The sequence below is a fragment of the Bufo bufo genome, chromosome 3 (assembly GCF_905171765.1).
Source record: "Bufo bufo chromosome 3, aBufBuf1.1, whole genome shotgun sequence".
Taxonomy (NCBI): domain Eukaryota; kingdom Metazoa; phylum Chordata; class Amphibia; order Anura; family Bufonidae; genus Bufo; species Bufo bufo.
Window position 1 is genome coordinate 334,043,476 of NC_053391.1, and position 72,089 is coordinate 334,115,564.

Below are 72,089 nucleotides of genomic sequence, written 5' to 3' on the forward strand. Positions count from 1 at the left end.
CTGGCTTCATGTCAGCACAGAATCAGTCTCTTCATGCCATAGCAGAGAATCTGGCTTCATGTCAGCACAGAATCTGTCTTCATATCATAGCAGAGAATTAGGCTTCACGTCACCCACCACTGGAACAGGCCACTGTCACACATTTAGGCCCCGGCACCCAGACAGAGGAGAGCGGTCCCGTAACAGAGAATCTGGCCTTATGTCAGCGCAGAATCTGTCTTCATGTCATAGCAGAGAATCAAGCTTCACGTCACCCACCACTGGAACAGGCCACTGTCACACATTTAGGCCCAGGCACCCAGGCAGAGGAGAGAGGTCGGGTAACAGAGAATCTGGCCTTATGTCAGCACAGAATCTGTCTTCATGTCATAGCAGAGAATCAGGCTTCACGTCACCCACCACTGGAACAGGCCACTGTCACACATTTAGGCCCAGGCACCCAGGCAGAGGTCCCGTAACAGAGAATCTGGCCTGATGTCAGCACAGAATCTGTCTTCATGTCATAGCAGAGAATCAGGCTTCACGTCACCCACCACTGGAACAGGCCACTGTCACACATTTAGGCAAAGACAGCCAGGCAGAGGAGAGAGGTCGCGTAACAGAGAATCTGGCCTTATGTCAGCACAGAATCTGTCTTCATGTCATAGCAGAGAATCAGGCTTCACGTCACCCACCACTGGAACAGGCCACTGTCACACATTTAGGCCCAGGCACCCAGGCAGAGGAGAGAGGTCCCGTAACAGAGAATCTGGCCTGATGTCAGCACAAAATCTGTCTTCATGTCATAGCAGAGAATCAGGCTTCACGTCACCCACCACTGGAACAGGCCACTGTCACACATTTAGGCCCCGGCACCCAGGCAGAGGAGAGAGGTCGCGTAACAGAGAATCTGGCCTTATGTCAGCGCAGAATCTGTCTTCATGTCATAGCAGAGAATCAGGCTTCACGTCACCCACCACTGGAACAGGCCACTGTCACACATTTAGGCCCAGGCACCCAGGTAGAGGAGAGAGGTCGCGTAACAGAGAATCGGGCCTTATGTCAGCACAGAATCTGTCTTCATGTCATAGCAGAGAATCAGGCTTCACGTTACCCACCACTGGAACAGGCCACTGTCACACATTTAGGCCCCGGCACCCAGACAGAGGAGAGCGGTCCCGTAACAGAGAATCTGGCCTTATGTCAGCGCAGAATCTGTCTTCATGTCATAGCAGAGAATCAGGCTTCACGTCACCCACCACTGGAACAGGCCACTGTCACATATTTAGGCCCAGGCACCCAGGCAGAGGAGAGAGGTCGCGTAACAGAGAATCTGGCTTCATGTCAGCACAGAATAAGTCTTCATGTCATAGCAGAGAATTAGGCTTCACGTCACCCACCACTGGAACAGGCCACTGTCACACATTTAGGCCCCGGCACCCAGACAGAGGAGAGGTTCATTCAACTTTGGGTTGCCCCGCAATATAATGGTAAAATGAAATTAAAAATAGTATTGAATGAGGAAGTGCCCTGGAGTAGAATAATATATTGTTAAGGGGAGGTAGTTAATATCTAATCTGCACAAGGGATGGACAGGTCCTGTGGGGAGCCATGCCTGGTTCATTTTTATGAACGTCAGCTTGTCCACATTGGCTGTAGACAGGCGGCTGCATTTGTCTGTAATGACGCCCCCTGCCGTGCTGAATACACGTTCAGACAAAACGCTGGCCGCCGGGCAGGCCAGCACCTCCAAGGCATAAAAGGCTAGCTCTGGCCACGTGGACAATTTGGAGACCCAGAAGTTGAATGGGGCCGAACCATCAGTCAGTACGTGGAGGGGTGTGCACAGGTACTGTTCCACCATGTTAGTGAAATGTTGCCTCCTGCTAACACGTTCCGTATCAGGTGGTGGTGCAGTTAGCTGTGGCGTGGTGACAAAACTTTTCCACATCTCTGCCATGCTAACCCTGCCCTCAGAGGAGCTGGCCGTGACACAGCTGCGTTGGCGACCTCTTGCTCCTCCTCTGCCTTCGCCTTGGGCTTCCACTGGTTCCCCTGTGACATTTGGGAATGCTCTCAGTAGCGCGTCTACCAACGTGCGCTTGTACTCGCGCATCTTCCTATAACGCTCCAGTGTAGGAAGTAAGGTGGGCACATTGTCTTTGTACCGGGGATCCAGCAGGGTGGCAACCCAGTAGTCTGCACACATTAAAACGTGGGCAACTCTGCTGTCGTTGCGCAGGCACTGCAGCATGTAGTCGCTCATGTGTGCCAGGCTGCCCAGAGGTAAGGACAAGCTGTCCTCTTTGGGAGGCGTATCGTCATCGTCCTGTGTTTCCCCCCAGCCACGCAGCAGTGATGGGCCCGAGCTGCTTTGGGTGCCACCCCGCTGTGAACATGCTTCATCCTCATCCTCCTCCTCCTCATCCTCGTCATCCTCGTCCTCCAGTAGTGGGCCCTGTCTGGCCACATTTGTACCTGGCCTCTGGTGTTGCAAAAAACCTCCCTCTGAGTCACTTCGAAGAGACTGGCCTGAAAGTGCTAAAAATGACCCCTTTTCCTCCTCTTCCTCCTGGGCCACCTCCTTTTCCATCATCGCCCTAAGTGTTTTCTTAAGGAGACATAGAAGTGGTATTGTAACGCTGATAACGGCGTCATCGCCACTGGTTATGTTGGTGGAGTACTCAAAACAACGCAACAGGGCACACAGGATGGAGGCCCAGTCATTGGTGGTGAAGTGTGTCTGATCCACAGTGCGACTGACCCGTGCGTGCTGCAGCTGAAACTCCACTATGGCCTGCTGCTGCTCGCACAGTCTGTCCAGCATATGCAAGGTGGAGTTCCACCTGGTGGGTACGTCGCATATGAGGCGGTGAGCGGGAAGCCCGAAGTTACGCTGTAGCGCAGACAGGCGAGCAGCGGCAGGGTGTGAACGCCGGAAGCGAGAACAGACGGCCCGCACTTTATGCAGCAGCTCTGACATGTCGGGGTAGTTGCGAATGAACTTCTGCACCACCAAATTCAGCACATGCGCCAGGCAAGGGATGTGCGTCAAACCGGCTAGTCCCAGAGCTGCAACGAGATTTCGCCCATTATCGCACACCACCAGGCCGGGCTTGAGGCTCACCGGCAGCAACCACTCGTCGGTCTGTTGTTCTATACCCCGCCACAACTCCAGTTTCAGAATGGCCTGCTGACGTTTACCCCGGGCTGTGCTGAAGTTGGTGGTGAAGGTGTGTGGCTGACTGTATGAGCAGGTGGAAGAAGAGGAGGAGGAAGCTGAGTAGGAGGAGGAGGAGACAGGAGGCAAAGAATGTTGCCCTGCGATCCTTGGCGGCGGAAGGACGTGCGCCAAACAGCTCTCCGCCTGGGGCCCAGCCGCCACTACATTTACCCAGTGTGCAGTTAGGGAGATATAGCGTGCCTGGCCGTGCTTACTGGTGCCTACGTTCCTCCAGAGGCAGAGGAAGAGGCCGAGGCGGCGGCAGCAGCAGCAGAAGTGGCCGAGGCGGCGGCAGCAGCAGAAGAGGCCGAGGCGGCAGCAGCAGAAGAGGCAGCAGGGGGAGCCTGAGTGACTTCCTTGTTTTTAAGGTGTTTACTCCACTGCAGTTCATGCTTTGCATGCAGGTGCCTGGTCATGCAGGTTGTGCTAAGGTTCAGAACGTTAATGCCTCGCTTCAGGCTCTGATGGCACAGCGTGCAAACCACTCTGGTCTTGTCGTCAGCACATTGTTTAAAGAAGTGCCATGCCAGGGAACTCCTTGAAGCTGCCTTTGGGGTGCTCGGTCCCAGATGGCGGCGGTCAGTAGCAGGCGGAGTCTCTTGGCGGCGGGTGTTCTGATTTTGCCCACTGCTCCCTCTTTTGCTACGCTGTTGGCTCAGTCTCACCACTGCCTCTTCCTCCGAACTCTGAAAGTCAGTGGTGTAGTACAGTCGATATGAACCACATGAAGTTTCACCAAATATCCAGTCTGCAGGTTTGCAATAGGGTCATACCAATATACAGGAGCTGCAGCAATGATCACTTGTTAAATATAGTTCCATATATTCATAAGCTGTTAGCAGAGAGTCAGGACATGCTAAATAAACCTCTTCAAATGTGCTATTAGATAACTGAGGAAAGTTTTAACAGACAGAGTCTTTACAGTGGACTCTTCCAGAAAGGCCCCTGTGTATTCTGCTACTTGGTTTGGTCTCCTCAGTGCAGACATTTACTGTGAAGGAGGTAGGATCTCTGTCTAAGTTCTTTAAAGCTAAAGTTCATTTATCTATTATAAAAAGTTATAATATATACCCATAATAGTTCTGTAGAATGTAAAGAGATGACTGTATGTTTTTTTAGCAGCCTTTAAACCCTGCAGCACATGCTAGGCTGAGTAGATGATGTACAGTTAGAGAGCCATGTGTTCTTCCTAAAATGGCTGCAAGACATGCTGTATTCCAGGTCACCCTGCTGCAATATCTTTGTAAATGATTTTCTCTTGTTCATTTTTCTGTATGCTTTGTTATATCCTGTAACATGTATGTGGGAATGTAATATAATGACTGCCTGTTATGATATAGGTGGGCTGGTGACCTGGCTGTATACCACATAGTGGCAGTGTTTCCCTGTTGTATTACAGGCTCCAGCCAAGTGCACTCCACCTCAATAAAGCTTTAAACCACAGAAGACCTGAGTGTCGTCCCTTAGAGTCCACTTAGAGTTTATGCCTGGAGGAGCTGGTGACCGAGTGAGTGTGAAAGCTGGAGGTGTCGCAGATGGTGCAAGGAAAAGAGGGTTACATTTGGTGCCGTGACTCGGATGTCATCATTCTGCTCAAAGTGACCAGTGAAGATACCGAAAGTCACCAGTGTGCGAGTTCTGAGGTGATTGTGCCACGGCGGAGCTGCTAGGCGGCAGATTGACCTTATTAGCGGTTTATATCCTCTCAGGAATAGAAGATGAGTGGACGAGCCAGAGCCCGCGGAAGAGCACGTGCCAGGGGGCAGCCCAGCCAAGGACTGCCTGGACAGGAGCAAGAGGCTCAAGAACCTAGACGCATTGAAAGACCCCAGCAGCCACCAGCCGAGCCTTTGCTTGTGGGAAGAGGGCGCCAGAGAGGCCCGCCAGTAGTGGAGAGACCTCCGACTGATGTTCTGCAGCTTTCAGCTGGATTTCAGGACATATACCTCGGAGAACGGGGTGGCCGCAGGCGTGACTTCCATGACCTTGGAGTGAAAACCCGGCAGACCATTGAATAGAAATGTGAGACCTGTTTTTTTTTTGCACTGTGTGACAGGTTAAGGTTTAATCACAGAATCAGACTTCTATCTGCACGGTAGCGTGTGTCTTAGATTTTTCTGAATGACACTATCAGTACCTTCAATGTAAGATATCCTTTTTGGGATAGATTTCAAGTAGGCCTCAAATACCAGAAACTAGTTATTTTGAGAATGGCAAATTTGGGAATAGTTTTTCAACCCAGAAAAAAAAAAAGTGCTTTTACGGTCGCTACAAATAACTTGACCAGCTAAAACAGTACAGATTTGCTTGAATAGAAATGTGTGACCTGTTTTTTTTTTGCACTGTGTGACAGGTTAAGGTTTAATCACAGAATCAGACTTCTATCTGCACGGTAGCGTGTGTCTTAGGTTTTTCTGAATGACACTATCAGTACCTTCAATGTAAGATATCCTTTTTGGGATAGATTTCAAGTAGGCCTCAAATACCAGAAACTAGTTATTTTCAGAATGGCATATTTGGGAATAGTTTTTCAACCCAGAAAAAAAAAAGTGCTTTTACGGTCGCTACAAATAACTTGACCAGCTAAAACAGTACAGATTTGCTTGAATAGAAATGTGAGACCTGGTTTTTTTTTGCACTGTGTGACAGGTTAAGGTTTAATCACAGAATCAGACTTCTATCTGCACGGTAGCGTGTGTCTTAGGTTTTTCTGAATGACACTATCAGTACCTTCAATGTAAGATATCCTTTTTGGGATAGATTTCAAGTAGGCCTCAAATACCAGAAACTAGTTATTTTGAGAATGGCAAATTTGGGAATGGTTTTTAAACCCAGAAAAAAAAAATGTGCTTTTACGGTCACTACAAATAACTTGACCAACTAAAACAGTACAGATTTGCTTGAATAGAAATTTGAGACCTGTTTTTTTTTGCACTGTGTGACAGGTAAAGGTTTAATCACAGAATCAGACTTCTATCTGCACGGTAGCGAGTGTCTTAGGTTTTTCTGAATGACACTATCAGCACCTTTAATGTAAGATATGCTTTTTGGGATAGATTTCAAGTAGGCCTCAAATACCAGAAACTAGTTATTTTGAGAATGGCAAATTTGGGAATAGTTTTTCAACCCAGAAAAAAAAAAGTGCTTTTACGGTCGCTACAAATAACTTGACCAGCTAAAACAGTACAGATTTGCTTGAATAGAAATGTGTGACCTGTTTTTTTTTTGCACTGTGTGACAGGTTAAGGTTTAATCACAGAATCAGACTTCTATCTGCACGGTAGCGTGTGTCTTAGGTTTTTCTGAATGACACTATCAGTACCTTCAATGTAAGATATCCTTTTTGGGATAGATTTCAAGTAGGCCTCAAATACCAGAAACTAGTTATTTTCAGAATGGCATATTTGGGAATAGTTTTTCAACCCAGAAAAAAAAAAGTGCTTTTACGGTCGCTACAAATAACTTGACCAGCTAAAACAGTACAGATTTGCTTGAATAGAAATGTGAGACCTGGTTTTTTTTTTGCACTGTGTGACAGGTTAAGGTTTAATCACAGAATCAGACTTCTATCTGCACGGTAGCGTGTGTCTTAGGTTTTTCTGAATGACACTATCAGTACCTTCAATGTAAGATATCCTTTTTGGGATAGATTTCAAGTAGGCCTCAAATACCAGAAACTAGTTATTTTGAGAATGGCAAATTTGGGAATGGTTTTTAAACCCAGAAAAAAAAAATGTGCTTTTACGGTCACTACAAATAACTTGACCAACTAAAACAGTACAGATTTGCTTGAATAGAAATTTGAGACCTGTTTTTTTTTGCACTGTGTGACAGGTAAAGGTTTAATCACAGAATCAGACTTCTATCTGCACGGTAGCGAGTGTCTTAGGTTTTTCTGAATGACACTATCAGCACCTTTAATGTAAGATATGCTTTTTGGGATAGATTTCAAGTAGGCCTCAAATACCAGAAACTAGTTATTTTGAGAATGGCAAATTTGGGAATAGTTTTTCAACCCAGAAAAAAAAAAGTGCTTTTACGGTCACTACAAATAACTTGACCAGCTAAAACAGTACAGATTTGGTTGAATAGAAATGTGAGACCTGTTTTTTTTTGCACTGTGTGACAGGTATAGGTTTAATCACAGAATCAGACTTCTATCTGCACGGTAGCGTGTGTCTTAGGTTTTTCTGAATGACACTATCAGCACCTTTAATGTAAGATATGCTTTTTGGGATAGATTTCAAGTAGGCCTCAAATACCAGAAACTAGTTATTTTGAGAATGGCAAATTTGGGAATAGTTTTTCAACCCAGAAAAAAAAATGTGCTTTTATGGTCACTACAAATAACTTGACCAGCTAAAACAGTACAGAGTTGCTTAAATAGAAATGTGAGACCTGTTTTTTTTTTGCACTGTGTGACAGGTATAGGTTTAATCACAGAATCAGACTTCTATCTGCACGGTAGCGTGTGTTTTAGGTTTTTCTGAATGACACTATCAGCACCTTCAATGTAAGATATCCTTTTTGGGATAGATTTCAAGTAGGCCTCATATACCAGAAACTAGTTATTTTGAGAATGGCAAATTTGGGAATAGTTTTTCAACCCAGAACAAAAAGTGTGCTTTCACGGTCACTACAAATAACTTGACCAGCTAAAACAGTACAGATTTGGTTGAATAGAAATGTCAGGTCTATTTTTTAGGCGCTGGGTGACAGGCTCAACTTGCCCCTGATGTAGTATATGGCCAAAAAATAACCACACTGTTGATGGTTAAATGCACTTGGGTGACACAGGCTCAGCCTGCACCAGATGTAGTATATGGCCAAAAAATAATCAGACTGTTGATGGCTAAATGCACTTCGGTGACACAGGCTCAGCCTGCAGCTGATGTAGTATATGGCCAAAAAATAACCAGACTGTTGATGGTTAAATGCACTTGGGTGACACAGGCTCAGCCTGCAGCTGATGTAGGATATAGCACAAAATAACCACACTATTGATGGTTAAATACACTTGGTGATAGCTTGTGCTGGCGCACCACAAGTCACAAAATGGCCGTCGATCACCCCAGAAAAAAAGTGATCTAAAAACGCTCGGGGCAGCCTCAAAAAAGTGAGCAAGTCAATATTAGCACTTCAATGATCCACAGCTGCAGATCGATCACAGAATGAAGTCTTTTGGAGGAGTTAATCTGCCTAATCCCGCCCTAACGTCGCAGCTGCAACCTCTCCCTATGCTTCAATCAGCAGAGTGACGTGCAGCGCAACGTGACCCAAGCTTATATAGAGGCTGGGTCACATGCTGCACTGGCCAATCACAGCCATGCCAATAGTAGGCAAGGCTGTGATGGCCTCTTGGGGCAAGTAGTATGACGCTTGTTGATTGGCTGCTTTGCAGCCTTTCAAAAAGCGCCAAGAAAGCGCCGAACACCGAACCCGAACACGGACTTTTACGAAAATGTTCGGGTTCGGGTCCGTGTCACGGACACCCCAAAATTCGGTACAAACCCGAACTATACAGTTCGGGTTCGCTCATCCCTACTCACCACCCATCAGTTCGTGTCCCACGTACGCTCCCTAGTGGCCAACTTGGGTGGCGACCCCACCTCGATCTGGGGACATTCATTCCGCATAGGTGCAGTATCCGCGGCCTCCAAAAACCAGGTGCCAGCGCATATCATTCAGAAATTAGGACGTTGGCGCTCCACGTGTTTTAACCGTTACATACCTCGCCCCGAAACTGAAATGTCAATGGCTTTCCAGAGTCTGGTTTTGTAATTACGTTGTAATAAATTACTCCTGCCAATCAGTATGCCTTTTTGCCCTCTTTTAGGCGTCCCTCCACGACGCGGTTGCGGCACAACTCTAACCGCTTAAGAGTAGGATATCTCAGGTAGGACTCGGTACGTTCTTGGTTGCCAAGACCACAAGCGTAAGGCCGATTCATTGGCCTGTATTTGTGGGAGGGGCATATCTGCCTACTTCAGTGGCCGGCACCCTCCCACAAATCGTACGACGTGCAGAGTTTCCCCCTCCCGCCCACCCCTTTCACCTGTTACTCTCAAAGGAGATGCCCTCTTTTAGGCGTCCCTCCACGACGCGGTTGCGGCACAACTCTAACCGCTTAAGAGTAGGATATCTTAGGTAGGATTCGGTACGTTCTTGGTTGCCACGACCACAAGTGATACATTTTTTTTATGGCAGTGTCTCTTTAAGGGCTCATGCACACATCTCAAATAGGTTGCAAAAGATACGGACGGCATATACAGTGGCGGAAATAATTATTTGACCCCTCACTGATTTTGTAAGTTTGTCCAATGACAAAGAAATGAAAAGTCTCAGAACAGTATCATTTCAATGGTAGGTTTATTGTAACAGTGGCAGATAGCACATCAAAAGGAAAATCGAAAAAATAACTTTAAATAAAAGATAGCAACTGATTTGCATTTCATTGAGTGAAATAAGTATTTGAACCCCTACCAACCATTAAGAGTTCTGGCTCCCACAGAGAGGTTAGACACTTCTACTCAATTAGTCACCCTCATTAAGGACACCTGTCTTAACTAGTCACCTGTATAAAAGACACCTGTCCACAGAATCAATCAATCAAGCAGACTCCAAACTCTCCAACATGGGAAAGACCAAAGAGCTGTCCAAGGATGTCAGAGACAAAATTGTAGACCTGCACAAGGCTGGAATGGGCTACAAAACCATTAGCAAGAAGCTGGGAGAGAAGGTGACAACTGTTGGTGCGATTGTTCGAAAATGGAAGGAGCACAAAATGACCATCAATCGACCTCGCTCTGGGGCTTCACGCAAGATCTCACCTCGTGGGGTGTCAATGGTTCTGAGAAAGGTGAAAAAGCATCCTAGAACTACACGGGAGGAGTTAGTTAATGACCTCAAATTAGCAGGGACCACAGTCACCAAGAAAACCATTGGAAACACATTACACCGCAATGGATTAAAATCCTGCAGGGCTCGCAAGGTCCCCCTGCTCAGGAAGGCACATGTGCAGGCCCGTCTGAAGTTTGCCAATGAACACCTGAATGATTCAGAGAGTGACTGGGAGAAGGTGCTGTGGTCTGATGAGACCAAAATAGAGCTCTTTGGCATTAACTCAACTCGCTGTGTTTGGAGGAAGAAAAATGCTGCCTATGACCCCCAAAACACCGTCCCCACCGTCAAGCATGGGGGTGGAAACATTTTGCTTTGGGGGTGTTTTTCTGCTAAGGGCACAGGACAACTTATTCGCATAAACGGGAAAATGGACGGAGCCATGTATCGTGAAATCCTGAGCGACAACCTCCTTCCCTCTGCCAGGAAACTGAAAATGGGTCGTGGATGGGTGTTCCAGCACGACAATGACCCAAAACATACAGCATAGGCAACAAAGGAGTGGCTCAAGAAGAAGCACATTAAGGTCATGGAGTGGCCTAGTCAGTCTCCGGACCTTAATCCAATCGAAAACCTATGGAGGGAGCTCAAGCTCAGAGTTGCACAGAGACAGCCTCGAAACCTTAGGGATTTAGAGATGATCTGCAAAGAGGAGTGGACCAACATTCCTCCTAAAATGTGCGCAAACTTGGTCATCAATTACAAGAAACGTTTGACCTCTGTGCTTGCAAACAAGGGTTTTTCCACCAAGTATTAAGTCTTTTTTTGTTAGAGGGTTCAAATACTTATTTCACTCAATGAAATGCAAATCAGTTGCTATCTTTTATTTAAAGTTATTTTTTCGATTTTCCTTTTGATGTGCTATCTGCCACTGTTACAATAAACCTACCATTGAAATGATACTGTTCTGAGACTTTTCATTTCTTTGTCATTGGACAAACTTACAAAATCAGTGAGGGGTCAAATAATTATTTCCGCCACTGTAGGTGGGCTCTCTGCATCTGTAAGTCTGTTCCACTTTCCACAAAAAATAATAGAACATGTCCTATTCTTGTCCATTTTGTGGAGAAGGATAGGACATTTCTGCTGGAGTAAAAAAAAATGGGGGCATGCACTTGGCTGGTATCTATGATATGCAGACCGGAAAACTGTGCAGACAGGAAAACTCATGCCGTGTGCATGAGCACTAATCTATACAGTAATATATATATATACAAAGAGAGAAAGATAATAAGATAGATAACAAGTTGTATTGATCACCTATATCACTATTATTGATGAGCAAAGTTATAAAAAATTCTATTTGGCTGCTTCACCAAATTTGACAAAGAAATTTGATTAGTTACGAATACTTTACCACAAATTGCATTCCATTGTATTTAGCGGGCGCAATGACTTTGATCACTATCACAATCATTCATATAATGAAGTCAGTAAATGTACTCGACCCATCTTTACATACTTCCCATGGATTTGTTTATGTTACTCTGTGTGTATATTATCACTGGTTTCACGCATACGCAGACTTTTCTATGCAGCGGTGACATAATATTTGCATTATCTGCATCTAATGATGACATCATTATATTGCAATAGCTAGAAAATATTTACTTGCCAGTGCATTAATAAGGAGTCATTACATCGCAGTGGTATGGCTGCATTTCGACATCCATATTATGGTTGCAATTCCCAAATCTTCATGGTTCTACTGAGCTGAATAAAGATCATCACAGAACTCCCTAAGTAACAGGGAAAGAGCAGCAGAAGAGTCAGATAAGAAACAAGAAGAGGTTGAATGACTTCTATTTTAGAAACAGCATGTTTTAATATCACTGCTTCATGGCAGCAACTTTGTTGATTGTACATATACGTGTTTCAGGCGCCTTTCAGTTGGCCTGGAACAATTAATGCAATAAGAAAGGATTTCTCCGGCACTTTGAGCTTCATTGCACAAAGATTAGATTAGATTCTGCAGCAGGGGTCTTATGAAGAGCTCATAACCAGCGTGCAGACCTGCCCGTGTCACACATTGATATTCTGCTTTGCAAGCTGTAGGCTCCCTCATGCTCCTCTCAAACCGTTCAATACTTCACAGCTGTGATACAGCCCTGTAGCATGGGGGGGGGGGGATGAGGATGAGAAGGGGGAGGATGTAAACGCTTATGGTGTTTGGGGTTATTGAAATTCCTCAGAAAATATAGGAGTCTGGAGTAACAGTTTTTTAGCCATTTATATGGCACCCTTTTATTGCACAGTGTCTAGAGACATGACTGAGGAAATGATAGCCTGCCTGAGAGGTGCCAAGTTTCATCAGTATGCGATAGACGGCATGTGATCAGCCAGAGCCATTTGCTACTGTGTAATGATAAACTCTCAGTGGAAATTACTCTAAGGGCAGCTCACTGGCTTGCAGTATATGTCGTTCAAGCTGTTTTATCCTATTGTCACATGTGTGTGGTTTTAATGTCACAGTTATTACCCACTGCAGAAAACAAAGAAATGACTGCACAGACTTCACACAGGCTACAGGGATACTGGACGATTTGTGAAAATAATAGTATATTTTAAGGGTGATAGGCCCTAGTAGACCAACAGCCCTTAGATTCTTCATCTTAAAGTTGTTTCACATACAGTATATGCACAGGGTACAGATGGGGAAATTATTAGATACAAGTGTCATTTGAAATTTATTGTTGTTGTCCTTTTAAATGTTAAACTAGAATAAGAAAATTTGTATCAACTGAAGAATGATCACAACACTCACATGGTGGCCTTCTTTTTATCTGCAGATCCATTGATTCCTAGTGTTACAGACAGTGGGTGTGGACCGCCTGTGCTAACTAACCAGTTTGGCTGTGGGTTAAACCTAAGGGCATTGTCCTAGTGGTTCCCTGGTATTCACCGTCTAACCCTTATACAGGGATCTGGACTTTGTCGTAAGGAACCAAGCAGGTTGCTACCTCCTGGGAGTAGTCCTGGTGTAGTTGGCTGCTGAACCACAGGGGTCAGAGACACCATTGCAAAGCACCAAGGATACAGGCAAAAGCATACTCTAAGCACAGTCCAATACTCAGGTCAGGCTGAGTACTTGCGAATTCCTGCGTATTTCAAATAGTAGTTCCCAGGTCAGGGCAGGCTGAGTACAAGCGTAATCCAGGTCACAGGTCCAAGGTCAGGGCAGGCAGCAAGGAGCGGAATCGAAAGGCAAACAAGGTTCGGTACATGGATATCCAGAAGAGATCACCTTCACTGGTGACTAGCAAGAAATAACCTCAAAGCTCAGGCAAGGGGGTGGAACCACATCCAAGCTAAATAGGCAGCCTGATCAACAACTTAACCAGCATCTGGACAGGGGCAATGGGAAAGCATTAACCCTCTCAGTGCTGATGGAAAGTTCACAGAGCTCTAATCCCAATTCACACAGGGAGAGCAGAGCAACGTCCGTGCCTACCCGGGAGAGCAAGGCTGCAGCGGGCATGGAACTCCAGCCGGGCTCCTCTTCTGTCACTGAAGATGAAGCAAAGGATTGCTTTTAATAAAGATTGCATTTTAAAATTAAAATAAAAAAATTTAAATAAAAAACATTGTGCTCTAAATATCATTTTTTATGAAGATGGCACTGGTCAGATCTTTAAAGATGATGCCAGGAGCTAATATCTGCAATCAGCTATAATGGTGATTGCAGACATTTTCAATTGTGACCACAGAATTTGAGGTAACTTTGCCCAGAAGCACTGTGATCCTGGGTCCCAAGTGGCTTCACTGCACAGTGATGGAGGAAGCCATTTATTCACTGTAATAGTCTAGGTCAGGGGTGCACAACCTGCGGCCCGGGGGCCACATGCGGCCCTTGATACTACACTGCTCAAAAAAATAAAGGGAACACAAAAATAACACATCCTAGATCTGAGTTAATTAAATATTCTTCTGAAATACTTTGTTCTTTACATAGTTGAATGTGCTGACAACAAAATCACACAAAAATAAAAAAATGGAAATCAAATTTTTTAACCCATGGAGGTCTGGATTTGGAGTCACACTCAAAATTAAAGTGGAAAAACACACTACAGGCTGATCCAACTTTGATGTAATGTCCTTAAAACAAGTCAAAATGAGGCTCAGTAGTGTGTGTGGCCTCCACGTGCCTGTATGACCTCCCTACAACGCCTGTGCATGCTCCTGATGAGGTGGCGGACGGTCTCCTGAGGGATCTCCTCCCAGACCTGGACTAAAGCATCTGCCAACTCCTGGACAGTCTGTGGTGCAACGTGACGTTGGTGGATAGAGAGAGACATGATGTCCCAGATGTGCTCAATTGGATTCAGGTCTGGGGAACGGGCAGGCCAGTCCATAGCATCAATGCCTTCGTCTTGCAGGAACTGCTGACACACTCCAGCCACATGAGGTCTAGCATTGTCTTGCATTAGGAGGAACCCAGGGCCAACCGCACCAGCATATGGTCTCACAAGGGGTCTGAGGATCTCATCTCGGTACCTAATGGCAGTCCGGCTACCTCTGGCGAGCACATGGAGGGCTGTGCGGCCCTCCAAAGAAATGCCACCCCACACCATTACTGACCCAATGCCAAACCGGTCATGCTGGAGGATGTTGCAGGCAGCAGAACGTTCTCCACTGCGTCTCCAGACTCTGTCACATCTGTCACGTGCTCAGTGTGAACCTGCTTTCATCTGTAAAGAGCAAAGGGCGCCAGTGGCGAATTTGCCAATCTTGGTGTTCTCTGGCAAATGCCAAACGTCCTGCACGGTGCTGGGCTGTAAGCACAACCCCCACCTGTGGATGTCGGGCCCTCATATCACCCTCATGGAGTCTGTTTCTGACCATTTGAGCAGACATATGCACATTTGTGGCCTGCTGGAGGTTATTTTGCAGGGCTATGGCAGTGCTCCTCCTGTTCCTCCTTGCACAAAGGCGGAGGTAGCGGTCCTGCTGCTGGGTTTTTGCCCTCCTACGGCCTCCTCCACGTCTCCTGATGTACTGGCCTGTCTCCTGGTAGCGCCTCCATGCTCTGGACACTACGCTGACAGACACAGCAAACCTTCTTGCCACAGCTCGCATTGATGTGCCATCCTGGATAAGCTGCACTACCTGAGCCACTTGTGTGGGTTGTAGACTCCGTCTCATGCTACCACTAGAGTGAAAGCACCGCCAGCATTCAAAAGTGACCAAAACATCAGCCAGGAAGCATAGGAACTGAGAAGTGGTCTGTGGTCACCACCTGCAGAACCACTCCTTTATTGGGGGTGTCTTGCTAATTGCCTATAATTTCCACCTGTTGTCTATTCCATTTGCACAACAGCATGTGAAATTGATTGTCACTCAGTGTTGCTTCCTAAGTGGACAGTTTGATTTCACAGAAGTGTGATTGACTTGGAGTTACATTGTGTTGTTTAAGTGTTCCCTTTATTTTTTTGAGCAGTGTATTATGTGCGGCCCCTAACCATCTTGTAAGAGACATGTATGCCTATGTCTTGTGGCTGCTCACATGTATTTTTCAGGTATTTCTCCCATTAGATGGGAGTCCTGGAAGTGTAACTAGACATTAATGGTATATAATGTGTGTTCAATATGCCATAAGTACAATATTTCAGTTGTTAATGCACCTTTAAATTTTAATTTCGGTCCTCGTCATTGGTTCAGTCTGGCAATGTGGCCCCCAACCAGGAAACGTTGTGCACCCCTGGTCTAGGTCTCTCTGAAGGAGCCCAAGCTATTATAGCTGTCATTCCTTTGGAGGCCTGCAGGTGGCCATAGTGAATCTCCTATACACTGCAATAGTAATTCATCGCAGTGTAAGGGAGAAGTGATCACATATTCAAATTCCCAAAGGAACCTTAAATGGGTCATCCAATACTATAAATTGCCCCCCCCCCCCCCCCCCCATATTTCAGGCCCCTCTTACCTGGCTCCCCGCTCCCTGCGCCACTCCTGGTTCCCACACTGCAGCTACTGCTTCTCCCTGTGCGCTGATGAAAACATCCAGTGTTGGGGGGAAGCAGCCAATGGCAGTTAGGGATGAGCCTCCCTAGCGTCATTCATGGTGCTAGGTGGGCTTGTCCCCATCTGCCATTGGCTGCTCCCTCTCAACGCTGGATGTTTTCATCCATGCATGGGGAGAAGCAGCAGCGGCAGTGCAGGGACCAGGAGCTACGAGAGCTAGGAGCCAGGTAAGTATATTCAATTCTGGCGGCCCGGCAGATGGGGGGGGGGCAGTTTATAGTATTGGATAACCCTTTAAAAAAAAAATTTAAACGAAAGCAAAATAAGCAAAAAAAAGTTTAAAAAAATATAATAAAGATAAATAAAAAATATAAATTATAGTTAAAATACCCATACTATTAAAATATCAATGTAAAGTAACAAGTTGATCGGGTCCCGCGCTATGTAACAGACAAAACTCTCTGATGCTGCAAGGTGAGACCTAATGATACAATGTAATGTATTACGATCTACATATGCGGCGTCCTCACCTGAAATGGTATGATGTGAGTTGCCTCCAATGTGTGTTTCCTATCCAAAGTCCTTTTTTCCTCTTTTCTCTTCTGCTTTTCTTTTCTGATAATGGTTAATTTATTCTGTCCTTTCGCCTTCCATCTTCTACGTGCACTGCTGGCGTGAGCGCAAGGAAGCTGAAGAAAGCAAGTCGAAAACGGATCCTGTGTGATGTCAAACCTGTAGGTACAGGTGCCTTCAGGAGAAAAAAAACATCCAACGTGTTTCGAAACACTCGTGTTTCTTCATCAGGGATAGGTGCATATGTTAATTCTCCTCCTTATATGGATATTCCGTTCCCATGGTTACTTAAACCCGGACTAGAGGATAACCATTAACCCTTTGATTGTCATCTTAGTTGTTATTTTAACAGTCTCTAGTAGAGATAGAGTCTATGAGGGTGTCACTATAGATATTTGAATAATAGTTTCTATGTAGATTATTTTTAGTTTATCTGGTAGTTATTTTTGAGTGGATCTTTGTGCATGAATGTCTAATAGAAGGCAAATAATTCAATTTCTTTATTAAGACCCCTTGGTGCCAAGCTGTTATGTTTATATATCCATTGACTTTCGCAACGGGACATTTTTTTTTATATAATCCCCCCCTCTCATATCTTTTTTTACTATTTCAATACCTCCAAATAGTGAGCCCTCAAAGCGGCCCCCATGATATTCCCCATAATGGCGAGATAGGGGATGACGGTCATGTTTTTTCTGTATATTTTTAATATGCTCTCCTATCCTTATTTTAAGCACCCTTTTAGTGCGGCCTATATATATTTTATTGCATGGACATTTTATTAAATAAATCACTCCTTTTGTGGTGCATGTTATTTTATCCTTAATACTATGTGATTCATATTCATCCCTAATTTCTCCAATCCCCTTGTGTTTTTCACTGTCCAGCAGTTGTTGCACATTTTACATGGGAAAAGTCCTGCTGTATCCCTATTTTCATCCTTAGGCCTCATGCACACGACCGTGGTGTGTTTTGCGGTCCGCAAATCGCGTATCCGCAAAACACGGATGGCGTCCGTGCATGTTCCGCTATTTGAGGAACGGCACGGACAGCCTTTAGTTTAAATGCCTATTCTTGTCCGCAAAGTGCGGACAAGAATAGGACATGTTATGTTTTTTTAGCGGGGCCACCGAACGGGGCAACGGATGCGGACAGCACACGGAGTGCTGTCCGCATCTTTTGTGGCCCCATTGAAGTGAATGGGTCCACATCCAAGCCGCCAAAACGGCGGCTCGGATGCGGACCAAAACAACGGCCGTACAACAGAACAGTAGAGCACTATAATGAGGAGTCAGAACTAATGCATAAAAGTTGGAAAAAAAGGGATATGCAATAAATAATCTAGAGCAGATTAAAGAAAACATAAAGAAAATGGATTGTGATTTCTTATTACAAAATAAACCACAGGATATGAAAATAGAGGCTTTGAGTAACAAAAAAGATGAAGGATCCCTACAACTTCCCATAATCACACAATACAGTGAAAAAGAAGAAGCATTCAAGTGGATTATCAAAAGGCATTGGGATGTTCTTAAACAAGATAACTTGATAGGAGACAATATTCCATCATACCCCACCTTTATTTTTAAAAAAGCATGTAACTTAGCCAACTTAGTAGCACCCTCTATTGGCAGGAATAAAGCGAGAATAAATAATAAGAATAAGAATGAAAATAGGGATACAGCAGGACTTTTCCCATGTAAAATGTGCAACAATTGCTGGACAGTGAAAAACACAAAGAGGATTGGAGAAATTAGGGATGAATATGAATCACATAGTATTAAGAATAAAATAACATGCACCACAAAAGGAGTAATTTATTTCATAAAGTGTCCATGCAATAAAATATATATAGGCCGCACTAAAAGGGCACTTAAAATAAGGATAGGAGAGCATATTAAAAATATACAGAAAAAATATGACGGTCATCCCCTATCTCGCTATTATGGGAATATCATGGGGGCAGCTTTGAGGGCTCACTATTTGGAGGTATTGAAATAGTAAAAAAAGATATGAGAGGGGGGATTATATTTAAAAAAAATGTCCTGTTGCGAAAGTCAATGGATATATAAACTTAACAGCTTGGCACCAAGGGGTCTTAATAAAGAAATTGAATTATTTGCCTTCTATTAGACATTTATGCACAAACGATCCACTCAAAAATAACCACCAGATAAGCTAAAAATAATCTACATAGAAACTATTATTCAAATATCTATAGTGACACCCTCATAGACTCTATCTCTACTAGAGATTGTTATAATAACAACTAAGATGACAATCAAAGGGTTAATGGTTAGCTTCTAGTCCGGGTATAAGTAACCATGGGAACGGAATATCCATATAAGGAGGATAATTAACATACGCACCCAGTGGCGAGGTTGGTTTCGCCACAGCACCTATCCTTGACGAAGAAGCACAAGTGTTTTGAAACACGGATGTTTTTTTTTTTCTCCTGAAGGCACCCGTACCTACAGATGTGACGTCACACAGGATCCGTTCTCGGACTGGCTTTCTTCGGCTTCCTTGCACTCACGCCAGCTACTGGCCGGAGCGGCGCACACAGAAGAGGGGAGGCGAAAGGACAGAATAAATTAACCACTATAAGAAAAGAAAAGCAGAAGAGAAAGGAGGAAAAAAGGACTTTGGATAGGAAACACACATTGTAGGCAACTCACATCATACCATTTCAGGTGAGGACGCCGCATATGTAGATCGTAATACATTACATTGTATCATTAGGTCTTACCTTGCAGCATCAGAGAGTATTGTCTGTTACATAGTGCGGGACCCAATCAACTTGTTACTTTCTATTTGTAGTCCAAGCAGGGTTTTCATTTGGAACCAAGCAGCGGCCCCTGGGATTGTTCCCAAGGTAGAATCAGACACCTAGGTTGTCAAGATTAGCGGCAGCGCAGAAGTACCTCTTTATTAAAATATAAATGTATTTATCCCCTACATATAAATAAAATCAAAATTACCTCCAAAAAAAATGAAATAAAAGGGGATCAAAATGTCATATGAACTCCAAAATGGTATCATTAAAAACTACAGATCGCTCTGCAAAATATGAGCTCTCGCTCACCTCTGTAGATGTAAATATAAAAAATTATAGGGGTCAGAATATGGTAAAGCAAAGAAAAAAAATATTTTCCCAAAGTTTTTTTTCAGTATTAAAATGCTAAGAAAATCTCACTCGGAGATTGAAGGAAACAGGTCACTTTTACTGTATAGCAAAAGCCGTAAAAACGAAACCATTAAAACTACAGAGCGGAATGTGGAATTGAATTTTTTTCCTAATTCCAGCCCATTTGAAATTTGTTTCCACCTTTCCACTACATTGTATGTAATTAGAAAGTGCAACTTGTCCCTGCAGAGAATAAGTCCTCATACAGTTAAGTGAATCGGAGTGAAACACAGAAACACAAAAATGGAAGATCTTCTGGGGCTGAATTGGTATAAAAAAAATACAGCACACTTTTTTTTTTACTTAAAAGAGGCTCTCCAGAAGAAATGCATAAAATGCTTTTTAGTATACTTCAAAAGAGTTGTCCAAGTTATTTTTTTGTTCTTCGTACAGTATGTTTCTAACTAAACAAATGTAATGGATTTTCAATTTAGCTACATCATCTGCAGTGGCCTTGTTCTTCTAGTTAGCTGAGCGTCACATGACCTGTGCTGTCAGCTTTTTTCTCTGCTTTGATGACGTTCCGTGCAGAAGCCTGAGGGAGCAGGTCTATGTCTGTGCATGAGACGTCACTGTGAAGGCTGCCCCCTGCACTGCAGGCACCAAGGAGATAAATGTTATGCACAAGATCTTCCATCCCTCCCCACCCTTGCAAACACAGAAATGACAAAGACCAGAGGAGTTCTCTACTCTGTACTCTTCTACTGGATGTGAAGAAGTGACTGCAGAGCATTGCACAAGAACAGTTAGGGGTAAGACTCTGTGTGTATCAGCAGTCTGATTGTACTGTACAGCCGGGACCTTTAGTCCCACAAATTCAACATGAGTATCCCAGAAATCCAACTACATACAGTGCAGCAATTATGCAAAGCAGTGGAGGGGAAAGGCAGTCTTTGTTGACACCCACAAATATTCATGAGAAAGACCTTAGAGATTGTTGTTACATGCCCCCACAGCTCTGCAACTGCATGTCAACAAAGGGCCAGAACAGAAGTAGGTACATGAGTATTTTTATTTTTTTTTGCCTAAAATTTGGTTAGCCTGTGTATATATTGCTGACCATGAGATTGAAGTGTTTTCTTTTTTTCTTTTTACATAACTCAGACAACCACTTTAAGGTAATATGGAGACCTTGTTCGGCTTAAATTAATCTTGACATCCAGATTCAAACCCAGAAGGTAGGATGCACCTGCATTTACCAAGGGTGTAGTTGCTTCTGATGAATAGGGAGTGTATACCAATACCTCCAATTCGATGACTCAAGCATCTGTCAAAGCGCAGCCACATCCTTGGAATAAAGATACAGTAATGGAGTAATGGCTACACGGATTTAAATGATTAGCACAGAAACAGGAAGTATATTGCATTGAAGCAACTTTCTCTGTTCATTTTATTTTTTTTGTTCTAAGACTAGGTCTGTTGAAAAGGACCAAGGAACACTGTGCTGTTACATATGAAGAGGTATGAAAATAATATGTAAACCACATAAAAAGGTGATAATTTTCATGAAAATCACTTTACTAGCCTAATATGTATAACACATTTACTGTAGCATGTGAATGAGGGTTTATACAACTCCATTGAACTGTATTTTGTTTATGAACCCTCAGTATACAGCTTGTTCTTTCACAGAATGGTTAAAGAAGAATAAAGTTAAACTTTTGGAATGGCCATGTCAAAAACCTTACCTTTATCCAATTGGAATGTTGTGGATGCAATTTATGAGAGGGAACTCAATAACATAACATAGTTGAAGCTGTCTTGCATGGAGGAATGGGCTAAAATTCATCCATTCTGATGTGCAGGACATATAAAAAATTACCGGAAATGTTAAGTTGCAGTTATTGCTTCACAAAGGGGGTCACACCAGATACTAAAAGCAAAGGTTTACACATTTTTGCCACTAACAGACATGTGATATTGAATAATTGACCTCAATAGATAAATGACCAAGTCTAATATTTTTGGACTCATTTGTATGATTTGGTTATCTTTATCTACTTTTAGAACTTCTGTGAAAATCTGATGTAGTTGATGATGTTGTAGGTCAAATTTATGTAGAAATATAGAAAAAGGCTCATAAACTTTTAAGTCTCGTTATATGTAAATATTACCCAAAGCTGATTCTTCAGACTTTTTGTTACATGTAATTCATATGACATATGACCTACAACAGCACTTAAAGGGTTATCAAATGATTAATGTTAAAGATTAAAATCAGACATAAAGTTCTGACAATCTCTCTCTAACAAAGCTTGAACCAGCCATGTACCTCACAAGTAGTGTTGAGCAAATTGAAGCTAACAAAGTTGAATTTCTGGAAAAATTTGATCCGCTATGAATCCAAATTTCCTGACGATTCGCGGTATTGAATCATTTTTTTTCTAAAATGGCTGCTGAACATGTTACAAAGTAAAAGTAAGAAGCCTGGAAGGAGTGATCACCTATAATGCCATTTTAAGAAATATTACTTTTGAACAGTTCAGGGACAGCACAGAGATAGTGTAATTATATAATAGGGAGGCATTATTCACACTATAGGAAGAATGCAGAGGCTGAGTGAACAGTGTAAAGCCTGGATAATAAAGACGCTATTCTATTACACCTTGCTGCACTAATTGGGGTTAAAAATTGTTCTAATACTGCTGATTTTAGTTTGTTTATGTTCTTGCATACATAAGTAAATCGTTAATCCTTGATTCTGTAATTGAAGTGAAATTGTGGTCTGATACTACAGAATTTGGGGGTTTCTTAATCTTTTATATATAAGTAAATCCATTAAACTTTTATTCTGTAATTCAGGTGAAATAGCAGCCTGATACTACTGATTTTAGGGTGTTCGCATTCTTTCATATATAAGTAAATCCGTTAATCCTTCATAATGTAATTGGGGTAAAAATGTGGCCTGTTATTACCGATTTTGGCGGGTTCAAATTCTTTTATAGATAAATAAATCTGTTAATCCTTAATTCTGTAATTGGGATGAAATAACAGCATGATACTACAGATTTTTGGGGGTTCTTGTTCTTTTATGCATAGTTAAGTCCATTATACCGGACGCTAACATTGACTTGTAAGGGTGAGGCCATACCGTTTTTTGGTCAGTATTAGTGTTGAGCGCGAATATTCGAATTTCAAATTTTTTTCTCGAATATCGCAATTTCGAGATTTCGCGAATATTTAGAATATAGTTCCATATATTCGCGAAATCGAATATTCGTTTTTTTTTTTTTTTCATCTGAAAATATATGATTCCTCCCTGCTTCTTGCTTGTGGGTCAATGAGCCATTGGCCCACAAGCAACTGAATTGAAGCTGGAAGGAATCACGTTTTCAGATGGACCGAGAATATTCGAAATAAAGAATATATTGCTGTATATTCAATTTTAGAATATCCGTCCTATTCTAATCGAAAACAATAATCTCGGCTATAATATTCGAGTTCACGAATATTACAACAGAAAAATTGTAATGGTTAATATGTGTGCCCGAGCGCATGACAAAATCGTTATTTAATCAACTTCAGCATACAACAAACACCCCGACAAGCGTCCCCGTCACCATGGGAACGCCTGTGGGTTAGAAAATACCATCGGTTTTGAGTTTTCCATGAGATCGTAAAACCTCAGATCCGATGGTATATTCTAACCCACAGGCGTTCCCATGGTGACGGGGACGCTTGTCGGGGAGCAGTATGCCAAAGTGGAATATTATTGCTCTAACTTCGTATTTTACGAAATTTCTTAATATTGCTCTAACTTCGTCTTTTAGAATATTCGTAATATTGCTCTAACTCCGTTTTTACGAATATTCTAAAAGACGAAGTTAGAGCAATATGAAGAAATTTCGTAAAATACACATATTAGCCTAGCCATAGTCATAGGAAGTTCCTATGACTATGGCTAGGCTAATATGTGTATTTTACGAAATTTCTTCATATTGCTCTAACTTCGTCTTTTAGAATATTCGTAATATTGCTCTAACTCCGTCTTTTAGAATATTACGAATATTCTAAAAGACGAAGTTAGAGCAATATTAAGAAATTTCGTAAAATACACATATTAGCCTAGCCATAGTCATAGGAACGTTGCCTTATACAGGAAAAAAAATATTTTAAAAAATCGTACGATTAATTTAATCGCATATTATTCGCGAAAAATTAAATAATTACGAATATTCGATTTCGACGAAAATAATACGAATATTCATTCGAATATTTGCGAAATATCGCGAAATCGAATATGGCACCTCTCGCTCATCACTAGTCAGTATTTGACCAGTAACTGACCAAATAGGTGAAGTGTTAATTGAGTCTAAAGGCTCCTGCATACGACCGTATGTATTTTGTGGTCCACAAAACTCTGATCTGGAAAAAAGAATAAAGAACTGATGAAATCCGTGTGACGTCCGTCTTACATCCGTTTTTTTGCGTGGATCCATTGCAACAATGCCTGTCCTTGTACGCAAAATGGACAAGAATAGGACATGTTCTATCTTTTTTGCAAAATGGCTATGTGGACATACGGATATGGAATGGCTCATGCACATGAACACATTTTTTTTCATGTCCATTCCAATTCTTCTGCGGCCAGTATGTTTAAACACTCACCTCGATGGGTCCACAAAAAAACTGTAATGACTCTGTGCACATTCCATTTTCATATGTCTACATGGCCGTTCCGCAAAAAAGATTCAATTTTCTGCATAAGGATATGCATTGTTACAATGGATCTGCGAAAAATATGGATGCAAAATAGATGTCACACAGACGTCATCCGTATTTTTTGTGGATCCGTGTTGTTCGGACCATGTGCATGAGCCCTAAGAGTGACGCCTGTCACCTGCCTGTCCTACTGATGCACAGTAACTGTTTCACTACCATAGAGGACTAGCTATGCATGTTTATGCAATACACAGTGATGTACACTGAGATACACGCTCCCTGCAGCCAGGTAATAGATAATTTTTAATGTGCTTCGTGACAAATTAATTCAGATCAATTATTTTTTTTTAAATTGACGAGTCGTCTGAATCTCATTTTTGAAAACTTTGCCCATCTCTACTACTGAGAATATAGAGATCCTCCTGTTTTATTTCTTCAATTGTTTTCTTGTTATTCCTGCTGGCTTCATAGGGGTCATGTCCTTCTCCAGCCCCTTCACTGTGACTGCCACAGGATCTAATAATAGATAGTGGCAGTTGATGGATAGAACTGAGCATGTATGTCCACCTCAGAGAGGTGGATGGAGAAATAATGTGAAGCCAAATATCAGCAAAGGGAGGTATACAGATACATTTGATTGAATAACTCAGTGAGAAATACATAAATATTATTTATTTGCAATTACAAACGTGTTCAGATCCAGGTGCTGGTTTGAAAAAGGTGTCATACTTTTTTTTTGTGGTGCAACCACTTTAATTATTAAGGCACATATATACTTCCAAGTGTATTGTTTTCCTTTAAAATTAATCTATACATCTATAGTGGTGTAAACCAGAGGTATTGCTGGGCTTCCTATTAGTTTTCGTTTTCTGCCTATTTCTGTATTACATATTTTGGTCAAGGCAGAGGAGCTTATTGGAAACTCATCAGTCCAACTTGCACCCTTGTTTTCAAATAAAGAATGTACATTTATTCAGCTGCACAGGATAATTATGTAAGTAACTTCTCAATCACGACATGCCTTTCATTGTGAATATTCTTTATCTTCTGCTAACTGACATAGTACCATATATTTGTGATAATGGCATGTCTTAAAAATAAATGACTGTATAACTGAATAGCCCACACAGAAAAAAAGAACAGGTTTAAGACTGTTAGTAAAAAATTCATGAAATCTTGTCACAATAGAGATAAAAGGTTCTCATAAGTGATACAATACTTTCCCTTTGGCAGCAGTGGATGAAAGATCTACAGGAGTTCTAAATAAGAAATACCAAAAATCCACAGAGACTGAATTATTTGTAATTATTAATATAGTAGGGATGGAGTTGACTTGTGTTTTCTACTTATTCACCTCAAGTATGTTCAAAGAATTCCAATACGCCAGAAAGATTGATTTTTGCTACATTTAATAAATGTGTTTCTGGTGTAGCACTTAAATGGATTTTTCCAAATCTATATTTAATAAAAAGAAAAAAAAAGTTTAAATGTTATCTGTGTTGTACAAGAGTTAGCCAGAGCTATTTAAGCTGGCTAGATGTGATTAAAATGAGTTTTTCCATTATTATTATTATTTTTTTATTATTATTATTATTATTATTATTATTATTATTATTATTATTATCACTAGTAGTAGCATAGTACATATCAATTTTTCCTCCAACCTCATATTAAATACAATTTTTAACTTTTGCGGATCTGCAAAGTTTATTGTAAAAATAAAACATTTTTAGAAATGAGTCAATACCTTATATACATAACAGAGCCTAATACACAGTGAGAAGGAATCTAGCAGGGGAAAATGTTCCCTGCCATTCAATACCTTGACTACTTAAAGATGTTAAGAATATAAAACTTTGACATAAGGGGGAGTGAATCAATTCTGAACCAACCTGACTTGTACCAAATCTCCCAAAAACTTTTGATTCTAACAAATCCAAATTTTTGTGATTTATTTCAGGAAAATTGCAGAGAGAGAGAGAGAATTTTCATATATGAAATATATGGTATGAGACAGTGTTCCTTTCCTTTTGGAAAGGAGACTAGCTTGGTTGTCTTTACTCCAGAGCAGCATTATGTGGAGATGGATGCATAGTCATAGATACAAATCCTATTATGAAAAGGCACTGATTGAACAGTTTGAGGCTACCATCAAAAACTTAGTGGTTAAAAAAAATAGGAAAAATTTGATCTGTGAAGCAGGAGGAGTTATGTATAATTGTACATACTACTGATGAGAAAATCAATTCTATCCATATGGGAATCATTAGAGAAAAGCGAATCGAAGCTGAGAAAGTGGAATTTAATCCAAATTTCAGGCAAAAGTTGATTCGCAACGAATGCGAATTTCCTCGCGCTTCGTGGTAACGAATCGCAATTTAGCATAAAATGGCAGGTACAATGGTGGATACACGTGGGAGGACATGGAGCAAGGAACTCTGGGAAGGCGTTCTGACCCACAATGCCATGCTTGCAGCATATCAGCAGCCAGTCCTCTGGAATCAAAGCCCTATAAATACTGTGACCATCTTAGAGTCAGACATTTTCCAGTGTTCAGAGTGTAGGGACAGATGTGAGAAGGCGCTAGGACAGCATTAGGAAAAACCTCTTTTAAAAAATCAAACTGAAAAAAGGATTTATAAGTGCAGGGAAAGGATAGGAAGGTATCATGTCACAGCATCTTAGTGCAGGGAGAGATGTCAGATGGCGCTAAGGAAAGTGCCAAAAAAGCGATTTACAAGTGCAGAGAAAGGACAGGGAGGAATCATTTCATGGCATCTTAGTGCAGGGGGAGACATCTGAAGTTGCTTGGGACAATGCTAGAAAAACCTCATTGTGAAAAAAAAATGATTTACAAGTGCAGGGAAACATTATTTAGGAATCCAAATAGCCATTATACAGCTCTGGCATTCTAGCAATTTGTTCTTGTTATTGGGGTTCAGCTGCTATGTTGAAAAACCTTTAGTGGCTTATATCTATGAAAAAATAAAAATATATACGCATTTCACTTCTGCAGTTATTTGTGTTGAAAGCGTTCAGTATTCCTATTTCAGTGGAAAAAGGGAAAAAATTATATACGCACTTCACTGATGCATTTATTTGTGAAAGAGTTTAGTGTCCTATTTCCGAAAAAAAGGAAAAATATATTATCATTTGACTTCTGAAGTTATATGTGGTGAAAGGGTTCAGTGTCCTATTTCAATACAAAAAGGAAAAAAAAAATATACACCCTTTACTGTTGTATTTATTTGTAAAAGAGTTTAATCTAGAGCCTATTTTAGTACAAAAAAGTAAAAATATATACGAATTTCACTTCTGTAGTTATATGTAGTAAATGTGACCTGTATCCTATTTCAGTACAAAAAGGAAAAAATATACACACTTCACTGTTGCATTTATTTGTGAAAGAGTTTAGTGGCCTATTTCAGTATAAAAAAAAATGAAAAATATATACGCATTTCACTTCTGTAGTTATATGTGGTGAAAGCGTTCAGTGTCCTATTTCAGTACAAAAAGGAAAACAAAATATACACACTTCACTGTTGCATTTATTTGTGAAAGAGTTTAGTGGACTATTTTAGTACCAAAAAGGAAAAATATATACGCATTTAACTTATGTAGTTATATGTGGTGAAAGCGTTCATTGTCCTATTTCAGTACAAAAAGGAAAAAAATATACACACTACAAAAATTTTAAAAATATATATGCACTTCGCTGTTGCATTTATTTGTGAAAGTGTGCAGTGACCAATTTCCGTGCAAAAAAGGAAAAATATATATATGCATTTCCCTTCTGTAGTTATATGTGTAGTTATATTTCAGTTCAAAAAGGAAAAAAAATATACGCACTTCACTGTTGCATTTATTTGTGAAAGAGTTTAGTGGCCTATTTCAGTAAAAAAAGGAAAAATATATACTTATTTCACTTCTCCAGTTATGATATTTTTCACCCCCATAAGATGCACTTTTCCCCAAAAAAAGCGGTGGGAAAATGGCAGTGCGTCTTATGGGGGCGAATGCTGGCATTTTTATATCGCTAACACTGCCGGCTAACATTGCCGGCTGCGATGCTGCACAGCGCGGTGATGCATCAGGGGGAGGAAGGAGGGGCTGGAGGCCTGCATCTGCTAGAATCGCGGTGGGCATGGTGCAGTCACTGTACTCTGTACTATCAAGCTCTCGTAGCAGGCAGAGCGGCGGCAGCTATAACGTCACTCACTTCACGTGCCTGCTCCGCCTGCATCATTAATGAAGCGAGTGAAGCAGGTGCGTGACGTGAGTGATCGACGATACGCTGCCAGCCGCTCTGCATGCTACAGTACGGGAGCTTGATAGTAAGTAGTAGTACACGGGAAAATGCGCTACTTTAACTAAAGTTTAGAAGAGTTTACATATGAATATTGCTATGAGAGGAGGAGCCAGATGTATTGGGGGACACTGTTATAGGGGGATCTGTGGATGACCCATATATAACCTAAGATGCTATATATGTGTCATCCACAGATCCCCCTCCCATAACAGTGCCATCCACAGATCCGCCCCATAATAGTGCCATCCACAGATCCCCCTCCCCATAACAATGCCATCCAAAGATCCCCCATAACAGTGTCATCCACAGATCCCCCATAATAGTTTCATCCACAGATCCCCCATAACAGTGTGTCATCCACAGATCCCCCATAACAGTGTCATCCACAGGTTCCCCATAACAGTGTCATCCACAGATCCCCCATAACTGTCATCCACAGATTCCGCATAATAATGTCATCCACAGACCACCATTAATTCAAAACCCACCAAAAGCACACCTTTTGGTTCAAAATATTTTGGTCCTCAACCTGCCTCTGTCCTTTTCTGTTCCCTCAGCCAGAGAAGTTATGTATGCTATAGGCTCATCTCCACTATACAAGGAGGACAAGCTACTAGAGGATAGAGATGTCCCGAACTATTCGCCGGCGAACCTAGCTTGTTCGCGTTCGCCACGGCGGGCGAACATATGCGATGTTCGGTCCGCCCCTATACATCATCATTGAGCAAACTTTGACCCTGTACCTCACAGTCAGCAGACACATTCCAGCCAATCAGCATACCCTCCCTCCCAGACCCTCCCACCTTCTATCAAAAAACAAGGACAGCATCCATCTTAAATTCATTCTGAAGCTGCAGTGTCACAAATTTGACTAAGTTGGAATCGCAATGCGATTAATACAGGTTATATTGATCACATTGAGGAATTCAACTTAGAGCTGGGTTCCTGATGGTTGTATTGCTAGAATATAACGAAGATTGAGAATATTGCTCTATATTCGTTATATTCGTCAATTCTAGCAATACAACCATTAGGAACTCAGATCTAAGTTGTAATCGCAATGCGATTAATACAAGTTATATTAATCGCATTGCGAATTCAACTTAGAGCTGGGTTCCTAATGGTTGTATTTCTAGAATATAGCGAAGATTGAGAATATAGTGCTATATTCGTTATATTCGTCAATTTTAGCAATACAACCATTAGGAACTAAGCTCTAAGTTGAATTTGCAATGCAATTAATACAGGTTATATTATTCGCATTGCGAATTCAACTTAGAGCTGGGTTCCTAATGGTTGTATTGCTAGAATATAACGAAGATTGAGAATATAGTGCTATATTAATTATATTCGTAAATTCTAGCAATACAACCATTAGGAACTCAGATCTAAGTTGTAATCGCAATGCGATTAACCACCTCAGCTCCCCTAGCTTAAACCCTCTTAATGACCAGACCACTTTTTACAATTCTGCACTAGACTACTTTCACGGTTTATTGCTCGGTCATACAACTTACCACCCAAATGAATTTCATCTCCTTTTCTTCTCACTAATAGAGCTTTTATTTGGTGGTATTTCATTGCTGCTGACATTTTTACTTTTTTTGTTATTAATCGAAATTGACCGAAATATTTGCAAAAAATTTTAATTTTTCACTTTCAGTTGTAAAATCTTTCAAATAAAACTACATTTCTATATAAATTTTTCTCTAAATTTATTGTTCTACATGTCTTTGATAAGAAAAATGCAATAAGTGTATATTTATTGGTTTGCGCAAAAGTTATAGCGTTTACAAACTATGGTACAAAAATGTGAATTTCCGCATTTTGAAGCAGCTCTGACTTTCTGAGCACCTGTCATGTTTCCTGAGGTTCTAGAATGCCCAGACAGTAGAAACATCCCACAAATGACCCCATTTCGGAAAGTAGACACCCTAAGGTATTCGCTGATAGGCATAGTGAGTTCATGGAAGTTATTTTTTTTTGTCACAAGTTAGCGGAAAATGATTTATTTATTTATTTTTTCTTACAAAGTCTCATATTCCACTAACTTGTGACAAAAAATAAAAACTTCCATGAACTCACTATGCCCATCACGAAATACCTTGGGGTGTCTTCTTTCCAAAATGGGGTCACTTGTGGGGTATTTATACTGCCCTGGCATTTTAGGGGACCTAAAGTGTGAGAAGTAGTTTGAAATCCAAATGCGTAAAAAATGCCCTGTGAAATCCTAATGGTGCCCTAAAGCGTGAGAAGAAGTCTGGAATCCAAATGTCTAAAAATGCCCTCCTAAAAGGTACTCATTGGAATTTGGGCCCCTTTGCGCACCTAGGCTGCAAAAAAGTGTCACATGTGGTATCGCCGTACTCAGAAGAAGTAGGGCAATGTGTTTTGGGGTATATTTTTACATATACCCATGCTGGGTGAGAGAAATATCTCTGTAAAAGTCAACTTTTCCCATTTTTTTATACAAAGTTGTCATTTTAGAGAGATATTTCTCTCACCCAGCATGGGTATATGTAAAAAGACATCCCAAAATACATTGCCCAACTTCTCCTGAGGACGGTGATACCACATGTGTGACACTTTTTTGCAGCCTAGGTGCGCAAAGGGGCCCAAATTCCAATGAGTACCTTTTAGGAGGGCATTTTTAGACATTTGGATTCCAGACTTCTTCTCACGCTTTAGGGCACCTAAAATGCCAGGGCAGTATAAATACCCTACATGTGACCCCATTTTGAAAAGAAGACACCTCAAGGTATTCCGTGAGGGGCATGGCGAGTTCATAGAAGATTATTTTTTTGGCACAAGTTAGCGGAAATAGATTTTTTTTTTTTCTCACAAAGTCTCCTTTTCCGCTTACTTGGGACAAAAAGTTCAATCTTTTATGGACTCAATATGGCCCTCAGCAAATACCTTGGGGTGTTTTCTTTCCAAAATGGGGTCATTTGTGGGGTGTTTGTACTGCCCTGGCATTTGAGGGTCTCCGCAATCATTACATGTATGGCCAGCATTAGGATTTTCTTCTATTCTCCTTATATTGAGCATACGGGTAATGAGATTTTTTTTTTTTTGTTCAGCCTCTGGGCTGAAAGAAAAAAATGAACGGCACAGATTTCTTCATTCGCATCGATCAATGTGGATGAAAAAATCTCTGCCAAAAAATGTGCAAAAAAAAAAAAAGGAGCGGAAAGACGTCTGCCAGGACATAGGAGCTCCGCCCAACATCCAAACCCACTCAGCCCGTATGCCCTGGCAAACCCAATTTCTCCATTCACATCAATCGATGTGGATGAATAAATCATTGGCGGAATTATTATTTTTTTAATAAAATTTTTTGCTAAAGCATATGAACACCGCCCCTCAGCTCATAAGCCTCGGCAAACGTATCTTTTTTACTGCAGAGGAGAAATCTTGCCTTGCAGCTCCGCATACACCGACTTTTGTGTAATCTGACAGCAGCACAATGCTTCTGTCAGAATGCACATCAGTGCTGCAGCTGGTCTATCGGTTGGTCCACCTAGAAGGTAAAAAAACAAGACAAAAAAAAAAAAAACAGGCCGCAACGCAATAAATGTATTAACATTAACTTTATATAACATTTGAACAGAACATTAACTTTTATAAACTTTATTAAACTTTTGGAACAGAACATTAACTTTTTTGCTTACCTTTTTTTATTTTATTTTTTTACCTTTTATAGGACAAACCTCTCCTTCCCCATGGGACAATGTGCAAAGCGCAAATCGCCCAGAGATGTGGCGAAGTACATTATGCACTTTGTCCCAGGTGAAAGGAGAGGTTTGCAGCAGCTCTGTGTGAAAGGGCCCTAAGACCCCTGTGTGCCTGTCCTGTGTCACGCAATCCCTATACTAATAGTGTACCTGTGTGTGGTACTTCCGGAAACACTCCCCTAAGCATAGGGCAGGGTGGTCAGGGCAGTTAGGACAGAAATTCTACTATGAACCCCTCTATATATTTATTTGCACTTCTCCATATTTCTGCAGTTTCCCTTTGTGATTTTTAAAGACCTTCGGCCCACAGAAGGGATCCATGTGTTCCAATATATTTATCTATTTATATTTTTATATTGCGACTTTTATGTTATATATTTTTTAATACACAGGCAATAAAATGTTTTTTCATGTCAAAAATCAAGTAGGGCATAGTTTTATATTATGTTGGTTACATTTTTAACAAAAACGCATCTAAATCGGAAAAACCGCAACTATACCGCACTAAAACCGCAATGGAATAAATTATGTTGAAATGATCCAGAATCCGGAAATTCCAGATTACTGAACGCAGTATAAAAGGAGGAGTGGGATGTAGAGCGCTTCAACCACTGAGGAAGGGGTGCAGACGCCCCGAAACACGTCTGGTGTCAGGAAGAAGCGCTCATTCAACATCTACTATTAAATTGCATGGCCATGCGATAGAAGACTCTTCAGGTACGACTACCGCTTTAATATATCGCCCTGGTATACAAGTACGGACTTCATTGTACAAAGCACCAATCCTGCATATCCAGCCCCGCGACAACGTGACGTCATCCGCCTGAGACGTGCAAGGCGGGACGCCGAAAGCGACAAACATTGTACGCACCTCGTGGAAGCGCTGGGAGGTCTGACAGCAGGACGCGGTGCCAGGATTCAGGTAGGAACCTGGACTGTTAAATCTGAATACCAGTGAATTCTCCGTTCAGGGCGGCTAGACTAATGATAAGAAGAGGATTATATCTGGAGTGATTTATTATACTATGATGCCGAAACTGGTCACCATTTAAGCCAGTACTTGGAGTGATTTATGACATATATCACTGAGACATTTTAAAACAAGTTGCGGTGTGTTGCATAACGAACACTATTAGTGCCTACATTGCTTGTGACCGTCCTTTTCTAAGAATTAGATAACATTATGGACTGCAGATTGTGACACTACTATCATTGCATGCGGTTTTTTCAAGTGTCTTATTCCTGTTTAGGTTGTATTAATACGGTCTATACCTCAGTTTATTGGTACCATTTTATATTGTATGTGATTTGTGATTGTCATATTTTATATTGTATGTGGTTGTTATATTTTAATACCTATTGGACTTGACAGGTCCTATCTGAATAAATATCAATATTGCACCCTATGGTCCAGGTGTTGTGAGTGCTCACTCCCTTGCTTCTCATTATTAATTTTTATTGGGTCGGGCACCCGATTTTGAGTTAGCAGCACCCGTCATAGCCACTAGGTGTAGAGCCAACCACTTATTCATTTACTACTTTTGTTATAGCCCGAAATTGTGGTTGGGCTCCCTATAGTGTACTATGGACATCTGGCACCATATGGACAGCAAGAGGCTGAAGGCCGAAAATTATAGATTCAATGATTTTAATTATAATGAGATTCCAGAAAATAATACCATGACGGAAAGCTTCAGAAATTTGGAAAATCTGTCACAGAAACAACTGAGGCAACATTGGGAGATTCGTTCCCTACAATATTATGTAGAAAAAACTACGATCCCAAAGGGATTACTAATTAATAAGAGTCCAGCGCAGGACCTCATTAATGACGAATTCATCAGGGAATGGAACAACTTATTGACCACGCAGTCGATTGCCCTGATGAATTTGATTATTAAGAGAAGATTGGAAATCCTAGGAGATCTAAATACAAAGATTGGGAAATTAAGGGAACATATAGAGAAATTCCCGAAAAATACAGAATTTAATATGTGGCAGGATAGACTATGTAAAAGTTTAGACAAACTGGAGGTGGAAATAGTTAATAAAAAAAGTAAAAAACATACAGAAAGATATAAAAGCAATTATCAAGAAAGCTCGGTAGAGACTCAGGAAGAGGGAAAGGATCCTCATCAAGAATTGTTAGATATAGAATTAAGGAGTGAAGAAAGGACAAGCACCTATAATGTACCAGTTAATAATAGGTACGAGGAATTGGCGGAACAACATTTTTTAGACCTTACCCCGGCACATCACAGGACACGCACGAGACACAGAAATCAGACACCGCCACGGCACAGGTCACCATACAATTTGAGGCACAAAAACACCAATCACCAGTATCCCACGAGAAAGAATTTTCAACCAAATTATCACACACGGAATCAGCACACGTATTACCACAACAACGACACAAATCACCAACAACACTATCAGTCAACAAAAGAAAGACAAGAAGGAGCAAGAGAAAGGGAGCCACGATACCGGAGACACTCACAGTCCCAGAGATGGGATCAATAATTAATTTAAGTTAAAAAATTCTCACCACTCCACAAGTTAATTTATTGAATAAAGGGTTAAAATTTGCCCCATCCAATACCGCAGATAAATTTTCGATTTATATAGGTGTCCAAAAATTTATTAGGGATCTCTGTCTTAGGAAATACTATATAAAAACCCCTATAACTAGAGAATTTCCTAATGGGAAACCAATAGAGTCATTTAAATATACTTCTCTAAAAAAGAAATCCAAAATGTTTCCACGGAATGAAATCAGTAGGGAAATTGCAACATTCCAGAAATGTGTGGAAGATGACCTGAGAAAAATTGCAGTTAGACCATCCAGCAATAATAATCGAACTAAACGAGAGATTCAGGCCATCAAATCACTTCAAAAAGATAATAACATAACTATACGCCCGGCCGATAAGGGCGGGGCGACAGTGATTTTAGACACTGAACAATACAACAAGGAATGTTTAAGGTTACTTGCTGATGAAAAAACATATATAAGACTCAAAGGTGACCCAATACAGAAGTTCAATCAAGGTCTAGAAGCTCTATGTAAGAAAGGGTCAGAACAGGGAATCCTCTTGAAACAGGAGTCCGAGTTCATCTTGGGCACAGATGGAAGATTACCCACCTTCTACTGTTTACCCAAGGTGCACAAGAGTTTGGTGGACCCCCCGGGACGCCCTATAGCAGGGATGGCCAACCTGAGGCTCTCCAGCTGTTGCAAAACTACAACTCCCAGCATGCCCAGACTGCCTATAGCTATCAGCCTACAGCAGGGCATGGTGGGAGTTGTAGTTTTACAACAGCTGGAGAGCCTCAGGTTGGCCATGCCTGCCCTATAGTGTCCGGGATTTGGTCAATCACCTCTAATCTGTCAAGATATGTAGATATCCAACTCCAACCTCTAGTGAAAAATACTAAGTCGTATTTGAGGGATACCACACAGATTATCCAAATTTTGGAAGGATTAGTTGTTGAACCTGGTTGGATCTTGGGGACGTTGGATATCCAGTCCCTATATACAGTTATAGACCACCAACAGGGATTAGAGGCGGTTAAACAACAGCTAATAAAAAGTGGAACATTTGAAGATCCCCAGATCCAACTAATTTTGGAAGGGATCCGGTACATTCTGGAGCACAATTATTTTTATTTTGAAGGGGAATACTTTTTGCAGAAATGTGGCACCGCCATGGGGACCAGATTTGCCCCAAGTTATGCCAACCTTTTTTTGGCAGAGTGGGAATCGACCGCCATTGGACCCAGACTTGGGGCCGATCTGGTCCTATGGCGGCGCTACATTGACGATGTAATATTCATTTGGAGAGAAGGACAGTCAAAACTATTAGAATTTTTGGTGGAGATTAATAGAAATAATGTTAATTTGGTTTTTACATCAAATATTAAGGAAGAAACCAAATTTTTGGACCTACTGATAAGGATAGAGGATAATCGCTATTCCTGCAGCACTTACCAGAAACCAACTGCTAGAAATGGCTTTATCCTCTTTAATAGTTGTCACCTGCCCAGGTGGTTACTGAATGTCCCTTTGGGACAATTTCGTAGGATTAGGAGAAATTGTACGGATCAGGATAAATTTGAAGAAGAGGCCATTAAGATGAAAACCCAATTTTTAGATAAGAAGTATCCAGTTGCTATTTTGGATGAATCTCTAAATAAGGTGAGGAAGCTTGAAAGAGAATCCTTTTTTGCAGATAAAAAAGTAATTGAGACACCTGAAGAATCCAAAATGGACATCAAAATGATTTTGCCTTTTAATGGGAACTACAAAAAGATTAAAAATATTATAACCAAACACTGGTACCATATATTAAGTGATAAGGTTATTGGCTCACAATTGCCGAATATACCTAAAATAGTATATACGAAGGCCCCAAGTTTGAAACTTAAATTAGCCCCATCTACTAAAGAGATAAGACCCACAACAACACATTTAGGTTCCTATTTGAATGGTAAAGGGTTTTTTAAATGTGGGCGATGTATGGGGTGTAAAATGAGCATGCAAGAAAGAAAAATAACTACAATACACTTAGCTCACAACTCGTTCACTTGGGAGATTGATGACTGCCTTACATGTAATTCGGCTGGAGTCATCTATTTGATACAGTGTCCATGCAAACGCCAATATATAGGCTGGACAAAAAGGCTATTAAAAACCAGAATCAGTGAACATGTTTCAAATATTAAGAAAGGATATGCTAAACATTCACTGTCCAAACATTATGACGATGTCCATGGTAGAGATCCGTCTAAGTTGTTTTTTGTTGCCCTGGAAAAGATTAACAAACATTGGAGAGGGGGTGATTTTATTAAAAGGATGTCCAGAGCCGAATCCAAGCATATCTATGAATTTGGCTGCTTATTACCGGCAGGCCTGAATTCGGATTTGGAGATCTTCGGTTTCCTGTAGGGTGTTGGTCCCGTCTCTGATGGAGGGTCCCATAGTTGGCCGTTTATCGGCCCTGGGACCCCCCCTCGGAGTAGGGACCACCACCCCTAAAACTTCTATTCTACTATGAACCCCTCTATATATTTATTTACACTTCTCCATATTTCTGCAGTTTCCCTTTGTGATTTTTAAAGACCTTCGGCCCACAGAAGGGACCCATGTGTTCCAATATATTTATCTATTTATATTTTTATATTGCGACTTTTATGTTATATATTTTTTAATACACAGGCAATAAAATGTTTTTTCATGTCAAAAATCAAGTAGGGCATAGTTTTATATTATGTTGGTTACATTTTTAACAAAAACGCATCTAAATCGGAAAAACCGCAACTATACCGCACTAAAACCGCAATGGAATAAATTATGTTGAAATGATGCAGAATCCGGAAATTCCAGATTACTGAATGCAGTATAAAAGGAGGAGTGGGATGTAGAGCGCTTCAACCACTGAGGAAGGGGTGCAGACGCCCCGAAACGCGTCTGGTGTCAGGAAGAAGCGCTCATTCAACATCTACTATTAAATTGCATGGCCATGCGATAGAAGACTCTTCAGGTACGACTACCGCTTTAATATATCGCCCTGGTATACAAGTACGGACTTCATTGTACAAAGCACCAATCCTGCATATCCAGCCCCGCGACAACGTGACGTCATCCGCCTGAGACGTGCAAGGCGGGACACCGAAAGCGACAAACATTGTACGCACCTCGTGGAAGCGCTGGGAGGTCTGACAGCAGGACGCGGTGCCAGGATTCAGGTAGGAACCTCGACTGTTAAATCAGAATACCAGTGAATTCTCCGTTCAGGGCGGCTAGACTAATGATAAGAAGAGGATTATATCTGGAGTGATTCATTATACTATGATGCCGAAACTGGTCACCATTTAAGCCAGTACTTGGAGTGATTTATGACATATATCACTGAGACATTTTAAAACAAGTTGCGGTGTGTGGCATAACGAACACTATTAGTGCCTACATTGCTTGTGACCGTCCTTTTCTAAGAATTAGATAACATTATGGACTGCAGATTGTGACACTACTATCATTGCATGCGGTTTTTTCAAGTGTCTTATTCCTGTTTAGGTTGTATTAATACGGTCTATACCTCAGTTTATTGGTACCATTTTATATTGTATGTGATTTGTGATTGTCATATTTTATATTGTATTTGGTTGTTATATTTTAATACCTATTGGACTTGACAGGTCCTATCTGAATAAATATCAATATTGCACCCTATGGTCCAGGTGTTGTGAGTGCTCACTCCCTTGCTTCTCATTATTAATTTTTATTGGGTCGGGCACCCGATTTTGAGTTAGCAGCAGCCGTCCTAGCCACTAGGTGTAGAGCCAACCACTCATTCATTTACTACAGAAATAGGGGGTGTCACGCCTTATTCCACTCCTGCTACAGACACAAATTTTTTTTCGGGGTGGCGCTTGGTTTGAGGTACCAGCAACGACATTGGGGAAATGTTGCTCGTGTAGACGGCTCACTACACTGGTGGTTGGGGCCACGGAACCTCCTGGATACAGGAGGTTCTCGATGATCTCCTCCTGAAATTTGAGGAAGGATCTTGTTCTCCCAGCCTTACTGTAGAGAACAAAACTATTGTACAGTCGTGGCCAAAAGTTTTGAGAATGACACAAATATTAGTTTTCACAAAGTTTGCTGCTAAACTGCTTTTAGATCTTTGTTTCAGTTGTTTCTGTGATGTAGTGAAATATAATTACACGCACTTCATACGTTTCAAAGGCTTTTATCGACAATTACATGACATTTATGCAAAGAGTCAGTATTTGCAGTGTTGGCCCTTCTTTTTCAGGACCTCTGCAATTCGACTGGGCATGCTCTCAATCAACTTCTGGGCCAATTCCTGACTGATAGCAACCCATTCTTTCATAATCACTTCTTGGAGTTTGTCAGAATTAATGGGTTTTTGTTTGTCCACCCGCCTCTTGAGGATTGACCACAAGTTCTCAATCCGATTAAGATCTGGGGAGTTTCCAGGCCATGGACCCAAAATGTCAACATTTTAGTCCTTGAGCCATTTAGTTATCACTTTTGCCTTATGGCACGGTGCTCCATCATGCTGAAAAATGCATTGTTCTTCACCAAACTGTTGTTGGATTGTTGGAAGAAGTTGCTGTTGGAGGGTGTTTTGGTACCATTCTTTATTCATGGCTGTGTTTTTGGGCAAAATTGTGAGTGAGCCCACTCCCTTGGATGAGAAGCAACCCCACACATGAATGGTCTCAGGATGCTTTACTGTTGGCATGACACAGGACTGATGGTAGCGCTCACCTTTTCTTCTCCAGACAAGCCTTTTTCCAGATGCCCCAAACAATCGGAAAGAGGCTTCATCGGAGAATATGACTTTGCCCCAGTCCTCAGCAGTCCATTCACCATACTTTCTGCAGAAGATCAATCTGTCCCTGATGTTTTTTTTTGGAGAGAAGTGGCTTCTTTGCTGCCCTTCTTGACACCAGGCCATCTTCCAAAAGTTTTCGCCTCACTGTGCGTGCAGATGCGCTCACACCTGCCTTCTGCCATTCCTGAGCAAGCGCTGCACTGGTGGGACTCAGATCCCGCAGCTGAATCCTCTTTAGGAGACGATCCTGGCGCTTGCTAGACTTTCTTGGACGCCATGAAGCCTTCTTAACAAGAATTGAACCTCTTTCCTTGAAGTTCTTGATGATCCTATAAATTGTTGATTGAGGTGCAATCTTAGTAGCCACAATATCCTTGCCTGTAAAGCCATTTTTATGCAATGCAATGATGGCTGCAGGCGTTTCTTTGCAGGTCACCATGGTTAACAATGGAAGAACAATGATTTCAAGCATCACCCTCCTTTTAACATGTCAAGTCTGCCATTTTAACCCAATCAGCCTGACATAATGATCTCCAGCCTTGTGCTCGTCAGCATTCTCACCTAAATTAACAAGACAATTACTGAAATGATCTGAGCAGGTGCTTTAATGACAGCAATGAAATGCAGTGGAAAGTTTTTTTTTGGGATTAAGTTAATTTTCATGGCAAATAAGGACTATGCAATTCATCTGATCACTCTTCATAACATTCTGGAGTATATGCAAATTGCTGTTATAAAAACGTAAGCAGCAACTTTTCCAATTTCCAATATTTATGTAATTCTCAAAACTTTTGGCCACGACTGTACATAGCCAATTGAATTAGGTATACAGACACCTTCTTATACCAGCGTCTGGTCCTGCGGGAAATTAAATAAGGAGCCAACATCTGGTTATGGAAGTCCACCCCTCCCATGAGTGAATTATAGTTGTGGACACAGAGGGGCTTTTCAATGACTCCAGTTGCTCGTTCAATTTCGATTGTCGTGTCTGCGTGAATGTAGGAGAGCATGTAAACGTCACGCTTGTCTCTCCATTTCACCGCAAGCAGTTCTTCATTACACAAGGCAGCCCTCTCCCCCCTTGCAAGACGGGTGGTAACGAGCCGTTGGGGGAAGCCCCGGCGACTAGGTCGCGCGGTGCCACAGCAGCCAATCTGTTCTAAAAACAAATGCCTGAAGAGGGGCACACTTGTGTAGAAATTGTTCACATAAAGATGGTACCCCTTGCCAAATAAGGGTGACACCAAGTCCCAGACTGTCTTCCCACTGGTCCCCAGGTAGTCAGGGCAACCGATCGGCTCCAGGGTCTGATCTTTACCCTCAGAGACTCGAAATTTGTGCGTATAGCCTGTGGCCCTTCCACAGAGCTTATACAATTTGACCCCATACCGGGTGCGCTTGCTTGGGATGTATTGTTTGAAGCCAAGGCGCCCATTAAAATGAATCAGGGACTCGAAATCTCGCGTCTTGCGAGAGGACGCATCGGCGCGTCGAGGAGGAATAACCCTGCCGCCGCCAGGACGCAATCCTGCGTTCGGCGGTCCTGAGGTGGTTAATACAGGTCATATTAATCGCATTGCGAATTCAACTTAGAGCTGGGTTCCTAATGGTTGTATTGCTAGAATATAACGAAGATTGAGAATATAGTGCTATATTCGTTATATTCGTCAATTCTAGCAATACAACCATTAGGAATTCAGATCTAAGTTGTAATCACAATGCGATTAATACAGGTTATATAAATCGCATTGCGAATTCAACTTAGAGCTGGGTTCCTAATGGTTGTATTGCTAGAATATAACGAAGATTGAGAATATAGTGCTATATTCGTTATATTCGTCAATTCTAGCAATACAACCATTAGGAACTTAGCTCTAAGTTGAATTCGCAATGCGATTAATGCAGGTTATATTAATCGCATTGTGAATTCAACTTACTACACTCTGCGTCAACTACGTCATTTTCCATGGGAGTTTTGCCATGGATCCCCCTCCGGCATGCCACAGTCCAGGTGTTAGTCCCCTTGAAACAACTTTTCCATCACTATTGTGGCCAGAAAGAGTCCCTGTGGGTTTCAAAATTCGCCTGTCTATTGAAGTCTATGGCGGTTCGCCCGGTTCGCCCGTCCGCGTTCGCCGTTCGCGAACGGAAAATTTTATGTTCGCGACATCTCTACTAGAGGACAGGCAGCAGCTACTGCCGAGCCAAGATCTGGAGGAGACATCTGCCGCTTCCTCCGCTAGGCGGACAAGTAGTGATGAGGAGAGTAGCGTGGGAGGTGGTGTTGTGAGCGGTCAGGCTCCTGACCCAGAGACCGTTGAGAAGGACATCAGTGATGTGCAGACACTAATCGATGATTATGAAGCTGATCGCACTTGGGAGCCTGGTGCAGCAGGGGCTTTATCATCATCAGGAGAAGAGGGTGACAACTTGTCCATGAGGCAGCGGCTGAGCCAGCAAGGTGGTAGCATTGCTGGGAGTCGGCAGGGTGGCAGCAGTGGGAGTCGGGAGACAAACGTGCCCGGAGTAAACCACCTGCTTCACAGCTGCCTACCTGCCAGGGAAGTAGTGGTGCAAGGGTTCACTGAGACAGCAGCAGTAGCAGTCAGTCAGTGCGGACTGTTGGGGGGGAAAACACCTGCTCGGCGGTGTGTCAGTTTTTTTTTATTTAAGCTGTCAGAGGAGGTTGACGAGTCCATATGTAGAATATGTGAGCAGAAGGTAAAGCGTGACCAGGGCACTACGGTCCTGCGTCAACATATGCAGCGGCACCATAAAGTGGCCTAGGAGAACCGTGGCTCTGCACCCGATTTCGGCAAGTCAAAGCTCCACCACCTCAGCTGAAGGGAGCTGTCTGTCATTCCCATCTTCTGCTTGTCCAGATGCTCCTGCTACTACTCCTCGTCAGTCATTCCGTCAGCAATCGATCACCGAAGCGATTGCCAAGAGACAGCAGTATGCGTGCACGCATCCAACGTCACGGAAGCTGAACATGCTCCTGTCCAAGTTGCTAGTGCTGCAGTCCCTCCCTTTCCAATTGGTGGACTCTGCACCTTTCAGAGAACTGATGGCTTGTGCCAAGCCAAGGTGGAGAGTCCCAAGCCTTAATTTCTTTGTGAAAAAGGCAGTACCAGCCCTGCACAAATATGTAGAACAAAAGGTGGGCCAGTCCTTGAGCCTGTCGGTGTCTGCCAAATTGCACAGCAGCACCGACGTGTGGAGCTGTAACTATGGTCAGGGACAGTACATGTCCTTTACAGCCCACTGGGTGAATGTGGTTCCTTCACAGCCACACAAGGAACTTGGCCAGGTTACGCCGCTTCCACTTCCACGTTGTCACGCCATTGGTCCGGCGACAATGTCCGCCTCTGACTCCTCATCCTCCACCATGTCCTCAGCCTCCACTGCAGAGACAAGTCCCAGTGCCCCTCCAGCATACCACATGTGCAGGGCACGGCTGTGTCATGCTGTTCTGCACCTTGTTTCCCTGGGCGAACGGAGTCACACAGGGAGGAACTGCTCCGTGTCCTTAGTCAAGAAATAGAATCCTGGCTTTCTCCCTGACAACTCAAAATGGAACCATGGTGATCGACAACGGGAAGAACATTGTGTCTGCACTGCATCAAGGAGGGCTGAGCCATGCGCCCTGCATGGCACACGTGTACAATCTGGTTGTCAAGCAGTTCCTGAAGTCCTCCACCCATCTGCAAGACATCCTAAAAATGGCCAGGATACTTTGCATGCACCTCAGCCACTCTTACACCGCAAAGCACATCTTCCTTGAGCTGCAGCGGCAGAACGGCATCCCCCAACCTAGGCTGATATGCGACGTTTCCACCCGTTGGAATTCCACCCTCCATATGTTGGACCGACTATACGAACAGAGAAGGCCATAAACGATTTCTTGATGTTGCAAGCGGATAGTACTCCCCTGTGTAATTTCGATGTTAGCCAGTGGCAGCTCATGCCTGACACCTGTTGTTTGCTCAGACCCTTTGATGACGCCACATTATTTGTCAGTCGCCAGGACTACAGGCTGAACGACATCATACCATTGCTTCATGTCCTGGAACAGATGCTGGTAACAATGGCTGACAGGGGACTGGAGATGTGGCGCCTAGATCTCATGGCCACATCAGCCCTGTGGGGGCTGATCTGGAAGAGGAGGAGGAGGGGGAGAAGGACATTGGTGCACAGGCAATGTGTAGCCAAAACTATGTCACCTTGCCACTGTGATATCCTCCTGCTGCTGCTGCCATCTCCACATTATGTCACCTTGCCAATCTGGTCTCCTGATGCTGCTGAGATATCCACACTATGTCACCTTGGCACTCTGTGGTATCCTGATGCTGCTACTGCCATCTCCACACTATGTCACCTTGCAACTCTGTGGTATCCTGATGCTGCTACTGCCATCTCCACACTATGTCACCTTCCTTGCCACTCTGTGGTCTATTCCTGCTGCTGCCATCTCCACACTATGTCACCTTGCCACTCTGTGGTCTCCAGATGCTGCTGCTGCTGCTATATCCATGCTATTTTGCCTTGCCACTCTTTGGTCTCCTGATGCTGCTACTGTTTCTATGCTATGTCACCTTTCCACTCTGTGGTATCCTCCTGCTGCTGCTGCCATCTCCACAATATGTCACATTGCCACTCTGTGGTCTCCTGATGCTGCTGCTGCTATATCCACGCTACGTCACCTTCCCACTCTGTGGTCTCCTGATGCTGCTGCTACTGCCATCTCCACACTATCTCACCTTGCCACTCTGTGGTCTACTGATGCTGCTGCTATATCCACACTATGTCACCTTGCCACTCTTTGGTCTCCTAATGCTGCTACAATTTCTACACTATGTCACCTTGCCACTCTGTGGTTTCCTCCTGCTACTGCTGCCATATCCACATTATGTCACCTTGCCACTCTGTGGTAAATTCCTGCTGCTGCTGCCATCTCCACACTATGTTACCTTGCCACTCTGTGATCTCCTGAAGCTTCTATATCCATGCTATGTCACCTTGCCACTCTGTGGTCTCCTGATGGCGATGTCCGCCGGCGCCATATTATTTTACATTGTGAAGAACTTTGACCCATGACACATCTATCAGGTGGTAAAGGACAGCCAATTGAGATGTTTCAGCACATGGACATACCCCCTACCATATAAATAAAACTGATCTGGCCACCATTTTACATTCAGTATTTTGCCAGTGTAGGGAGAGGTTGCTGTGTGGAGCAGAAACAGACTGTTAGGGACACCAAACGCTAGCTAATAGGGCCACAAAAGTCCTTTTAAGGACTGGTATAGGTGTGCTATCGATAGGTGTGACTTACTGAGGGGTGTAATATACTTATAATATACTTTCTAAAATAAAAAATATCTTATAGTGCATTGTGCAGCAGTTGTGTGCGGTTCTGCTGCGATACTGCAGCTACACAGAGTGCCAAACGTCATTGGAACAAATAATTTCTACTGGTGTGATATACCAGTTGCCCCCCCAAAAAAACTGATTGAAGCAGGGGGGTTATATACCAATAATATACTTTCTGTATAGTGCATTTAGGTAGTGCAGCATTTGTTTGCAGTTTTCCTGCATTACCACAGCTACAGATAGTGACAAACGCCATTGGAACAAATAATTTCTACTGGTGTGATATACCAGTTGCCGCACAAAAAAACTGATTGAAGCAGGGGTGTCATATAACAATAATATACTTTCTATATAGTGCATTTGGGTAGTGCAGAATTTGCTTGCGGTTTTGCTGTGTTACCTCAGCTCAGAGTGACAAACGCTATTGAAACAAATAATTTCTACTGGTGTAAAATACCAGTTGCCCCCCCAAAAATGTGATTGAAGCAGAGGTGTGATATACCAATTATATACTTTCTATATAGTGCATTTGGGTGGTGCAGCATTTCTTTTGTGGTTTCGCTGCGTTACCACAGCTACACAGAGTGACAAACGCCATTGGAACAAATAATTTCTACTGGTGTGATATACGGATGGAGTAGAGTTAACACTTCTGTTTTCTGAGATTTCTGAGTTGTGTTATCTAATCTAAGCAAACACCTTCAATTGCTTTTCAATGGCTTTTGTCTCAAGATAACGCGATGAGTTAAGAAATTTGAGTTAAGAGCTGGAGTGCTAACCCTGCTCCAAATCAGTTGCTTCCAAAAAACTGATTGAGGCAGGGGTATGATATACCTATAATATAATTTATATATAATGTTGAGCGAACCCGAACTGTAAAGTTCGGGTTCGTACCGAACTTTAGCGTTTTCGGCACCCGGACCCAAACTCGAACATTTACTTAAAGTTCGGGTTCGGGTTCGGTGTCGGCGATTTTTATGGCGCTTTTTGAAAGGCTGCAGAGCAGCCAATCAATAAGCGTCATACTACTTGCCCCAAAAGGCCATCCCAGCCATGCCTACTATTGGCATGGCTGTGATTGGCCAACTGCAGCATGTGACCCAGCCTATATTTAAGCTTTAGGCCATTAATACGGCTTTGGCATACTGGGGTGGAAAAAGCCTCTAATATACTGCACATCTGTGATTACACGTGCATAAGTCACTGTCACATTTAGGACAGAAATACAGCTTTTTGGTTAGGGTGAAAAAAGCCTCTACTATACTGCACATCTGTGATTACACGTGCATAAGTCACTGTCACATTTAGGCCATAAATATGGCTTTGGCATACTGGGGTGAAAAAAGCCTCTAATATACTGCACATCTGGGATTACACGTGCATAAGTCACTGTCACATTTAGGCCATAAATACGGCTTTGGCATACTGGGGTGAAAAAAAACCTGATATACTGCACATCTGGGATAAGACGTGCATAAGTGAGTGTCACATTTAGGCCACAAATACCGCTGTCATATAGAGTTAAAAAAATAAATAAATAGAGTGAAATACCCTACATCAGGGTTTATATTGGCGGTTAATTATTTTTAACATACTTAACCACTTTTTACTTTGCTTTGTGAACGCTAACTATGAGGCAAACATCTAATAAGGGACGTGGTCATGGTCGTGGTGGTGGTGTTGGTGGAGCCTCTGGTTCAGGGAGAGGACGTGGCCGTTCTGCCACAGCTACACGTCCTACTGAACTTACTACCTCAGGTCCCAGTAGCCGCCAGAATCTACAGCGATATTTGGTCGGGCCTAATGCCGTTCCAAGGATGGTAAGGCCTGAGCATGTACAGGCGCTAGTCAATTGGGTGTCTGACAGTGGATCCAGCACGTTCACATTATCTCCCACCCAGTCTTCTGCAGAAAGCGCACAGGTGGCGCCTGAGACCCATGCCCATCAGTCTGTCACATCACCCCCGTGCATATCGGGGAACCTGTCTGAGCCTCAAGTCATGCAGCAGTCTCTTATGCTGTTTGAAGTTTCTGCTGGCAGGGTTTCCCAAGGCATCCACCTAGCCCTTCCCCAGGGGTGGAAGACATAGAATGCACTGACGCACAACCACTTATGTTTCCTGATGAGGACATGGGAATACCACCTCAGCACGTCTCTGATGATGACAAAACACAGGTGCCAACTGCTGCGTCTTTCTGCAGTGTGCAGACCGAAAAGGAGGTCAGGGAGGAAGACTGGGTGGAAGACGATGCAGGGAACGATGAGGTCCTAGACCCTACATGGAATGAAGGTCATGCCACTGACTTTCAAAGTTCGGAGGAAGAGGCAGTGGTGAGACCGAGCCAACAGCGTAGAAAAAGCGGGAGCAGGGTGCAAAAGCAGAGCAGCCGTCGCCAAAACAGTTTGCCTGCTACTGGCCACCGTCAACAGGGACCGAGCACACCAAAGGCAGCTTCAAGGAATTCCCTGGCATGGCACTTCTTCACACAATGTGCTGATGACAAGACCCGAGTGTTTTGCACGCTGTGCCATCAGAGCCTGAAGCGAGGCATTAACGTTCTGTACCTTAGCACAACCTGCATGACCAGGCATCTAGATGCGAGACACGGGCTGCAGTGGAGTAAGAAAAACCAAGAAAGGGCTCAGGCCCCTCCTGCTCCCTCTAATGCTGCTGCCTTGGCCTCTTCCTCTGCCTCTGGAGGAACGTTGGCACCTGCCTCCCAGCAAACAGTGGATGTGCCACCAACAACACCACCTCCGTCACCAAGCATCTCCACCATGTCACACGGAAGCGTTCAGCTCTCCATCTCACAAACCTTTGAGAGAAAGCGTAAATTCCCACCTAGCCACCCTCGATCCCTTGCCCTGAATGCCAGCATTTATAAACTGCTGGCATTTGAAATGCTGTCATTCAGGCTGGTGGAGACGGACAGCTTCAAAAAGCTCATATTGCTTGCTGTCCCACAATACGTCGTTTCCAGCCGGCACTACTTCTCCAAGAGAGCCGTGCCTTCCTTGCACAACCAAGTATCGGATAAAATCAAGTGTGCACTGCGCAACGCCATCTGTGGCAAGGTCCACCTAACCACAGATACGTGGACCAGTAAGCACGGCCAGGGATGCTATATCTCCCTAACTGCACACTGGGTAAATGTAGTGGCGGCTGGGCCCCAGGCGGAGAGCTGTTTGGCGCACGTCCTTCTGCCGCCAAGGATCGCAGGGCATTATTCTTTGCCTCCTGTTGCCTCCTCTTCCTACTCGGCTTCCTCCTCCTCTTCTACCACCTCCTCATCCGGTCAGCGACAGACCTTCACCACCAACTTCAGCACAGCCAGGGGTAAACGTCAGCAGGCCTTTCTGAAACTGATGTGTTTGGGGGACAGGCCCCACACCGAGCAGGAGTTGTGGAGGCGTATAGAACAACAGACCGACGAGTGGTTGCTGCCAGTGGGCCTCAAGCCCGGCCTGGTGGTGTGCGATAATGGGCGAAATCTCATTGCAGCTCTGGGACTAGCCGGTTTGACGCACATTCCTTGCTTGGTGTATGTGCTGAATTTGGTGGTGCAGAAATTCATTCACAACTACCCCGACATGTCTGAGCTGCTGCATAAAGTGTGGGCCGTCTGTGCACGCTTCCGGCGTTCTCATCCTGCCGCCGCTCGCCTGTCTGCTCTACAGCGTAACTTCGGCCTACCCGCTCACCGCCTCATATGCGACGTGCCCACCAGGTGGAACTCCACCTTGCGCATGCTGGAGAGACTGTGCGAGCAGTAGCAGGCCATAGTGGAGTTTCAGCTGCAGCGCGCACGGGTGAGTCGCACTGCGGAACAGCACCACTTCACCGCCAATGACTGGTTCTCCATGCGAGACCTGTGTGCCCTGTTGCGCTGTTTTGAGTACTCCACAAACATGGCCAGTGGCGATGACGCCGTTATCAGCGTTACAATACCACTTCTATGTCTCATTGAGAAAACACTTAGGGTGATGATGAAAGAGGATGAGGCCCAGGACGAGGAGGAGGAAGAGGGGTCATCTCTAACACTTTCAGGCCAGTCTTTTAGAAGTGGCTCAGAAAGAGGATTTTTGCAACAGCAGAGGCCAGGTACAAACTTGACCAGCCAGGGCCCACTACTGGAGGACGAGGATGGGGATGAAGCATGTTCACAGCGGGGTGGTATCCAACGCAACTCGGGCCCATCACTGGTGCGTGGCTGGGGGGATACGGAGGACACAGACGATACGCCTCCCACAGAGGACAGCTTGTCCTTATTTCTGGGGAGCCTGGCACACATGTGCGACTACATGCTGCAGTGCCTGCGCAACAACTGCAGAGTTGCCCATATTTTAACGTGTGCTGACTACTGGGTGGCCACCCTGCTGGATCCCCGTTACAAAGACAAAGTGCCGTCCTTAATTTTCTCACTGGAGCGTGATCGGAAGATGCGCTACTACAGGCACATGCTGGTAGACGCGCTCCTGAGAGCATTCCTGACTGACGCTGGGGGACAAGTGGAAGCACAAGGAGAAGGCAGGGGAGGAGGAAGAGGTCGCCAACGCAGCTGTCTCAGCGCCAGCACCTCAGAAGGCAGGGTTAGCATGGCAGACATGTGGAAAATCTTTGTCACCTCGCAGCAACAACCGGCCCCAACTGCTGATATGGAGCGTGTTAGCAGGAGGCAGCATTTGAACAACATGGTGGATCAGTACCTGTGCACATGACTACACGTACTGACTGATGGTTCTGCCCCATTCAAGTTCTGGGTCTCCAAATTGTCCACATGGCCAGAGCTTGCCCTGTATGCCTTGGAGGTGCTGGCCTGCCCTGCAGCCAGTGTACTCTCTGAACGTGTATTTAGCACGGCAGGAGGCATCATTACAGACAGACGCAGCCGCCTGTCCACAGCCAACGTGGACAAGCTCACGTTCATTAAAATGAACCAGGCTTGGATCCCACAAGACTTGGCCACCCAGTAGTCAGCATACGTTAAAATGTGGGCAACTCTGCAGTTGTTGCGCAGGCACTGCAGCATGTAGTCGCACATGTGCGCCAGGCTCCCCAGAAATAAGGACAAGCTGTCCTCTGTGGGAGGCGTATCGTCTGTGTCCTCCGTATCCCCCCAGCCACGCACCAGTGATGGGCCCGAGTTGCGTTGGATACCACCCCGCTGTGAACATGCTTCATCCCCATCCTCGTCCTCCTTGTGCAGAATAGACATTTATACCACCATCAAACGTACATTCTTGTACTCAAGTCAAGTGCAATGATTCTTTGTTTTCTTTTTTTTTATTTGTCCCAATATTTTGTGGGCTACCTATACCAATACAAAAAAAAAAAAAACATTGTTGGCTACCTGTTCCTCCTCCATTGCTGCCTCTACCTACAACACCACATTCACCGCCTCCTCAACCTCCGACTCCATATCCACCTCATTCTCTGAGTTGCAGGTTAATAATTTGTAATTTTTTGTTATTTTATTTCATTTTAAGTTATTTCCCTATCCACATTTGTTTGCAGAGCAGTTGCCATGCTCTTAAGCACATTTTACTGCCTTATACATCCCTCTAGCCTTTTCAAGGACTATTTTAGAGCCATTTTATTTCAATTGTCAATCTTATTTTCAATTGTCGGGTAACATTTTACCATTTTTGGCGTATACAAACCCCTGCTGTGCCTGGGTGACAGGGGCCTAAATCTCTCAAAATCCTCTGTTGTATTGCTAGGTGACATGAACCCCCTTTTGTCGTGAATGAACCCCTGCTGTGCCTGGGTGACAGGGGTCTAAATCTCTCGAAATCCTCTGTTGTATTGCTGGGTGACATGAACCCCCTTTTGCCGTGAATGAACCCCTGCTCTGCATTGCTGACAGGGGCCTAAATCTCTCAAAATCCTCTGTTGTATTGCTGGGTAACATGAACCCCCTTTTGCCATGAATCAACTCCTGCTGTGCATTGCTGAAAGGGGCCTAAATCTCTCAAAATCCTCTGTTCTATTGCTGGGTGACATGAACCCCCTTTTGCCGTGAATGCACCCCTGCTCTGCATTGCTGACAAAGGGCCAAAATCTCTCAAAATCCTCTGTTGTATTGCTGGGTGACATGAAACCCCTTTTGCCGTGTATGAACCCCTGCTCTGCGTTGCTGACAGGGGCCTAAATATCTCAAAATCCTCTGTTCTATTGCTGGGTGACATAAAGCCCCTTTTGCCGTGAATGAACCCCTGCTCTGCATTGCTGACAGGGGCCTAAATCTCTTAAAATCCTCTGTTGCATTGATAAGTGACATGATCCCCTTTTTGCTGTGAATAAACCCCTGCTGTGCCTGGGTGACAGGGGCCTAAATCTCTCAAAATCCTCTGTTGTATTGCTGGGTGACATAAACCCCTTTTGCCGTGAATGAACCCCTGCTCTGCATAGCTGACAGGGGCCTAAATATTTCAAAATCCTCTGTTGTATTGCTGGGTGACATGAACCCCCTTTTGCCGTGAATGAACCCCTGCTCTGCATTGCTGACAGTGGGGTAAATCTCTCAAAATCCTCTGTTGTATTGCTGGGTGACATGATCCCCCTTTTGCCGTGAATGAACCCCTGCTGTGCCTGGGTGACAGGGGCCTAAATCTCTCAAAATCCTCTGTTGTATTGCTGGGTGACATGAACCCCCTTTTGCCGTGAATGAACCCCTGCTCTGCATTGCTGACAGGGGCCTAAATCTCAAAATCCTCTGTTCTATTGCTGGGTGACATGAACCCCCTTTTGCCGTGAATGAACCCCTCCTCTGCATTGCTGACAGAGGCCTAAATCTCTCAAAATCCTCTGTTGTATTGCTGGGTGACATAATCCCCCTTTTGCCGTGAATGAACCCCTGCTGTGCCTGGGTGACAGGGGCCTAAATCTCTCAAAATCCTCTGTTGTATTGCTGGGTGACTTGAACTCCCTTTTGCCATGAATGAACCCCTGCTCTGGATTGCTGACAGGGGCCTAAATATCTCAAAATCCTCTTGTAACGGACCGTTTCAGCAGACAAGGGGTTAAAATCCGTTTAGGCAATATGCCCCTTTCTGAGAGACAGGCACAGCTACTGCAGAACACCAAACTCCCGAACTGGATACAAAATAGCACTCCAAACTGGAACCTCACGAATAGCTGCTAGCAGACGAACAAGAAATCAGCTTACACTCCTGGCAATCAGTCTCTAACTACATACAGGGGATCCCCCCAATAACGAGACAAGGCTCCGTGTTGAGGGTCAAGCAGTGGTCTGACTGTACTTCAAGTACAGCCTCTTTTATTCATAAACCACAAACATAGAACTGCCCACAGGGGTTTGAAATACAACCAATCAGTAATTTACAACACATACAATGTAAGTACAGCAACCAATCGTTCACGCCCCCAGAGGACCAGAAGGGAGACTGCGACACAGGACAGATACAACATATCCCCACAATGCATCATGGTTTCCTCCTCTCTGTCCCGGAGACAACCGAGGAGCAATCCAAATATCTCTCAGGACAAAGGGAAATCGCCAATACACATGTGTAGACAACAGGACAGACATCACCATTTAAACACACAATGGGACAATGGCACAATAGAAACACACCCAGCATATTCCTCCCAAGCTGACAAGTTACACTTATTATAAATTGTTACAACTTTGTGAGTTTACATTGTCCATACATATAACTTACATCAATTTAACCAGTATAACTTGGGGACAAACCTATCCAAAATTCACTTGAATAGGTTCAGGGGTTTAAAAGTTAGTATGGGCCATAATCCTGAGGCAAGAGGCTTTTAACCGCTTCCGGACCGCCTAACGCAGGATCGCGTTCCGGAGGCGGCAGCCCTGCGCAGAGTCACGCATATACACAGGCGCGCGCGTTCACAGGATCGGAAGGTAAGCGAGTGGATCTCCAGCCTGCCAGCGGCGATCGTTCGCTGGCAGGCTGGAGATGCGATTTTTTTAACCCCTAACAGGCATATTAGACGCTGTTTTGATAACAGCGTCTAATATACCTGCTACCTGGTCCTCTGGTGGTCCCTTTTGTTTGGATCGACCACCAGAGGACAAAGGTAGCTCAGTAAAGTAGCACCAAACACCACTACACTACACTACACCCCCCTGTCACTTATTAACCCCTTATGAACCCCTAATCACCCCTGATCACCCCATATAGACTCCCTGATCACCCCCCTGTCATTGATCACCCCCCTGTAATTGATCACCCCCCTGTAAGGCTCCATTCAGATGTCCGTATGATTTTTACAGATCCACTGATACATGGAACGGATCCGCAAAACGCATACGGACGTCTGAATGGAGCCTTACATTGGGGTGATCAATGACGGGGGTGATCACCCCATATAGACTCCCTGATCACCCCCCTGTCATTGATCACCCCCCTGTCATTGATCACCCCACTGTAAGGCTGCATTCAGATGTCCGTATGTTTTTTACGGATCCACGGATACATGGACCGGATCCGCAAAACACATACAGGCATCTGATTGGAGCCTTACAGGAGGGGTGATCACCCCATATAGACTCCCTGATCACCCCCCTGTCATTGATCACCCCCCTGTCATTGATCACCCCCCTGTAAGGCTGCATTCAGATGTCCGTATGATTTTTACGGATCCACTGATACATGGATCGGATCCGCAAAACACATACGGACATCTGAATGGAGCCTTATAGGGGGGTGATCAATGACAGAGGGGTGATCACCCCATATAGACTCCCTGATCACCCCCCTGTCATTGCTCACCCCCCTGTCATTGATCACCCCCCTGTAAGGCTGCATTCAGATGTCCGTATGATTTTCACGGATCCACTGATACATGGATCGGATCCGCAAAACACATACGGACATCTGAATGGAGCCTTATAGGGGGGTGATCAATGACAAAGGGGTGATCACCCCATATAGACTCCCTGATCACCCCCCTGTCATTGATCACCCCCCTGTCATTGATCACCCCCCTGTAAGGCTGCATTCAGATGTCCGTATGATTTTTACGGATCCACTGATACATGGATCGGATCCGCAAAACACATACGGACATCTGAATAGACCCTTATAGGGGGGTGATCAATGACAGAGGGGTGATCACCCCATATAGACTCCCTGATCACCCCCCTGTCATTGATCACCCCCCTGTCATTGATCACCCCCCTGTAATGCTCCATTCAGACATTTTTTTGGCCCAAGTTAGTGGAATTTTTTTTTTTTCTTACAAAGTCTCATATTCCACTAACTTGTGTCAAAAAATAAAATCTCACATGAACTCACCATACCCCTCACGGAATCCAAATGCGTAAAATAATTTAGACATTTATATTCCAGACTTCTTCTCACGCTTTAGGGCCCTTAGAATGCCAGGGCAGTATAAATACCCCACATTTGACCCCAATTCGGAAAGAAGACACCCCAAGGTATTCGCTGAGGGGCATATTGAGTCCATGAAAGATTGAAATTTTTGTCCCAAGTTAGCGGAAAGGGAGACTTTGTGAGAAAAAATAATAAAAAATCAATTTCCGCTAACTTGTGCCAAAAAAAAATAATTCTATGAACTCGCCATGCCCCTCATTGAATACCTTGGGGTGTCTTCTTTCCAAAATGGGGTCACATGTGGGGTATTTATACTGCCCTCGCTTTTTATGGGCCCTAAAGCATGAGAAGTCTGGGATCCAAATGTCTAAAAATGCCCTCATAAAAGGAATGTGGGCCCCTTTGCACACCTAGGCTGCAAAAAAGTGTCACACATCTGGTATCGCCGTACTCAGGAGAAGTTGGGCAATGTGTTTTGGGGTGTCATTTTACATATACCCATGCTGAGTGAGAGAAATATCTTGGCAAAAGACAACTTTTCCCATTTTTTATACAAAGTTGGCATTTGACCGAGATATTTATCTCACCCAGCATGGGTATATGTAAAATGACACCCCAAAACACATTGCCCAACTTCTCCTGAGTACAGGGATACCAGATGTGTGACACTTTTTTGCAGCCTAGGTGGGCAAAGGGGCCTACATTCCAAAGAGCACCTTTCGGATTTCCCCGGCCATTTTTTTTTACAGATTTTGATTTCAAACTACTTCTCGCGCATTCGGGCCCCTAAAATGCCAGGGCAGTATAACTACCCCACAAGTGACCCCATTTTGGAAAGAAGACACCCCCAGGTATTTCGTGATGGGCATAGTGAGTTCATGGAAGTTTTTATTTTTTGTCACAAGTTAGTGGAATATGAGACTTTGTAAGAAAAAAAAAAAAAAAAAAAAAAAAAATTATCATTTTCCGCTAACTTGTGACAAAAAATAAAAAATTCTAGGAACTCGCCATGCCCCTCACGGAATACCTTGGGGTGTCTTCTTTCCAAAATGGGGTCACTTGTGGGGTAGTTATACTGCCCTGGCATTCTAGGGGCCCAAATGTGTGGTAAGTAGTTTGAAATCAAAATCTGCAAAAAATGGCCGGTGAAATCCGAAAGGTGCTCTTTGGAATGTGGGCCCCTTTGCCCACCTAGGCTGCAAAAAAGTGTCACACATGTGGTATCGCCGTATTCAGGAGAAGTTGGGCAATGTGTTTTGGGGTGTCATTTTACATATACCCATGCTGGGTGAGAGAAATATCTTGGCAAAAGACAACTTTTCCCATTTTTTTATACAAAGTTGGCATTTTACCAAGATATTTATCTCACCCAGCATGGGTATATGTAAAATGACACCCCAAAACACAATGCCCAACTTCTCCTGAGTACGGAGATACCACATGTGTGACACTTTTTTTGCAGCCTAGGTGGGCAAAGGGGCCCACATTCCAAAGAGCACCTTTCGGATTTCACCGTACATTTTTTACAGATTTTGATTTCAAACTACTTACCACACATTTGGGCCCCTAGAATGCCAGGGCAGTATAACTACCCCACAAGTGACCCCATTTTGAAAAGAAGACACCCCAAGGTATTCACTGATGGGCATAGTGAGTTCATAGAAGTTTTTATTTTTTGTCACAAGTTAGTGGAATATGAGACTTTGTAAGAAAAAATAAATAAAATAAAAAAATCATAATTTTCCGCTAACTTGTGACAAAAAATAAAAAGTTCTATGAACTCACTATGCCCACCAGCGAATACCTTAGGGTGTCTACTTTCCGAAATGGGGTCATTTGCGGGGTGTTTGTACTGTCTGGCCATTGTAGAACCTCAGGAAACATGACAGGTGCTCAGAAAGTCAGAGCTGCTTCAAAAAGCGGAAATTCACATTTTTGTAACATAGTTTGTAAACGCTATAACTTTTACCCAAACGATTTTTTTTTTTACCCAAACATTATTTTTTTTATCAAAGACATGTAGAACAATAAATTTAGAGAAAAATTTATATATGGATCTCGTTTTTTTTTGCAAAATTTTACAACTGAATGTGAAAAATTGCATTTTTTTGCAAAAAAATCGTTAAATTTCGATTTATAACAAAAAATATCAGCAGCAATGAAATACCACCAAATGAAAGCTCTATTAGTGAGAAGAAATGGAGGTAAAATTCATTTGGGTGGTAAGTTGCATGACCGAGCAATAAACGGTGAAAGTAGTGTAGGTCAGAAGTGTAAAAAGTGGCCTGGTCATTAAGGGTTTTTAAGCTATGGGGGCTGAGGTGGTTAAACAGGCCTCTCCAAAACCCAGTGGCGAGGTTATTTTCGCCACACATCTCCCCCCCCCCCAGGGAAGACTAATCAGATACCTGACCTCACGGTCAGTACCTGAGTTAGTCTGGCAGTCCACCCACAACCCAATACTGGACCTGTTGAATTTGGTAGCCTGTCTCTGTCCAGTGAGTCCACCAAGGTTATGTTGGAAGCTGGTACTCCCGGTCTCTGTGTTGCTCCCTGGCTTGGAGTGGAGGTTGCTTTGTTGTCAGGGATCAGCGGTACTCTGCCCTGGTGCCAGCGCTACCACGGAAGAAGCCTGGTTGGAGCCTGGTTGCTGGAGGGGGAGACCGACTGTCTCCCCTTTGGATACCCAGATTTGCTGCTGGAGGGGGAGACCGACTGTCCCTATAACCTGTGCTGTAGGTGCAGAGACCACGGTCCCATCTGCACTGTTGTGGGGCTTACTGTCTCCACCTGGTGCGTTAAGCTGCCGCTGGGGAGAGGGGGTAACGAGCTCCTCTCCCATACATACTTTCAGCCGCTGGGGAGGGCGACCGACCGTCTCCGCTCCCAATACAGTGTCCTGCTGCTGGGGAAAGGAGACTGGGCTCTCTATTCCCTGCTGGACCCTCTGCCGCTGGGGGACAGGACCGACTGTCTCTGCCCCCTGTAACTCCGCCTGCCGCTGGGGAATGGAGACTGGGCTCCCATTTCCCAATAAATCACACGGCCGCTGGGGAATGGAGACTGGGCTCCCAATTCCCAAAAAATAATGCTGCTGCTGGGGGGCAGGAACAACTACCTCTGCCCCCTGTAACTCAGCCTGCCGCTGGGGAGGGAGGACGCTGCACTCCTCTCCCTGCATTTCACACTGCCTTCCCGGCATATCATTCTGCTGCTGGGGGGCAGGAACAACTACCTCTGCCCCCTGTAACTCAGCCTGCCGCTGGGGAGGGAGGATGCTGCTCTCCTCTCCCTGCACTTCACACTGCTGCTGGGGAATGGAGACTGGGCTCCCAATTCCCTGCAATTCACACTGCCGCTGGGGAATGGAGACTGGGCTCCCAATTCCCTGCTGGACACTCTGCCACTGGGGAGAGGAGACTGAGCTCCCTCTGTCCCGCAACTGTAACTTCCGATGGAGGTCCACCCAACGTGGCATCTGACCGTCCCCTTCTGTCCGGTATAGTAGGGTCTTGAACACTAGACTCCTCACGAACTTCACGGATTTCTCAGCTGGATTGGGTCCGAAGAAGTTCAGCCGCACATCATACGGTCAAATTCCTCAACAGAGTATCTGTACTCCACTGCTGGTTCCATCCTGGTGCTTTTAGGGTCGCTGTACTGAAACATGCGTTGCCCTTAAGTTGTAAAATCCAAAGAAATGGTGTCTCCTGTAGCTGTCCTTCTGGCTGTAGGAACGATCCCGCCGCTTGCCACCAATGTAACGGACCGTTTCAGCAGACAAGGGGTTAAAATCAGTTTAGGCGATATGCCCCTTTTTGAGAGACAGGCACAGCTACTGCAGAACACCAAACTCCCGAACTGGATACAAAATAGCACTCCAAACTGGAACCTAACGAATAACTGCTAGCAGACGAACAGGAATCAGCTTGCACTCCTGGCAATCAGTCTCTAACAGCATACAGTAAATCCCCCCAAGAACGAGACAAGGCTCCGTGTTGAGGGTCAAGCAGTGTTCTGACTGTACTTCAAGTACAGCCTCTTTTATTCATAAACCACAAACATAGTACTGCCCACAGGAGTTTGAAATACAACCAATCAGTAATTTACAACACATACAATGTAAGTACAGCAACCAATCGTTCACGCCCCCAGAGGACCAGAAGGGAGACTGCGACACAGGACAGATACAACATATCCCTACAATGCATCATGGTTTCCTCCTCTTTGTCCCGGAGACAACCGAGGAGCAATCCAATTATCTTTTAGGACAAAGGGAAATCGCCAATACACATGTGTAGACAACAGGACAGACATCACCATTTAAACACACAATGGGACAATGGCACAATAGAAACACACCCAGCATATTCCTCCCAAGCTGACAAGTTACACTTATTATAAATTGTTACAACTTTGTGAGTTTACATTGTCCATACATATAACTTACATCAATTTAACCAGTATAACTTGGGGACAAACCTATCCAAAATTCACTTGAATAGGTTCAGGGGTTGAAAAGTTAGTATGGGCCATAATCCTGAGGCAAGAGGCTTTTAAACAGGCCTCTTTGAAACCCAGTGGCGAGGTTGGTTTCGCCACACCTCTGTTCTATTGCTGAATAGAGATGTTCTGAATAGTTCGCCGGCGAATAGTTCCCGGTGAACATAGCTTGTTTGCGTTCGCCGCGGCAGGCGAACATATGCGATGTTCGGTCCGCCCCCTATACATCATCATTGAGTAAACTTTGACCCTGTACCTCACAGTCAGCAGACACATTCCAGCCAATCAGCAGCAGACCCTCCCTCCCAGACCCTCCCACCTCCTGAACAGCATCCATTTTAGATTTATTCAGAAGCTGCATTTTTAGTGAGAGGAGGGACAGTGTAGCTGCTGCTGATTTAATAGGGAAATCGATAGCTAGGCAAGTGTATTCAGTGTCCACTGCAGTCCTGAAAGACTCATCTGATCTCTGCTGTAAGGAAAGCACCCCAAAAAGCCCTTTTTAGGGCTAGAACATCAGTCTGCTTTTTTTTATCCTGTGTAATCTAATTGCAGTTGCCTGCCAGCGTGTGCGCAGGCTCACAGCGTATACTGTGCCCACTTGCCCAGTGCCACCACTCATATCTGGTGTCACAATAGCTTGCATTTAAGGGCTAGAACATCAGTCTGCTTTTTTTTATTTTTTTTCCTGTGTAATCTAATTGCAGTTGCCTGCCTGCGTTTCAGGGCCTGCAAGGGCACAGTGTCACACCAGTGCAACTCATATCTGGTGTAACAGTGGTGCACATTTAAAAAAATAAAAACTTTTTGGACTGAAATAATAGCAGTCATTTTCCTTCACAAATGTGCGTTTGAGGGTCTGCAAGGGCACAGTGTCACACCAGTGCAACTCATATCTGGTATAACAGTGGTGCACATTTATAAAAAACAACACTTTTTGGACTGAAATAATAGCAGTCATTTTCCTTCACAAGTGTGCAAGGGCACAGTGTCACACCAGTGCAACTGATATCTGGTGTAGCAGTGGTGCACATTTAAAAAAAAACAACACTTTTTGGACTGAAATAATAGCAGTCGTTTTCCTTCACAAATGTGCGTTTCAGGGCCTGCAAGGGCACAGTGTCACAACAGTGCAACTCATATCTGGTGTAACAGTGGTGCACATTTAAAAAAAAAAAAGACTTTTTGGACTGAAATAAAAGCAGTCATTTTCCTTCACAAGTGTGCGTTTCAGGGCCTGCAAGGGCACAGTGTCACACCAGTGCAACTCATATCTGGTGTAACAGTGGTGCACATTTAAAAAAAAAAAACACTTTTTGGACTGAAATAATAGCAGTCATTTTCCTTCATAAGTGTGCGTTTCAGGGCCTGCAAGGGCACAGTGTCACACCAGTGCAACTCATATCTGGTGTAAAAGTGGTGCACATAAAAAAAAAAAAAAACAAACACTTTTTGGACTGAAATAATAGCAGTCATTTTCCTTCACAAGTGTGTGTTTCAGGCCCTGCCAGGTCACAGTGTCACACCAGTGCAACTCATATCTGGTGTAACAGTAGTGCACATTTAAAAATAAAATAAAATTTTGACTGTAATAGATTGAATAGCAGTTAGTTGTCTGCAAGCGTGTGTGTCAGGCCTACAGCGTCTACTCTGCCAACTTCTGCCAGTGCACAGTGCCACTCATATCTGGTGTCACAGTAGCATGCACGCATAGTACAACTTAACTAATCCAAAAAAAAAAATGACAGGCAGAGGCAGGCCACTCTGCAGGGGCCGTCGTGGTGCTGTGATTCCCTTTGGCCCTAGAATAATGCCCAGTGTTCAGAGGCCACGTACCCTGAACTCGAAAAATTCTGAGGACATAGTTGACATAGTTGACTGGCTTACAAAGGACACCCAATCTTCAACAGCTTCCACTAAGAACCTTGACGCACCATCCTCCTCCAGCTCAGCTACGGTCACCTGCTCTCAAGTTACCACTCTCCCGCCCGCCGCCACCACCACCACTACCACCACAGCCACCACAGCCGCTTCACTTGATCCGTCAGAGGAGTTATTTACACATCAGTTGGATGAAATTAGTGATGCGCAACCATTATTGCCAGAGGATGTAGATAACAGGGATATGTCTCAGTCAGGCAGATTTACACACATGGACGTACAGTGTGATGATGATGATGATGTTGTACCCGCTGCTGCTTCCTTTGCTGAGGTGTCAGATACAAGTAAAGTGGTTGATGATGATGATGTGTCCGTGGACGCCACGTGGGTGCCTGCTCGAAGAGAAAAAGAAGAGGGGGAAAGTTCAGAAGGGGAGACAGAGAGAAGGAGGAGATGAGTTGGAAGCAGGGGGAGGTCGTCGGAAGGAGCTAGTGGCACAGTCAGACAGCATGTATCGGCACCCGGGGTCAGCCAGACAGCACGCCAATCAACACATGCTGTTGCCACCACCAGAATGCCGTCATTGCAAAGCTCAGCAGTGTGGCATTTTTTTTGTGTGTCTGCCTCTGATAACAGCAATGCCATTTGCAACCTGTGCCAAAAGAAACTGAGTCGTGGGAAGTCCAACACCCACCTCGGTACAACTGCTTTGCGAAGGCAGATGATCTCACATCACAAATGCCAATGGGATCAACACATGAGTACAAGCAGCACACAAACTCAAAGCCACCATCCTCCTCCTGGTCCAGCATCTTCAGACACGTCAACCACTGCTGTCCTCCTTGCCCCCTCTCAACCACCCGCCACTCCGCCTCTCACCTTCAGCAGTTGCATCTCATCTGCCCACAGTCAGGTGTCTGTCAAGGAAATGTTTGAGCGTAAGAAGCCAATGTCACAGAGTCACCCCCTTGCCCGGCGTCTGACAGCTGGCTTGACTGAACTCTTAGCCCGCCAGATCCTCGGCTGAGTCCTCTTCTGCTGCTGCATCTTGCTCCACATCAACTGCACCCCCCCAGCTCCCCAGGGGCTATTCCACATCCCGGATACTACAGTGTCATGCTGTCTTGGAGTTGACTTGCCTGAAAGCAGAGAGTTACACCGGACCAGCACTCCTGTCCGCCCTGAAAGCACAGGTGGATCAGTGGCTGACTCTGCACCAACTGGAGATCGGCAAAGTGGTGTGTGACAACGGAAGCAATTTGTTGGCGGCATTGAATTTGGGCAAGTTGACTCATGTGCCGTGCATGGCACATGTGTTGAATCTGATTGTACAACGCTTTGTGCATAAGTACCCAGGCTTACTGGACGTCTTCAAGCAGGCCAGGAAGGTGTGTGGCCATTTCAGGCGTTCCTACATGGCCATGGCGCACTTTTCAGATATCCAGCGGCGAAACAACATGCCAGTGAGGCGCTTGATTTGCGACAGCCCGACACGTTGGAATTCAACACTCCTAATGTTCGACCGCCTGCTCCAACAAGAAAAAGCCGTCAACGAGTATTTGTATGACCGGGGTGCTAGGACAGCCTCTGCGGATCTGGGAATCTTTTTGCCACGTTACTGGACGCTCATGTGCAATGCCTGTAGGCTCATGCGTCCATTTGAGGAGGTGACAAACCTAGTCAGTCTCACCGAAGGCACCATCAGCGACCTCATCCCATTTGTTTTCTTCCTGGAGCGTGCCCTGCGAAGAGTGCTGGATCAGGCTGTAGATGAGCGTGAAGAGGAAGAGGAAGAGTTGTGGTCACCATCACCACCAGAAACAGCCTTGTCATCATCGCTTGCCGGACCTGCGGCAACGCTGGAAGAAGAGTATGAGGAAGAGGAGTCAGAGGAGTAATGTGGCTTTGAGGAGGAGGAAGACCAACCACAGCAGGCATCCCAGGGTGCTCGTTTTTGTCACCTATCTGGGACCCGTGGTGTTGTACGTGGCTGGTGGGAAGAACAGACCGTCAATGACATCAGTGAGGACGAGGAACGGAAAATGAGTAGCTCGGCATCCTACCTTGTGCAAATGGGGTCTTTCATGCTGTCATGTCTGTTGAGGGACCCTCGTATAAAAAGGATGCAGGAGAACGACCTGTACTGGGTGGCCACGCTACTAGAACCCCAGTATAAGCAGAAAGTGGCGGAAATGTTACCAAATTACCGAAAGTCGGAAAGGATGCAGCAGTTCAAAACCAAACTAAAAAATATGCTTTACACAGCTTATAAGGGGGATGTCACAGCACAACGGGAACCTAACTGGGGAAGAGGTTAAAGTAATCCTCCTCCTACCACGACCAGGGCGGCAAGGACAGGACGCTTTATAGATGTGTTGTTGATGGAGGACATGCAGAGGTTTTTCAGTCCTACACATCGCCACAGCCCTTCGGGATCCAGCCTTAGAGAACGACTCGACCGACAGGTAGCAGACTACCTCGCCTTAACTGCAGATATCGACACTCTGAGGAGCGATGAACCTCTTGACTACTGGGTGTGCAGGCTTGACCTGTGGCCTGAGCTATCCCAGTTTGTGATAGAACTTCTGGCCTGCCCCGCTTCAAGTGTCCTGTCAGAAAGGACCTTCAGTGCAGCAGGAGGCATTGTCACTGACAAGAGAAGTCACCTTGGTCAAAAAAGTGTTGATTACCTCACCTGCATTAAGATGAATGAGTCAGAGCGGAAGAAGAAAAAAGAGGGTTAATCACCAGACCTTCTATTCGAGGGTCCAAGAAAAACTATTGCAGGGCGCCAAAGGAGGGCAGAAATAGGTATAGGTGTCTGATAGATGTGGGTGGGCAGGCTGCCACTGGTCAGCACCTAACCCTGATGGCCACAGGGTAGGTGGTTCGGAAGAAAAGTCAATCGTTTCCGCCACTGTCAGTCCCTTCGGGATCCATGCCTCATTCATCTTAAGAAAAGTGGTTGTGCGTGAAAACGCTAAAAAAGAAGACCAGGTGGATGGCGCCAAAGACCCTTGAATACGGATAGGGGATAAAAGTGGATCTCTTTAGTAGAAACTACGGACCCTATGATGTGGACACACTTTAGAAAAGTGTGTGCCCACAGAGTATGTAAAATCACGTGTTTAAAATAAATGGTATCATATAAAATCACATAGGACCACATAAAAACAAATATGAATAAAAAGTATATAGAAATATATATGAAATATATATATTAATGATGACTCACTTCACCCAGGAAGGTAATGTGGGATAAAACTCAAGACACCCACACCACACCTCCTGCGCCTGGGTCGCCCGTAGAGATGTCAGATTCGGATCGAAACTCAGGAGTCTTATCCTTTTTCTTTCCTTTTATTCCAAAGCTAGGGTAGGGGGAGTGGACAGCTCAACGCATTTCGGGGCCTCTGTAAGGGTCCCCTTCATCAGGAGCAGATATAATCATCATATGGGGCAATCATCTTTAAATAACAGAAAAAAACACCAAGAACACACTTACAGTGAGGTCACTTCCGGTGTCAGTGTGCGTTCCAGAGTGGAACGCACCGGAAGTGACGTTCACAGATAATACAGTCAGAAAATATCAAGTTAGGGTTATTACAATCCATCAGAGAAGAACAATACACAAAGTATATATATAGGAGTATGGCATGGTGTCCCTTACTGTCTGGGGTACCGTTTACTGTGCTCTTCTGTTAGATGTTCGTTTGCGCTCCCTGTGGAACACAATATAGGACTTCCGATGCGTCCCACTGTGGAACGCAACTAGTTGATATTAACCGCTATCGGTTAATTATATCAACTATGTAGATAGAAGTATTAAGTATTAAGCATCCCTCCGGGTTCCACTAGATGTTCGTTTGCGCTCCCTGTGGAATGCAACATAGGACTTCCGGTGCGTCCCACTGTGGAACGCAACCGGACCGGAAGTGGAACCCGGAGGGATGCTTAATACTTCTATCTACATAGTTGATATAATTAACCGATAGCGGTTAATATCAACTATGTAGATTTAAGTATTAAGCATCCCTCCGGGTTCCACTTCCGGTCCGGTTGTGTTCCACAGTGGGACGCACCGGAAGTCCTATGTTACATTCCACAGGGAGCGCAAACGAACATCTAACAGAAGAGTACAGTAAACGGTACCCCAGACAGTAAGGGACACCATGCCATACTCCTATATATATACTTTGTGTGTTGTTCTTCTCTGATGGATTGTAATAACCCTAACTTGATATTTTCTGACTGTATTATCTGTGAACGTCACTTCCGGTGCGTTCCACTCTGAAACGCACACTGACACCGGAAGTGACCTCACTGTAAGTGTGTTCTTGGCGTTTTTTTCTGTTATTTAAAGATGATTTCCCCATATGATGATTATATCTGCTCCTGATGAAGGGGACCCTTACAGAGGCCCCAAAACGCGTTGAGCTGTCCACTCCCCCTACCCTGGCTTTGGAATAAAAGGAAAGAAAAAGGATAAGACTCCTGAGTGTGTTTCGATCTGAATCTGACATCTCGACGGGCGACCCAGGCGCAGGAGGTGTGGTGTGGGTGTCTTGAGTTTTATCCCACATTACCCTCCTGGGTGAAGTGAGTCATCATTAATATATATATTTCATATATATTTCTATATACTTTTTATTCATATTTGTTTTTATGTGGTCCTATGTGATTTTATATGATACCATTTATTTTAAACAGGTGATTTTACATACTCTGTGGGCACACACTTTTCTAAAGTGTGTGAACATCATAGGGTCCGTAGTTTCTACTAAAGAGATCCACTTTTATCCCCTATCCGTATTCAAGGGTCTTTGGCGCCATCCACCTGGTCTTCTTTTTTAGTGTTTTCACGCACAACCACTTTTCTTAAGATGAATGAGGCATGGATCCTGAAGGGACTGACAGTGGGGGATACGATTGACTAACAAAAGGCTTGATGACATGCCTTGGGTGTAAAAATGGTCCACACGCTGCTGTATTTAATGTCTGCATACCGGATGACTTGTGAATTCTCCGCCACCAACTAGGGTTCAAGCCGTAATGTTTTAGTCACCTTTCTGCCTGGAAAACATCAATTTTTCCGGCTGCTGCTACAACAGCGGCTGCAACAATACCATAAATTTTCAGGCATGTGTACATGCCTAATTTTTCTGTCCTCTGGTGCTGCACTGTGGCTGCAAAAACAAAACAAACAAAAAAATACAGGTGTAAATTCCCCTTCGTGATCGTTACCTTGTTGTGGTGAAGGGGCTTGCGTATTACAATGAAGCGATCATCACCTCTATGAGTGTGTTGGCAATGTTGCCACACCCCAGATGATAAGGCCATTGCTTCATTATGATCAGACCAAAAGCGATCAGATGGATAATTTTTCATAGAAAAAACATACATTTTCTTTTTTTTTTTCTTTTTTTAAAAGTTGTATGGGTTTTTAATACATAAAATAAAAAAATCATAATAAAGTCTCTTAATAGTTTATTAGAAATAATGCAGACAATTTAAAAAATCCACATCAATTCCAATACAAAGCAAGTACAGAGCTCAGAACTAAATTATTTCAGGATGTCGTAATGGTTCGTTAATTCGACGACGTTTAATCAATTCGACACACGTCCCCGGATAGGGGACGTAACAGGGATTAAACTGATAGGAATAGTACTAGTAAAGACACCACTCATATAGGGTGTCACAGCACATTGCTCCGTGCACGCGCAGTGCCCCAACTTGGGAGTAAGAGGACCGACCAAGCTGCTTTTTCCATCTCCCGGTTCCTAAAATCAAATCAGTTTGGTGTATCAGAGTTTGGTCTGTCACTGTGAAGGCAGTCGAAGGTACCCGGCCTACATTTTTTTTCACAAAAGGCAATCCCTGATATGGGACGTAGCAGGGATTAAACTGATAGGAATAGTACTAGTTAAGACACCACTCATATAGGGTGTCACAGCACATTGCTCTGTGCACGCGCAGTGCCCCAATTTGGGAGTAAGAGGACCGACCAAGCTGCTTTTTCCATCTCCCGGTTCCTAAAATCAATTCAACACAAGTCCCCGGATAGGGGACGTAATAGGGATTAAACTGATAAGAATAGTTAACACACCACTCATACCGTGTGGCAGAGTACATTGCATGGCACACACGCCGTGCCCCAAATTGGAAGTAACAAGAAGGATGCACACAGATAAATCACATTTCTGCAAGGAGTTTGTCAACTTTTGACAACTGTTTGCGGTTGTCTAAAATCCATTCAATACACGTCCTGATAGGGGACGTAACAGGGATTAAACTGATGAGAATAGTACTACAGAAAATACCACTCATATCGGGTGTGACAGTAAATTGCACGGTGCAGACGCAGTGACCGTGGATTAAAACAAAGGAGAGGGAGCCAGCGTTTTTTTAACCATCTCCCCGTTCGAAAAATCTATTCAATAAATGGACCCCAGATTGGGGACGTAACAGGGATTAAACTGATGAGAAGAGAACTACAAAAAATAGCACTCATATCGGGTGTGAGAGTAAATTGCACGGCGCAGAAGCAGTGACCGTGGATTCAAACAAAGGGGAGGGAGCCAGCGGTTTTTTAACCATCTCCCCGTTCGAAAAATCAATTCAATAAATGGACCCCAGATTGGGGACGTAACAGGGATTAAACTGATGAGAATAGAACTACAGAAAATACCACTCATATCGGGTGTGAGAGTAAATTGCACGGCGCAGACGCAGTGACCGTGGATTCAAACAAAGGGGAGGGAGCCAGCGTTTTTTTTAACCATCTCCCCGTTCGAAAAATCTATTCAATTCACCTTTCGGGGACCCTTGGTGTTGTACGTGGCTGGGTGGAGGAAGAAACCTTCAATGACATCAACGGGACATGGCTAGCTTGGTATCCAACCTTGGCGGTTGGGCAAATGGACTGTTTGCGGTTGTTTGCGGTGCATTAAAAGGGGAGTTTGGTCTGTCAATGTCTGTGAAGCGGGCGTAACCCTTACACTATCTGATCGATACAACATCATACCTGATCGTATACACACACTTGATGTTTTAAAACCACGTTGTTCAAAAAATTTAGGATTGTTAGGTGATTTATGCCCTTTATGGATTAAAACCCAACTCTGCGTCAACTATGTAATTTTCCATGGGAGTTTTGCCATGTATCCCCCTCCGGCATGCCACAGTCAAGGTGTTAGTCCCCTTGAAACAACTTTTCCATCACTACTGTGGCTAGAAAGAGTCCCTGTGGGTTTTAAAATTCGCCTGCCTTTTGAAGTCTATGGCGGTTCGCCCGGTTCGCCCGTTCGCGAACATTTGAGAAAATTCCCGTTCGCCGTTCTGAAAATTTTATGTTCGCGACATCTCTATTGCTGGGTGCCATGAACCCCCTTTTGCCGTAAATGAACCCCTGCTCTGCATTGCTGACAGGGGCCTAAATCTCTCAAAATCCTCTGTAGTATTGCTGGGTGACATGATCCCCCTTTTGACGTGAATGAACCTCTGCTGTGCCTGGGTGACAGGGGCCTAAATCTCTCAAAATCCTCTGTTGTATTGCTGGGTGACATAAACCCCCTTTTGCCATGAATGAACCCCTGCTCTGCATTGCTGACAGGGGCCTAAATCTCTCAAAATCCTCTGTTGTATTGCTGGGTGACATGATCCCCCTTTTGCTGTGAATGAACCCCTGCTGTGCATGGGTTACAGGGGCCTAAATGTCACGGATGATATTGCAGATAGCTGGAAGTTATGGATAAACATCCGACTGGCTTGATCCCAAACTAAGGAGCATAAAGGTGACCCCTGGAAAACCCTAAGAGCTCACCCTGACTGCTAAGCTCATAAAAAAGGTCTCAGAGGTAGACGATTGCATGCCCTCATACCTAGACTGTGTGACACCTGAAAACCCTTTTGCCTGCTCCTCCTGTACTTCGCATCTGTCCTGGTATTGTGACCTCGGCTCCCACCTGACTACTCTCTTAGGACTCCTCTTGTACTTCTCTGCTCTCCTGGTATTTATGACCCCGACTTCTCCTGACAATTCTCTGCTTGCTCCATTTGTACTTTGCAGCTTTCCTGGTATTGACTCGGTCCGTTCACGTCCTGTTGTTTGTCTGTCTGTCATCCCTGCACTTATTCCAAGTTAGGGATTGCCGTCCAGTTGTCCCCTGTCATTAGGACTCGCGAGGCAAGTAGGCAGGGCCAGGGGTAAGGGTGGAGCGCAGTGGTCACTTTCCTCCCCCCTGTGTGTGTGTGTACGCGACCGTTACAGATTAACAGGCCCAATAACCACTGTATTATGAATCCTCTGGTGACCCTGACTGACCATGTCTCTAATCTGACGCAGAGGGTGCAGGAGTTAGGGGAAAAACTCAGTTCTTTTGAGTTAGGGCAAGGTTCTTCCACTCTTTAGGCCTCCAGTCCGCATTTTGAGCCCCAGATTAAGCTCCCAGAACCATTTTCTGGAGACCGGAGGAAGTTTCTCTCTTTTAAGGAGAGTTGCAAATTTTACTTCCGTTTGCGCCCCGTGTCCTCTGGCCCCGAGAGTCAACGCGTGGGCATTATCATTTCCCGATTACAGGGTGATCCCCAGGACTGGGCGTTCTCTTTACCTGCTGGCACCAGTTGTTTATATTCTGTGGAGGGGTTCTTTCAGGCCTTGGGTACCCTCTATGATGAACCAGACAGGGCTCTAGTAGCCGAGACGGCTCTAAAGGCACTGGTTCAGTGCAATTTACCAGCAGAGGATTATTGCACCCAATTCAGAATGTGGTGTGTCCCCTCAGGATGGAACGAACCAGCCCTGAAGAGTCAGTTCAGGTCAGGTCTGTCTGATAAATTAAAGGATCTTCTGGTCAGTTATCAACTTCCAGAGACCTTAGAGGAGATGATGACCCTTGTTGTCCGACTTGAACGACGGGTTAGAGAGAGACGACAGGAACAACAGTTCTCTTCCCAGATGGTGGTCCAGCCAGAGGCCTATCCCAGAGACAATGCTGAGGTCTCCACCGAGGAACCCGTGCATGACCCGAGGGAATCTTCGCCGCAGACGTGGAGAATGCTTTTACTGTGAAGATCCTGACCATTGGATCAACCAGTGTCCTAAGAAGGTCCTCTCTGTCAAGTCTCCTAAGAAAAGGCAACCTAAAGACCAGGTACACCCTGAATTTTCTAAATGTAAGCTTTCAGTACCCATTACGATTTCTCTGGGAGTAGATAAATGGCCGGGTAAGGCCTTTATTGATTCTGGCTCAGCGGCTAGCTTTATTGACTCTGAGTATGCTGTAAGATTGGGTATTCCTATGTTTGCCTTACCAACTCCTATCCATGTCATGGCTATTGATGCTACTCCTCTTATTGGTGGTACGGTGAGCTTATGTACCTCGGAGATTTCTCTAACCGTGGGTGTGTGCCACTCAGAGAGATGTTCGCTTCTAGTCCTGGAGAACCTACCTGCTGAGGTGGTACTAGGGTTTGCCTTGGCTCCGACTACATAACCCCACTATAGATTGGTTCAATGGGGAGTGGTGAGATGGGGGCCTAAGTGTGACTCGTGCTTGTCCGTGGTACAGGCTGGGGTCTCAGTAAAGTCTGATACTTTACCCTCTGTTGTTAGAGAATATTGTGATGTATTCTCATCACCAACCCCGGAGGTTCTACCCCCCCATAGACCTTATGATTGTACCATAGAGCTAGTAGAGGGGGCCAAGTTTCCTAAAGGACGAATTTATAATCTTTCTATGCCCGAACGCAAGGCCATGGAAGATTATATTAAGGAGAGCCTTGGTAAAGGGCATATTAGACCTTCTGTCTCTCCTATGGGGGCGGGGTTTTTCTTCGTTAAGAAAAAGATGGTGGTCTTAGGCCATGTATCGATTACCGGAGGATAAAAATAAAATCACTGTCCAGAATAGATACTCCCTCCCATGATTCCGGATTTATTTAACCAGGTTCTGGGGGCAACCTGGTTTTCCAAAATTGACCTGAAAGGGGCATACAATCTAATCCTAATCAAGGAGGGAGACGAATGGAAGACGGCCGTTCAATACTCCGGTAGGACACTTTGAATATCAAGTGATGCCTTTTGGACTCAGCAATGCCCCAGCTGTGTTCCAAAACTTCATGAATGACATTCTTAGGGAGTACTTAGGTAAATTTGTTATTGTCTATCTTGACGACATTTTGATATTCTCTCCTAACTTCGAATCCCATGTGTCTCATGTTAAACAAGTATTAGAGGTGTTGAGGGAGAATCAGCTATCCGCTAAACAAGAGAAATGTGTCTTTGGTGTACAGGAGATACTGTTTCTAGGTCATGTTCTGACTCCTCACGCCTTCAAGATGGATCCTGGTAAGGTACTAGCAATTAAGGAATGGGTAAGACCTTCATCCTTAAAGGCCTTACAACGGTTCTTAGGTTTCGCCAATTACTATCGTAAATTTATTATGAATTTTTCCGTAATTGCTAAACCGTTGACCGACCTTACTAAGAAAGGGGCGGATTTGGAGAATTGGTCTACTGAGGCCATTTCTTCATTTGAAAAATTAAAAAAGGCATTCAGTAGTGCTCCCATTCTGATCCAGCCTGATAAGGAGAAACCTTTTATTGTGGAGGTGGATGCGTCCGAGGACGGTGTAGGAGCAGTCCTTTCACAAGGTCCTGCTAGCCTCACTAATCTGAGACCATGTGCCTTCTTCTCCAGGAAATTCTCTCCCACGGAGAGAAACTACGACATAGGGAATAGGGAGCTGCTGGCCATTAAATGGGCATTTGAGGAGTGGAGGCATTTCCTGGAGGGGGGGCCAAGACATTGTAAAACTGTTGTCACTGACCATAAAAACCTTATGTTTCTCGAGTCTGGCTAAGAGGTTGAATCCCCCGTCAAGCAGATGGGCTCTGTTTTATACTCGTTTTGATTTTTCCATCACGTTCAGGCCGGGGGAAGTAAAAATGTGAAGGCGGACGCATTATCTCGGAGCTTCCAGGCTTTTCAACCTACTGAGGTACACCTGAATCCATCCTACCAGCAAAAATCTTCTTAGCAGCTCTTACCCAGGATATCTTGGCTCGCATTAGGTCTGAACAACATCTGGCACCGGTATCCATCCCAA